Below are 72,089 nucleotides of genomic sequence, written 5' to 3' on the forward strand. Positions count from 1 at the left end.
ATTATATTTCACTTTAGTCTAAGTTATTCATTTAGAGATTGAATCAACGTTCTTATATATCTGAAACCCGAGTGTAATTTTGTTTTCGTTAATTGTTAAACTCGTTAAAGTAATTCCTTTTCAAACAAAACCTGTTAGTGTGAGAACACTCTAAAACTAAAACTTCGTAATTGTTTTCTATGATATTTTTTGTAAATAGTTTAAAAAAATGAACAAATATTATAATGTTGATCACATGACCCTCTAGACTCGATAACTAACCTAACATGTCTATAGGTTATTTAGGTTTTTACATGATCGGTGCACGGTCATCACCACCACCAGTACCACCCTGTTGTTGTCTTCCCCACCACTTGCACCACCAGCACACCCACCTACCGTTGGTACCATGTCGTCATCACCACAATTATTGTCATTGACACCACCATTATTACCGACTTTGCCACTTCTGCCACCACCTCATCCACCCATAAAAATGTAGCGGGGAACTAGGTTTGATATGTTTTTTTAAATGATTCATTTCAACTACAACCCGTTTCAATCAAAACCAAATCAATACTTTCTTACAACCCGTTTTGGCTACACCTATTTACTGAGAACTTTTTTTTACATTGTTTCACGGCTTACGCCTTCTTAACCAAATGAGCTAAACGGCGAGGACTTGTTTTTTTTACATGAACTTATCACAAACCAAATTTGGCCTATATCATGCCCTACGCCTTTTTATAACTAATTTAAAATAGTGTGCCACGATATTTTCTTTTAATAGTACAAAATAAAAACAAAATCAACTTTAATGAAAAAATTTGCCTAACGTTACTTATTGTCAAATGAACACCACGTTGTACGTCTCTGGCTGGCATAAATTGAAGACTATGTTGCTATTAATTTATTTAACACTTGAATTATAGTTAAAACATTATAGCGACCTTTGAAATGGAACCGTGAATAGACCTTAGTGGCAAGGTTGTGATGGTAACAGGCGCATCTGCTGGGAATTTTGTATCGACTTAGCCAAATCCGGTTGTAGGATTATTGCCTCCGCCCGTCGAACCGACCGTCTCAAGGTTCTATGCGACAAAATTAATAATTTGTATGTACATGAGAACGAAAATGAAGGCCGCAACCAACACATAATGGCGGTGGCGGTGGAGCTAGATGTTAGTGAACATGTTGATATAACACCCACCCCCCGACTTGATATAACACCCCCCCCCCCCCCCGACAAATCCTACATCGTTCGTGGACTCGTGGCCAACAGTGATTCTTAGTTCATAAAGAAACCTTTGCCTCTTAAATCACCAACACATTTTGGCTTAGTTGTTGTGGAGTAGATGAAAACTTCATATTTAAGGGTGCTCAGTTGGAAGTAGTATTATAATGAGTGACCTCTTGGGAACTCTCCTTGGGCAACTACAAACAAATCGGTGAGTTCCTATATAGACAGTCCATCGGGGGCAAAGTGGACAATATTAGTGGTTAATGTAGATGTCGTGCTCTAATAAAAAAACAAGTATTTTAAAGTCTTAAATACCTATAACTAGTACGAGTAAGTAGGTCGTCTCCACATGAAATCAATGAAAAGTGCAAATAAATTCATGACTTATTAAACATTAATCTATTCGGACATACAATGTCAAGAAGTTTAGAAATATAATTTGGAAATGATTTCTTTGAAGGTTTGTAAACAATTATGGAAGAATGATTCACTTCACGTTCAGGTAATGTGATGACCAACTAATCACAGATTTAGATAGATTGGCTGCGCAGTAATTACTAGACCTAATAGTTTGGTTGTAATGACAAACGATACACTAACCGAATTGTTGATACAACTGAACCCGATCTACCAAATTACCAGTTTTATATTATGAAAACCAATTAAGTTGCAATGACTAACGATTATTAGTTCAATGAAACAAGAGTTAACTCTAAATGTTGATGAACCCAACCCGATAAGTGTTGCAGGATTTGATAATAAAAAACACAAACTGTTTAAACAATCAATCAAGAAAGTAAACAAAATTAATAACGTAACTTAATCAAGTTCATAATCAATTAAGCATAAAGAATCTGATCATAGTCAATTGCACAAAATCCTAGCCTAAAGTGAATACAATGGTTTTAGCCTGACATCGGCATCGCGAAAGATTCACTTATCTGATGAAAGGATGAAAACATGTAATGATCTAACAAACCGGAAGCTTCGGGATGGTACAAAATTGTCCTAGGGCTTGTACTTGGCGGCTGGAATTAATGATATTTCGTAACCCTAAGATTAGGTTTATATATGAAGGCAAAAACCTAAAATTCACGTCTTTTTACGAACTAGGCCGCAAGTTGTGGTCATGGGACCACAAGTTGCGTCCTTCCTCCAAAAACTGCCTGATCTGCGCTGCTACTTGCGGCCTTGGCGACACAACTTGCAGCCTATCTGGTCTTCTTCATTTTCCCTTCATATCTTGACTATCGGCCTCGTTCATCTTCGTATTAACTCTCGAGTATCATCCCAATAGCTTCCATTAAAGCTCCGTTTAGCTCCATTAAGCAATAACACACCTACAATCATAAAAGATGTCAAAATAATCGTGTTTGATATATATAAATAACTAAAACACACGATATTAGACATTAAAATTACATTATTTTATCCACACATCACTGGTATGACGCGATTGTTACATTTTGATTTATTTAATCACCTATAAATACATGTTTTTGCTATCTAGTGAATAAACTATTTTATTTTAACTGTTTCACAGTAAGTGTAGTCCCTAGTGAATAAATACACAATAATACGTTAATTCACAAATATTGTAATCACAGTGCATGGGCGGACTGACTTGAAGGCTAGGGGGGTATATACCCCTACTCAATTTTTCCAATTAGTGTGTATTTGTTCCAAAAAATGTCTCTTTAATAGGTTTTTATAAAAATTTTTCCAGCCCTTCTTCCTGGCCCAACTAAAATTCACTTTAACATCTTTTTGTAGTTTTAAAACTAAATCTAAATAAAGTTTTATATATAAGCAAGAATGTAAAAATTGTTAAATAACTAACCGACATGGAAAGCTTAATAATAAGTTGTGTTATGAAGAATAAATATTAATATCATATATTTACATATATACAATAAAGCGGATTTAATTCACTTTTAGAGAAGATCCTTCGTATTATGGAAAACGTATTAAAATCTTAGATTTTAATATTACTTGATTTTTTAACAATATTGTTGTCGACATGAAAATTCAAGAGTTTGGTTATCGCTTTAAAAAGATTAACACAAGGTTACGACATGGCAACTTTGAACCTGTATGGTTCATTTTTTTCTATGTTAGTTGCGTGCAAAGAGATAAAAGATTTGTTAACTTTGAACTCGTATGGTTCATTCCTTTAGCGTAACGGAAATTTAAGTTAACAGTTGAGATGTTTTTTGGTAGTAAAGATCGTAAAGACAAATTGCACAATTGAACAAAGAACAAATTTTCCATATGCACTTTTTTTTTCTTTCAACGATTATTTCCCCCCCCCCCCCCACTGAATAAACTTTCTGGATCCGCCACTGTCACACTGAGTGAACTAAATAACTTATAACATTGTGTGGTTCTAACATGAATCATATGCACGCATCATACATTCGTTTTATAGGTGGTAAATGAGTTGGGCTGGGTCGAACGAGTTATGGGTCGAAACAGGTTTGGGTCATAATGAGTAGGGTTAAAACGAGTCAATTGAAAAAAGGGTTTGTTTTGGTTTGGGCCGGAATAGGTTAGGGTCGAACGAGTCTCATGTTTTTTTTTGAACGAGGATGACGGCAGAAAAATTTTAGTTTTTTATTTATATATTGAGTTATGATTTTTTTTACTAATGGATTTCTGTTAAGATCAAAATCCTCTAAAATATATATTCAAAAATAATAATAAGAAAATCATAACTCAAATATAAATCATAAACTAAAAAAAGTAAAAAAAAAAAAACCTAAAATGTTTCTTCCATTGTCCTCGATCCATAAAAACTAAAAAAAACCACTGATTAATCGAATTGAAAACAAAAAATCGACGAAAATGAAAAAAAAAACAAAAACGAACCAAATCAATCGAAATAAAAAAAAATAAGTCAAAACAAAACTAAACAAATTGAAATTGAACAAAAACGAAATTGAAAAACGGACAAAAACAAAACAAAAAACGAGTCTAGAATTGACCAAAAAGAAACCAAAACCCAACCCGTCCCGTATGAAAACTTATGTTGGCTTGAAACCCGAACCAAACTCGTTTCGTGCCAAAACTTGTCTCGTGCGAAAACTTGTTCTGATCCGAAACCTGTCATATTTCCTTAGGACACTAACCCACATCGACTCATTTTTTTGAATTACGACCCATTTTGACCCAAAAATAACATGATGGAATTTCAAATTATCCATTTTAATTCATTTACTTAAAATCTATAACCAAAATCAACTCATTTAATTTTTAAAATAATTCAAATTGACTTACTTGAAATGGTTTAGGTAAAGATTGACACCCCTAATTTGTTGTATGTCCACCTAACCTAGTTTATGATGTTATGCCGCATATCTAGGTCCTGTACAAAACCCATTGGATTGGTCAGAAGAAAATTGGGATAAAACCTTTAGAACAAATGTAAAGGGATCATGGTTGGTCTCAAAGTATGTTTGCCTTCAAATGCGTGCTTTCAATCATGCTGGATCTGTAATCAACATGTCTTCAATTGCTGGCCTTCAACGTACATTAGTCCAGGATGTCTTGCGTATGCTTCTTCAAAATCAGCCCTTGATACTATCACGAAAGTTTGTCCTCCAAACTTTACAATCACGATAGATGCTTACAAGCTTTGCATATTTAAAGTCTAAATTATTATTAGTACTATTATCATGTATGATATGGGCATGCATGTGATAATAAGATCAGGTTTTGACTTTAATCAATGATCGACTTGTTTGTAGGTAATGGCGATGGAACTTGGGAAACATAAAATAAGGGTAAACTCTATATGCCCTGGTCTTTTTAAATCAGAGATTACGAAAAAACTTATGCAAAAGAAGTGGGTAAAAAATGTGGCTTCAAAAATAGCACCGCTAAAAGAGTTTGGCACTACCGACCCAGCCTTGACGTCATTGGTTAGGTACTTAATCCATGACTCGTCATATTGCGTGACAGGTAATATTTTTATTGTTGATGCAGGACTAACCATGTCGGGTGTCCCAATCTATTCGTCCCTTTAAACTCAACTTCTTGTGTCACTATGTTATGTTATGATGATAATGATACATGTATTGAATAAGATCTTTAAGAGACGTATATCTCAAATTAAATAAATATGGCATTTATTCTAGTTATGTTTTCTTTTAACGAATAATATTGTATATACCGAATCTTGTAACATTCATGCTGTAAGGAAAAAATATTAGTTAATAGTGCATTTACGTAAGCTTTCAAATGTAAGGGGAAGCAAGCAGGTACTCATGAGTCTACTATACATCGACCAATCTTGTACGACCGTCTCTTTCTACTCTCAAGGACTAATAAACCACAAAATTACTTACAACTATACATACCAACAAGTACCTTACTAGAACGTTGTATTTTTTTAAATTTAAAATAATTAAACAATTAAATGTAATTAAAATTAAAACTTAATTAGAATTAAAAATATTACATAATTGAAAAGCAGAAAATTAAAATACGACAATTCAAACAAAAAAAGTTAAAATACGAAAATTTAAACTAAATGATCATTTTTCGCGATTACGTCGGACGACTTTTTTAGGAATGCTCAATTATGTTGTCGTGTCTTCCTCTTTGGCTTGCTCAATGAGATATTTGAAATATTAGATGCTATATCTTGAAAAAAAAGATATACCGTTATTGGAATTTTTCGGCGATATGAATATCCGAGAATTCGAAATTATCGTTTGAAAAATTAGCCATTTAATATTTGAGTAAATAAAAATAGTGGAAGGTTGAGATTGGAGTGAATAAAAATAGTGAAGGATTGTTGGTATTTATATGTGATAATAATGTACAATAAATTCATTATTAATTCATTTTACAATAACTAGACGAGTGTCTGTGCGATACGGCGGGGAACAAAAATTATAGTAATCATGTAACAACTGTGGATGCTCAAGGTTCGTTTGAAACCTTGAAAACGTTTGAACCAATCATCACTTTTGTTCAGCTGGTTTACGAATGTTCAAACCATAGCAAAGAGTTTGGTTTATGGTTTATACAGAAAATTGACTATATAAAACCGTGGATCGGACGATAAATTGATTATTGAAGCTCAGTAAGTGAAACCAAACTATTAGTAATGATTAAGTTTAAAGTTTTAACGGTTCTGTTTCGGTTCTCAATAACAAAAAATCGAACAACGGTTTCGCTCACGGTATAACTTAGAAACCGTTAAAACCAAATTGTGAATACTCATAAGTAATATGTTAATTTTTTTTTGAAAAATTATAGCAAAACCATACCCAAATAAAATGCTCGTTTTTATGGTGTAAAGTTTTATAAAAAAATATTAACGTATGAAAAATTTATGGCGATTGAAAGATTGTTGGTGGGAAGTTATTGACAATTAAATTAAAAGAAATACATGAGTAAAGATAAATGTCCAAAGTAGTCATTATTTTCTTAAATTTACAAAAGTTGAGTGAAGTTGAGGGGGCTATGTTGTAACTATTTCAAGATATATTTTCTAATGGACAAGTCTGTCCCTATCTTGCATGCTATATAAGATGCACATTAGCCATTAAAAATTGTAAATTACTTAAAAATATGGTGTTTTAAATTACCCATGTCTCATGTATTATATATAGTATAGTATAAATATAAATTTAAAATAAAATTTTATTTATTTCTACTGATGAAACACAGATATTACATCAATATAGCAGGTAGGCGGGCAACAAGCTGCGCCGCCACCCCTTTCTGAAAAGGAATCAATTCTAATATGACATTCTCTTCTTGTGTCATACCTGTTAACCTACATGTACAGGTGTCGAAATGCTTGTGTACAGTATCATTTGCCCATCCTAGAATGTGGGGGATATATTTATGAAAATGTATTTGTATAAATTATTCTAAATGAATGAATGAAGGGCACAAAACATTATTGATTATTATCAAAATATCACATTCTATCACATACCGTAGGCCTTTTTCTAAATACATTAAAATAGTATACCACATTATTTGCTTTTAGTAGTAACAAAATGAAAACTAAATCAACTTGATGTTATGGTCAAATTAGCACTACGTTCTCTTTATGTTGCTAGTTAATATAACACTTGAAAATCTAGTTATAAACTGGCTATCTTTGAAATGGAACCGTGTCTAGACCTTAGTGGCAAGATCGTGATGGTTACCGGCGCATCTTCTGGGCTCGGCTGGGAGTTTTGTATGGACTTAGCCAAATCCGGTTGCAGGGTCATAGCCTCCGCTCGCCGAACGGACCGCCTAAAAGTTCTATGCAATGAAATTAACAATTTGGATTTGTGGAAGAACAAAAATGAAGGCGGAAACAACCATGTAGTGGCAGTATCGGTGGAGCTTGATGTTAGCGCCGATGGTCAGACCATTGAAGCATCGGTGAGAAAGGCATGGGATGCTTTTGGCCGTATTGATGTTTTGATCAATAATGCCGGTATTACAGGTATTTTTAGTCATCATTTATAGGATACTAGCAGTGTGGGAGGCTCGGAGGGTGTGCGAGTTGCACCATCGGCCGGGGCACATAAGTTTCGGGGGCACAAACTTTTTTTATACATATCACATATATATGTTTTTTAGTGTTAAAAATAAGGTTATTTGCAATGGTTTATGAGATAATTACATGTTTAGAATTGTTTCTGCTTATAATAAATCGGTCGATAAAAGTTTTATCCATGTACATTAGCGAATAAAATTTTTTTCGTGAAGGCCTACGGGCCTTTTTATTTTGACTCGGCCGAGGGATTTAAATTCTCGGAGACGACCCTGAGTCTAGCAGTCCACCTAATCTAATTTATGATGTTATGTTGTTTATCTAGGTCCTGTACAAAATCCATTGGATTGGTCAGAAGAAGATTGGGATAAAACCTTTAGGACAAATGTAAAGGGATCATGGTTGGTCTCAAAAGTATGTTTGCCTTCAAATGTGTGCTTGTAATCATGTTGGATCTGTAATCAACATATCTTCAATTGTTGGTCTTCAACGTGCATATAGTCCAGGAGCTGTTGCGTATGCTTCTTCAAAATCTGCCATTGATACTATTACAAGAGTTCGTCCTCCAAACTTTACAATCACGACGGATAGTTACAAAGCTTTAAATATATAAATTTTAAATTATGCATGATTTGAGCATGTGAATAAGATTAGGAGTTTAATCAATGACATATTGCAGATAATGGCAATGGAACTTGGAAAACACGGAATAAGGGTAAACTCTATATGTCCCGGCCTTTTTAAATCTGAAATTACGGTGGGCTTATGCAAAAGAAGTGGTTAAAAAGTATAGCTTTAAAAGGAGCGCCGTTAAGAGAATTTGGCACTGCCAACCCAGCCTTGACGTCGTTGGTTAGATATTTAATCCATGACTCATCATATTACGTGACAGGTAATATTTTTATTGCAGATGCAGGAATCAGTTTATTGGGTGTGCCTATTTATTATTCGCTTTAAACTCAACGTGTTGTGTGATTATGATAATGACATACATATTGAACAAGAACTTTTGGAGACGCAGACCTCCAATTAAATAAACATGCATAAATGCTAGTTATGTCTTCTTTTAAAAAATCATATTATATTTTTACCTGGTTTTGATGTGTTATTGAAGAGGTAGGTCCCAGCAGGGCCCAGTTGGACCCGCAAGACTCACCTTGAAGAGGGACGTCTGCGCAAAGACCAACTGGTTCCGCAGGACCCACCATGCTCAGAGAGATGAAGACCTTACGCGCAGTATGCCAGCTGTTATTGCAGGAAAAGCCTCCCAATGGTGAAGTACCCCGCTTGTTCCCGCAGCTGCGGATACAAGCCATCAGGGAAGGCTACCCGCACTAATAGCAAGGCTACACGCACAAGGCACTAACTCTCAATAATTCAGTAGTCACCTGAAGAAGGAATGAGCAAGGCGGGAATACTCCCGCCCAAATGAGCCAGTCCGTACGCTTCTGGAGGATCTTTTGTATTATACCTGCCAAGGTATGGACAAAATAGACAAGATCTGACCAAAGCAGCCCATAAACCAATCACAGGGTGACAGCTCACTGACAACAGTACGACGAGGAGCACGCTCTAGTACAAAATGTCACTATCAGCCGCTGCCTACTCACCAACCCTTGTCGTGGCACGTACATAGCCTGCAGTTGGTGGAAAAGGAATAGTACACAGCCGGCCATGTCACTATCAGCCGCTGCCTACCCACCAACCACCAGCATGGCACGTGCGTAGCCCACAGTTAGTAGAAAAGGAATATTATACAGCTGGCTGTACCTGCTTGGAAACCTACCTTCGGCTATAAATACTCCAACACCTTGGAACGGTATCATATCTTATCTTATATCCCCATATATTATCTGATATCTTCTCTAGTAATTTCTCTTAATATACACTTATATTCAAGAGCAATCTAGTCTGATTCTCACGCCGGAAGGTGGTCACAAGGAGGTACCCCCCCTTCTCAGTGACGAGCTCACGGTGTCTGTTTTGCAGGTCATCAGAGGAATAACCATCTTTGCCGGACCTAACCCTCGTGGGAAACATCTACTTAACCCCCATATTATCCGTAATCTGCCGGGGTCACTTAGTGTTTCTTCATTGGCGCCATCCGTGCATAAAAGCTAGAACTAATTCTTTTTCAGTTTTTTCAAAACTTCTGGAAAGATGGTTAAGGTTACTCCGTTGCCAAGGCCAACGAGTGACCAAGAAACTCCGGTAACCACAACCCCAGCTACTGGGAGGAACACCGGCGAGTACACAAATTTTACGAACACTACCCCGGTTACCCAAGCCAGGGCAAGTGCAGTAAATTTTACGAACACTACCCCGGTTACCCAAGCCGGGGCAAGTGCAGTAAACAATCCTCCCCTGGGATTCATTGATACCCGGGTGGAAAGACGACAGACGAAGCTCCCCCGCTAAACACTTGATCAAGTTAAAGCGTGGGCGGAAGCACGTCAGAGGGAATTCCAAGCTGAGTTGGATGAACGATTACGTTCACTCCAACAGGCTGACGAATTCGGAAGCACTCAACAGCTCAACATGAGCAATGAGTGCGAGTACTGGGACGATGATTCGGAGGAGTCCGACAGCGACGCAAACCCTCGCCATAGGGCGAAAGGGAAACGTAAGGAAACGGACTTCCAACGAAGAAGGAATTTTGGAGAAACCTTCAAACAAAGGAACGCGGGGGGAAACCCACGTGACTTCTCCAAAACCTTTAGACCGACCGTTGCAAATGCGGGAACGTCCAAGTTTGCAAGGGACATTACGAAAGCAATCGCCCAGAAAAGTGCTAAACAGATGTCCAACATCGGCACTTATGATGGTATATCTGACCCAGACGATCATTTGAACAGATTCATAGCGGGGGCAACCGTCAGCAATTGGACGGAACCCACGTGGTGTTATATGTTCCAAATGCGCTTGTTGGGGCAGCCAGAGCGTGGTTCGACCGTCTACCGGTCCACCACATCTACGATTGGGCTGACTTCCAGCAAAAGTTCAGCCAACACTTCAGTCAACAAAGAAAGTATACCGAAGAGCAATGGATGATCCTCAACTGCATCCGAGAAGAAGATGGGTCTTTACTAGACTTCATCACGCGCTTCAATTCAAAGAAATTGAGTCTGGGCACCATAAGCGAAGATCTTGTTCGCGCAGCTTTCATCCAAGGCGCCGAATACCCGGAGCTTATCCGCACATTGACGGGTAAAGACGGCATGCCATCCACATGGGATGCCATCATGACAGCAGCTAAACGCTTCGCAGAAACGGAAAAGCAACTGGGTAGAGATCTTCCCCAGAGCACAAACCTCTACACTCAGAAAACAAGAGAAAACAACGTCCTTACCGCCCGACTAAACAAAAAGAGGAAGCTAGGCATTTGGCAGTCAAGGGTAAACTTTGACACCTCATCCGGCTCACACCCTCGGTTAGGCGGAAGGGATAACATGCAGTTGTCGAACCGGAACTCCAGATGGACGCCACTCACCAAAAGCGTCACCGAGATATTCGCCACCGAGAGGCTCCCATGGCCAGAGGCTCCAATTATCCGACATCGTCCAAACGCTGATCAAAGCAAATCCTGTGACTTCCAAAGGACAAAAGGCCACACCACCGAGGTATGCTTAGACTTGAAGGACGTCATCGAAGCATTTGTCAGAGATGGGAAACTCACGCACCTCGTGGCGCAATGAACGCTGAGCAGGCTAATGCGTGTAGAACCCCAGTCGGGGAAAACACGAATGAAACTGCAGCCTCAATGTTGGAGACTACATACTACGTAAACAACGAGATTCCGAACCAGGTGCATATCGGCTCGAAAGGCTCGATGACACCCCCATCCCAAGAACATGGAAGGGAGCTCAATTACACAGGTTGCATGTAGATCAATTCCAAACTTGTAAAGAAAAGGCCCAGAGCCACTTCTAATGGAAATGATTCTCCTTATTACATTGACGCAGATGGTCTTACATTTATACTTATGAACTTTCCACACTGATATGCCGGTATTCACCGCATAAATAAGTGGGGAAGTAAGTCGTTGCGTGTGGACGGCGGCAAAACCCGCATAAACACAAAACGGCAAAAATTTCTAAGAGATGAGGTCAACCTTCACGCAGGTCAGTTATAGGTAAAGTTTGGTCATCCCACTAAATGAAAGTGACGGTCCTATCCGCACAATCATGATAGAGGAAACTGAACATTAACCTATTGACAACCGCGCGTCGAAAGGTTTAACTTATTCAAAACACTGATGCCGGTATTCACCGCATAAATAAGTGGGGAAGTCGTTGCGTGTGGACGGCGGCAAAACCCACATAAACACAAAAAACGGCAAAAAATTTCTAACGAAAACCTTCACGCAGGTCAGTTATAGGTAAAGGTTGGTCATCCCACTAAATGAAAGTGACGGTCCTACCCGCACAATCATGATAGAGGAAACTGAACACTAACCTATTGACAACCACGCGTCGAACGGTTAACTTATTCAAAACACTTGGAAAATTGCTAAGTTCAACTAAAGTATGCACGAGCGAATCATATATTGTTTATGAGGCAAAACAAGTGCCAAATTAAATTATAATATGCATGAGCAAGTCATCCAATGAAAGTGGCGGTCCTACCCGCACAAACATTTATATTTCATAAAAAAATTCAAATATTATAAGAATGGCCGGGTATCTACCCGCCTACAGAAATATAAATCTATCCTAACGGTGGGAAGGGATCTCAAGGTTCAAACTTCAGAACCACTCCCTCCAAACCCACTTGTACCCGCACCATCAGTCGGCTGTGGCGGTTCAAGGAAAGTCTTGAGAATGGTTAGCCCATCATCAGCAGCAGCAATTTCGTTCACCTTCTCCACCACCGGATGGGGGAAGGCAGCATACTGGTTCACTGCTTGGTCATAGGCAGCTTCAGTGTCCACATCATAAAGAGGGAAGTTGGAAGGCGGGATGCCCTTCTCAACAAACCCCAGACCAAGCAAGAAACCAGCCTTTTCCCCATCCTCATGAGAAGCGTTGAGGTCTGCGCTCATGGCATCATCATAAGATGTGTTCGTGAAGATCCGATGCACAACCTACAAAAAAAAATATATATGTATCAAAAACTTTTCTAAGTGTAAAGAAAAGCGTAAAGACATTATGAAGCTACGCATACCTGCGACAACGCTTCTCGTAAAAGCCATTCCTTGGTGATCAGAGCTTCCTGGAGGGCAGCTTCAGCTTGGTTGCGGGCGCGTTCGGCTTCACTTTTGTTAAGGTTGGCAAGCAACACTTCCTTAGCAGCAGCCTCTTCAACGCCCTTCAGTTTACGCTCAGTGTGGTCAAGCATACCCCTCTGGTCCAAGATCTCTTGGAGCTTCTTGGCGTCTTCCATGGCCAAGGCATCATGAGCCTGCTGGAGCCTCTCTAGTTTGGCTTTAAGCTCCTCATTCTCGGCGCGCAGAGGCTCAGCAACAGCTTCAGCTTTGGTGGCCCTCTCGGTCGCTTCCGCGCAGTTTCCTTAGCCAACCTAAGCTGTTCGTTAACAGCTTGGGTAGCCTTGGAACAGGCCTCGAGCCGGGCCTGAACTTCAACCTCGAGGGCCTTGAAGGCCTTTTCCTTCTCCGCAGCAATGGCGGAAAGTCTCTTGTTCTCCTCCCGGATAGCCCGCGCCTGGGCCACTTCCTGGCTACGCGCCGCCTTTAACTTGTCGTTTTCACGACAAAGCAACTCGACGCGCGGCTGCATCCGGGCAAGGAGAATCCGAAGCTCGTTCGTCAGCCTACCCTCCTGGTAGCTAGACATAGCTTCCCCCAACGCACCACTTGGGGCTGCGTGACACGCCCACTCGACGCAGTCCACAGCCGTCCGAAGGGTTGTTCCCCGGTGGATGTTCCACCGCGGAACATACACCTCATTGGAATCCGAAACTGCAAAAACAAAACGCAGTTAGGAAAAGATAATAATAAAAAAATAATAATAAAAAGGCCAAAATAACCTTACGCACCTGTAGGGTCGACAACAGGCCGATAGCCGCCAAACCCATCACCCGAACCTAAGGGATATCCATCCAAGAGGTCAGGCAGATGGGAAGGAGGCAGAGATTGGCTAGAAGCCCCAACCCTGAACATACCTGCTGAACCGGCCGAGGACGAGGTAGTCGCCGGTGCCGGAGGCACGGTTGAAGCCGCCGCGGTAGAGACCATCGGAGATGAACTCACTGGAGGTGAACTCACAACCGTGGCCGCCGCTGCGGAGGAGCCCGCAGAAACAATCACCACCGGCTCAGTGAAGGATGCAGTGAATATGGCACTGATAGCCGGCGGAAAGGACGTTACAGATGAAACAGTTGCCTCAACGGGATGAGCAACTGAACCAATGCTGCAAACAGGCACAGCTGCCTGGGTCATCGCCTCGGGTAGGTTGACCAAACCTACCGTCGTGGGTCCAGAACTGCTCATTCCCGAATCACTTTGGAACGCGGTTACATCCACGCCTGCATGATGACAAGATATTAAAAACAAGAATTGCGGGTAAGATAAATAAAAAGTACTTATGGGTTTTCTTAATCTTGAAGGTTCTGACGGGCGGGGACGAACCCGATGGAACTGGCCTCTTCACGCCAGTCACCGTCGTAGAACTTGGTCGCGCGGAGGTGGCAGCTGTCTCAACCTCCGAGACAGTTGTCTCACCACTACCAGGGTTCCCCGCCGCCTCCTTACTTTCGGTTTCCGAGTCAGACCGGTTCCCCTGATAGGCAGTGGAGGCAACATTCGCCTTGCCCTTCACTCCGGCAGCTTTCTTCTTCCTCACGAAGAAAGGAACGTCTGCGGATTCCTCATCAGAAGATGACAAAATTAGAGAAACTCCAGCAGAGGTTTGAGCATGAAGAGGGCGAGGGTTAATGAAACCCTTCCGTGGCGCTCAGAATTTCGTGGCCTGGCGGGTAGACCTCCACAAACCGATCTGCCGTTTGCTCCAAGATGGGCAAATCGTTCTCGTCGAGAGCACGAGTACCCAACCGAGCGGGACCACCGCTCTCACGCGGTTGCAGAAGCGACTGCAAATTGTTCCCCTCTGAAAATAAACAGAAAAGCAGTTAGAAGAAAAACCCTAAATCAGCAAAAAGAGATGGAGCATACCATAGGGAATAGAATTCGAACCGTATTCAAGAACGATGGGAATCTGTGGCGCCTCTGCCCCAGCATCCTTCCATACCCGGCTCATCCCAAGCATCACCATCCCAGACTCCGCAAAGCGATAAACCGGAGTCTGGATCCGGGAGATCTTGGTAAACCATTCCGCCTCCTGGTAGTTGGAGGCGTGAAGGTTCGGGAGTGCTCTCCCGTTCTTGAACGTCATCGCAATGGGGACAACGCGAGCGGAGATGTAGAAAAACTTCCGCTTCCAAGACCGAAGACTGCGCTCGGTAGCGCAGATCTTCAAACCCTTGATCCGAGTGACCAAGGTATACCAGCCCTGGATGCACCTCCAGGAGTAGAAGGTCATCAGGCGGTCGACGCGGGGCTCAACGCCTAGAATATGGCACACCCATTCAAAGTGGCGAACCTTAGCGATCGCCATCGGGTGCACCTCCGTCAAATGTACACCGTGTCTCTCCAGAACACGGTATACGAACTTCGTTAATGGGAATCTGAGATTCCCATATATGAAGAATGAGGCATAAACCCCTATCTTGCCCTTGGGGGCATCGTACACCTTCTGGTGAGGCTAGAAAACTCAGGCTCGAAAGGCTCGAGCATGAACTTCTTGATGATGTACTGGTACAGGTCGATGGGAAGAGCACACTGGCACTCGCCAGTAGTACTCTTATTGTCCTTATCAGACGCGGACATTGGGTTCTCGGTGTACACCTCAGACTCCTCGGCAGTAGCCTCAGGATCATGAATGGAAGACATGTTTTGGATGTAAAGAAGAACGATTTCAGGAGAATGCTCGACGGAAAAGTTAGAGTATTCGCCGGAAATCGTTTAGAAGAAGAAGAGTGAAGTGAAGGTGTGGATTAAGATGCACCCTCTCCCCCTTTATATACTCATCGCAATGAATGCGATGAATTTAATGCGGAGGAGAGAGAAAGCGCAGGTGCAATGAAACTATGACACGTGTAAAGAGCAAGCTGACAACAGCTGTTGAAAGGACGCGTGCCGTAAAATTCGCGCCCACGCGCCCGAAAACTCGCGCCCACGCGCCTGAAAAAGTGTCTGGAATGACCATATACCGTCACGTCACCATAACTTCCTGCACGTCCTGAAACTGTCAGAAGAAACCGTCGGACGACGCTAACGTCCCTTCAACAGTTTGGACTGTTCTTATACTTTCACCAACTCTTCGAATTTCAAAAAGATTCAAAAATAAGAGGGAATACACCCCCTTACCTTGGCAACCAAGTAACTATAAGACGGATGCGGGTACAGTGTCAAGGCAAAACCCTTCACATACTTAGCACCCGCAGGGAATTGAAGCCAAGAATACCTTGGCAACCAAGTAACTATAAGACGGGTGCGGGTACAGTGTCAAGGCAAAACCCTTCACATACTTAGCACCCGCAGGGAATTGAAGCCAAGAATACCTTGGAAGTAAAGTAACTATAAGACGAGTGCGGGTACAGTGTCAAGGCGAAACCCTTCACATACTTAGCACTCGCAGGGAATTGAAACCAAGAAGGATCTTCTGGGCCATGCTTGTGGAAAGGGATATAACATCCCCGCATAGCGGGAACATTGAGAACTAGATTGTTTGATGCTCCAAGATGGAATTGGTTGTTTAAACATAATTGATCACTATGTCTAAAACTACCAAAACCTCGTGGAGAATCTATACAACTGAAACTCAACGCTCCTGACTTGCGAGGAGGTTACACACCTACCCGCATCATACCCAAAGATCAAGCAGAAAAGTGGGAAATTATGCGTGACATTAGGAAAACCGCGGGAAGAATCCCCACGGAAAACCTTAAAACTAAAAACCCTTTTCAAAACCCTTTGCTTAAGTCCAAAAGTTCACCTCACTTATTAACAATTCATGAGAAGAACATTGGACTGGGGGGAGTTGAAGAGGTAGGTCCCAGCAGGGCCCAGTTGGACCCGCAAGACTTACCTTGAAGAGGGACGTCAGCGCAAAGACCAACTGGTTCCGCAGGACCCACCATGCTCAGAGAGATGAAGACCTTACGCGCAGTACGCCAGCTGTTCCCTCAGGAAAAGCCTCCCAATGGTGAAGTACCCCGCCTGTTCCCGCAGCTGCGGATACAAGCCATCAGGGAAGGCTACCCGCACTAATAGCAAGGCTACACGCACAAGGCACTAGCTCTCAATAATTCAGTAGTCACCTGAAGAAGGAATGAGCAAGGCGGGAATACTCCCGCCCAAATGAGCCAGTCCGTACGCTTCTGGAGGATCTTTTGTACTATACCTGCCAAGGTATGGACAAAATAGACAAGATCTGACCAAAGCAGCCCATGAACCAATCACAGGGTGACAGCTCATTGACAACAGTACGACGAGGAGCACGCTCTAGTACAAAATGTCACTATCAGCCGCTGCCTACTCACCAACCCTTGTCGTGGCACGTACATAGCCTGCAGTTGGTGGAAAAGGAATAGTACACAGCCGGCCATGTCACTATCAGCCGCTGCCTACCCACCAACCACCAGCATGGCACGTGCGTAGCCCACAGTTGGTAGAAAAGGAATATTATACAGCTGGCTGTACCTGCTTGGAAACCTACATTCGGCTATAAATACTCCAACACCTTGGAACGGTATCATATCTTATCTTATATCCCCATATATTATCTGATATCTGCTCTAGTAATTTCTTTTAATATACACTTATATTCAAGAGCAATCTAGTCTGATTCTCACGCCGGAGGGTGGTCACAAGGAGGTACCCCCCCCTTCTCAGTGACGAGCTCACGGTGTCTGTTTTGCAGGTCATCAGAGGAATAACCATCTTTGCCGGACCTAACCCTCGTGGGAAACATCTACTTAACCCCCAGATTATCCGTAATCTGCCGGGGTCACTTAGTGTTTCTTCAGTTATCATACTTCATCCAATATATTTAGCGCTAGAGTAATTATTATAATTACTTCGTCACAGTTTTTAAACTAGATAATACTCTAATTCATTTTTTGTAGTGTAGAACTCTAGTTTTAAACTATATAGTGATAACAAATATTTAAGTTATTTATATGTTTAATAAGTTAATTTCATTTGTATCATATTTTACCTTATATTTATTTTATGTGAAAACTAAAAAGCATTTAAAAGAAGGATGTAATCAATCAAAAGAGATTGCCACCCGAATTTCATGCAACGAGGCAGGACATGTTCCCCAAATTTATAGCAAGAGACATGGGAGCCAAAGAAAACAATTTCCTGGTGCAACTATTCCACCCTTTTTCGTCCCACGATGTCCCCCAGGCCACCTGTGGATTTCTGTTCTACCGTGTGTTAGGCCAGAGAGTTCTCACAACGATTGTTAAGTAACAACCAACGATATGGTATTTTAGGGTAACGCCCAAGTCAAACTCTGAAAGCTAGTGTGGGCATGATTAAGACGCCATAGTCTTGCCAGAGTAGGGCAACGAGACTCTCTATATTTAAAGAATGTATGACCTAACACACAAGAAAGTCGTCGTTCCAAAAGAACTATTATTACCATTATAAGAAAACAATTGTTAGTTTTAACAACATTCACGGCAAACCCTAATATTTAAGCATCAAAACATCAAAATTATGGTAACTATAGATATATAAAGAAAACACGATGCTTACATGACAATTATTCTTGTCGATAAACCGATCAACATAATTCAAAGCGTTAAAACACTATTCCAATACTATAGTTAAACTGCATTTGACGGTACATATTCACAAAAAACAACAATTAGAATACTCAAACTCAACCAATTAAATTTAGAAAATTTTGAATATTTGAAGAACTTACAAGAACGAACCATTGAATGGATTTTAGTCTAAAATTAGCAACATCTAATCGAGTCAATTTTGCGTATTCCACTCATGTTATGTACTTGATTTCTTTTTAAAAATAATCATCAAACAAGAGGTTAGATGCATGTCCCACCCATAAATCACAGGAAGAAAATCATATGTCTCCCAAGTACCATTTTTATGATCGACATAGTAGTCAAAGTGTTGTAAAGACGCGCTCGAGACAACGAAGGATTGTAGATTTTCCGTATAAATTGAAACATTTATAGCACAAACTCTTTATTGTTTGATCATAATATAAATTTACTTGTTTATGTCTGAAAATTATTAGCGCTGGAGTGCTTTTGTCCAAGCTTCACCACTTATCTAAGTTTGTTCATGGCAATGACACATGGTCGATATATAAATAATCTAATGTCTACAATAATTTCACATATTGAATTATGTCAGTAAAAGTAAGCAAAATACGTGTTTTGAATCATTATTTTCTAGATTGTCGTCATCAATGAGGGGGAATATGTCTTCAAATTTGATAGCAAGAGACAAAGAAGCCAAAGAAATTAGAAAATAATTTAATCATGCAACTATTTCACTCATTCAAGAAAACAAATGTTAGTTTTAACTTTTAACAACATTCATGGCAATGAGGGGAAATATGTCTTCAAATTTGATAGCAAGAGACAAAGAAGCCAAAGAAATTAGAAAATAATTTAATCATGCAACTATTTCACTCATTCAAGAAAACAAATGTTAGTTTTAACTTTTAACAACATTCATGGCAAACCCAAATATTTAAACATCAAAACCATGGTAATTATATAAAGAAAACAAAAGGCTTACGTGACAATTATTCTTGCCAAAAAATCGATCAACGTACAGATCAATGATAAATCGATCAACGTACAACTCAATGCGTTAAACATTGTGACATTCGTCAATTTCGAGTTATCTTGTATTTGTTTTTATGTTGTAAACCGACCCGATTTATATCCCGAACATTTTCAAACATATAAAATATTGGATTTTATGTTACTAAATCATTCCCACTTGTTCAATTTGAAAAACCACTTTTACGGATTCGAAAACGCCTTTAAAACGCTCAAATTAAATCAAAAACGAACTTCCGGGACGCAAAACGAACCACGCAAGACGAGTTGACCAACCCAACCCCCCTAGCACGCCGCACCGCACGGCCAGGGAGGTTAGGCTGGTCGCGTAGCGCAGCCTCAAACCTACAGATCTGCCTTTTTGTGTTTTCTTGTTTGTTTCTTTATCCAAAATCCGGTTTTTACCCTCTAAACCTCTTGTTTAACCCCCCAAACCTTGTCCTATAAATACAAGACCATTTCCTACTTTAATACCTGCTCATAAACTCTTTCCTCACTCAAATTCATAGATCTTTAAGGTTGTTTTTCATTGTTTATGTTAAGTTTGACTTTGAAAGTCAAACTGATGTAGTTCTTCAATTTTAATTAGTTACTTAGTCTAAATTAATACTTGAAGTATATGGCACAACATATATATAATATACACCCTTGTTACCTTTGGTGGTTACTTTTCCGGCCTCGGTCGGTTAAGTTTCGGGCCTCGTAAGTCAAGGCTACATGGAGGACTTTCGTGGTCCTTGTTATATATTTTCCGCATCTAACCAGCTAACTTTATTATTGCTTACTAACCATGCTCATTTTAGTTTGTATATCATATTTATAAAGTTCCATGGTTATGGGTTTGAAGAGTCTAGCCTCGGTTTAACCGTAAACAGCTCTAAACCGTAAACCGAACTTTGTTAACTAGTTTTGTTAAATAATTGTTTAAACATGTCTTATGTAGATTTAAACTTCTAAAATAATTTATACAATTTCTATGGTTATGGGTTTGTAGATTATAACCTCGTTCTTAACCCGAAACTAGATCCGAACTGAAAACCGAACTTTCGTTTAAAGACTTTATTGTTAACTTTTTGGTTGTAAAACTTAAGTTTCATCATTTATAAGTTATTATACAAGTTCTTTGATATCTGGGCATGTGGAAACCTTTTATGAACTTATTGTGAGATGGAAACCGAATCAAACCGAACTAAACCGATTTTCACTCGCTTAAGACACACAAGTGTGTTTTTAGCTATCAAGACTTGTATATTTATTTAAAGATACTTTACAAACTGACTTTAAATATTTTATTAAAGTACTTGGGATGTTAGATCCAACTTGATCTTATAACAAAGTTTGGACCGACAAAACCGAACACTCGTTTAATGGACGTTGTTAGTTCTAAAACAATAGAACTACATACTTGGTTAAGTCTTATTAAATTTTATTGAGTTATCTCATAACATTCATTATTTTTGAAAGTTGACTTTGGCTTTGACCAATTATCAAGACTCGGACCAACAACCCGAAACACTAGTTAAAACCCGTTTTAGTATCTATATTATAAAGGGGCTTGTATTCTTGCATTTTTACACACCTTATTACTTAACATAGGTTGAGTAAATATTGAGGGCTAGATACTTTAACCCGGTTTCGAGCAAACTTATATTTTTAAAAGACTATTATTATGTTTTTTCTTAAATATTCACATTTTAAGCCTTAAACTTTAAATTGTTTGCATTTCTTATCATTTATTTTATTTAAAGACTTTCTAGACAACTTTTCTAATACACGACTTCCTTTCATCTAGACTTTGCTCCTTAAACCTCATCCTTCTGGTTACTCGTCTTTTAACGATCAAGTTTATTACTTGAATGTGTGTACTTTCATACCCCATTTTTCATCTTTCGTTTTGAGGGTTGTATTACATATTTATTCAAACTAAATGTTTTATACTTGAGTATTAAACAACAAAATATATTGTATACTTTACTTAAATAAATGCTCGATTTGGTGTTATATGCTTACATACTTAATTGCTAATGTGTTTACCGCTTTTGTTTGGTTGATTCCGTGAACTATCTGGTATTCTCTTATAGCACGGTGTTGTTAATGTATTCTTATTAACGATCTCATTCATAAATCCGTGAACTATCTGGTATTTTCTTATAGCACGGTGCCGTTAATGTGTTCTTATTAACGGTTTCATGAAATCCGAATCTATTTGGTATTCTCTTATAGACGATGCCGCTAATGTATTCTTATTATCGACCTCATTTTTATCCAAATTATTGCCTTTATTTATTGTTTCGTATACAAGTTGTGGAATTTCTTATTGTATACATATTGTTAAAAAAACTATGAAATTGCTCACCAATCTTTGTGTTGACAAACTTTATTTTATGCAATGTTACAGGTTTGACTTTGGTTGACTCGATAACTTGACGAAAAACGTTATCAAGACTATTAGGATATTAGAAAAACGAACAATATATATATTTGTTTACTTGTATTCAATTTGTTATGCATAAACAAGTTATGTGATTATTTATTGATTTATGAAATAAATGAGTTGATTAAATATTGTCACTTTAATAGTGTCTTGTGTTTTGGGCAATCCGTAGCACCCCGACATGTTCCGCCGCCTTTGGTCGGGGTGTGACAAACATTTTTCCAATACAAAAACTAAACCATCCTTCAGTGGCGGATTTAGAGCTAAATGTCATGGGTAACTTTCGAAAAAAAATTTAACCGTATTTCATTCAATGTAAACTAAAAAAATAGAAACACAATGATAAATAAATTGAAACACATGGGTTGCATATTTTAAATTTGGTTTTTAAAAGCTTGAAACCGCGTCATGACATCCTCTTCTTTTACTTTATCTAGAGTTTCTTTTTCGACCACACAAATTAAAACATTGTTCAAATACTCATCACCCACTCGATTGCGCAAATCCGTCTTGATAAACTTCATTTTAGAAAAAAAAACATCTTTCAATGGTTACGGTTGCAACCGAAATACACTCTCTTTCTTCATTACTAAAGTCATTTGGATACATATTAGAAAATGTCACTATCTTCAACATTTCAAACTTACAAAATGAACCACAAGGATTTAAACCAGACATATTTTCTATCAAACTAATTGAGACCTCACTAAATCTAATTTCAACTTCTTGAATTTGCATATCCAAAACGGTATTAAAAACTTCAACTTCAAAATGATGTTGATTAGTAATAATATTCTTTCGGTTTCGTTGATTACCATAACTTTTCGTCATATCTAGCATCTTAATCTTGTATTTTTCACAAAAAGATGTCACTCTAGCCAAGATCTTGTCAAACCTGTTTTCTCTTATTTAATGACCGGTTTGTCCCACTTATCAACTTAGACGTTTCTAACAAGTCTTGATTTTTTTTTTTAATATGTTTTGATAGAGCATTTGTGAGACCTAAGATATCGTCCAACAAATGTATATATATTATTTAAGTGTAACATATATTATTTTAAGGGTTAATGAGTTTTATTGGTTTCGGCTTTACACCTTTGTTTAGGCTTTAGTTGGGTTGAATTTTTGAATTAGTTGGACTTAAAACGCATATGGGCAGCGTTATTTTTTTCATGGGCAACGAAACGCGAAAACCGACCTAAAATATATTTTTTTATACTACCGACGAGAAGTTGAGGGGTAGCAGAGGCTATCCCTCGTATTAAGATACATTCGCCACTACCACCTTTGACACTATTCACAAATATATAAATAAATAAAAATTACAAATTAGTCGATTAAATTTACAATTTTTTGATTATTTGAAGAACTTACCTGAACGTACCATTGGATGACTATTAGTCTAGCTATATAGCAACATCTAAAATCTGCGTGAGCCAATTTTGCGTATTTCAGTCCCGTCATGTGTTTGCTTTTTTTTCGAAAATAATCATCAAACATGTTTTATAATGAGTCAAAGAGTCGTAAAGACGCGCTCGAGACAACCAAGGAAAAGAAAAGGCTACTAGTGACCCCATGTATGATGTGTTTATCCCTTACTTTCTTGTACCCAGATAATTAATAACATAATACACTTAATTGAACGTATTCAATCTTTTTATTTATTTGGTTTCCATATTAAGTCAATTTCTAATACTTTTTTACCTTATTTACAAATTTCTTAGTTTGTTTCATTAGAAATAATAAGTGTAAAGTAACTTGGATAGAATAGTTGAAGAATACTCTTTTATTCATGTAAGTGTTTTGTTGTTACTCATCTAGTTTCTTGAAATCTTGTTAGTCGGTGCTTTACAAAATTTCCGCCGTTAAAAAATATAAATTAAATTAGTGGAACCCCCTCTCATGGTGGGCGGGATTTCGGCACATATGCACAAACCATTACGGCACTTGTAGGCTGAAAGTATAGAAAAATACCTAAATCGACTTGTATCGAAACCGATAAAGAAATTGAATTACTACACTCTAGAATGTCATTTTAGCGATATAAAGTAAGAAATTTATCAATAAGGTGATAAGTATTATGAATTGACTTAAGATGGAAATCTGATAGATAAAAAGATTACATACATAATTTAATTGTATAGTATACTATTAAAAAGATTATAGGGTAACAAGAAAGTAGGGAAAAAATAACGGGGTTGCTCGTAGCTTTTTCTTTATATGATTACCATGCAATGTTTTGATGTTAAGTATTAGGGTTTGTCATAAGTATTAGCCTATTAGGTATCGATCACGCCCTCGAACTCTTTCTCACAATCTCCCTTGATTTCCATTTGATGTTGCTTGTGATTATTGCCGTTTTTGAATAGTTAGAAAATTCCCAACAAGAGTCAAAACAAAATTACAGCTAAGTAACGGATTTTTAGCCACATCACCCCATTCAAATGTAGCTTAACCCTACAAGACAAGAACCACAAATATAGAGAAAACATGTTGGAAAAGAATTTGAAGAGACAGTCATGTGGGCTAAATAATAGCAACGTTTTTTATTCATCTTTTCTAGATGTGCTTTTAGATGTTTAGTTTCCTGGTGGAGATAGTTTATAGTTTCATACATAACATGAAAAACGATCACATGCACACCTGTCTACTTATACTTCTGAACTATACCAGTTCTTAATTTACAAAATGTCAGGATTTGAAGACCGGTGTTTTCTCTGAGGAAACAACCTTTACCACCCAGTTAAGGATCTACATATGCGTGTCAGGTTTAAAATCAAATGAGATTTGAATCGTTACCTTATGCAAATTGAAGGGGTATGCACCCGCCTTAACATCGAGCGGGGCGGGTCAACCCACAAGATATAGACGAGGCTTGAAATCAGGATGTCATGAAGACACAAAGCCAAAACCTATGCGCGTGGCGCATATCACATATGCTCACGCATATCACATATGCTCACGCATCACATATGCTCACGCATATCACATCTGCGCGTGGCGCATATCACATATGCTCACGCATATTACATATGCTTACGCATATCACATCTGCGCATGAAACATCTGCGCGTGAGAATAAAGAAAAGACCTTGCGCATCCCCGGGATAGGCGCATAAAGGACAACACAACAAATGAGACAATAGTCTAATCCAAATCAGGATAAGGACAACCATGATTGTACTCATCAGACAACCTTCCAGAAGGTATCTTTTAAGGAATAAAGAATGTGCTGATGTTGACAGCTGCCAATGAAAGGTGGACAACTCAGCAAAACCCATGTGCCACCACGTGATGGCACATGGGTCAGGTAAAATACCTTGGTCAGAGAATAATCAATGAAAAAGCACCAGGTGTCCTAAGTACACGTGGCGCGAAGCAATAGGAGGAGGCCAAAAAGGCCCTAATTGGGTCTGAGCCCAATCATTGGAAACCCTAATACTATAAATACCACACCACCTCCACAGTTGGGAAAAAGGGAAGAAATACATTCTGAATCCTTTACTCATTTTCACATTCTTATCTTCTCCTGCGATATCTTATTCTCACACCGGAGGGTTACCCCAAAGAGGACCCCTCTGTCCCTTTCTAAGGGGTAAGCTCACGGTGCCGTCGTTTTGTAGGTGGAAGAACTCGTATCTCGGAAAACCATCGGTGATATAGCACACTCATACCCGAGGGATGTAGATCGAATACAAGTAAGTCGATCCACGCTTCTTCATTGGCGCCATCACCTGTTACAACGGCAACAAAACCACTATTTCATCAGTTCTCTCTAAAAATCTTCACCATGGTTTCCGGTGTTCGAAACAATGATCAAGTTCTGGAGGATAATGAGCTTGAGGATGTTAATGAGGGACATCAGGTTCTGAGGGTGCCGCGTGACACTGCGCGCACCACCAGTAACCATCCCTTCAACACAACACCTCATAGCCAGACTGAAACTCCTCCAGACGATCTCACGTTCCAAAATCTAACTGATACAAAGCAAAAAGGACCAATGGGTCCGGAAGTTGAAACCAATGACCCTAAAGAATGGCTCATAAACGAACAACAGCGTTTAATGGACAAATACAATGAGCTGGTAAAACACAAAAAGTTAGCCGACTTAACACAAAGGCTCGCATTTGATAAACAAACCATTCAGAGAACAACAAAAAAGGCGCGCGCGCCGGAAGACGGTCATTCTGTTCACACCGAACACGCTGATATTAGTGATGATGAAGAGGTGCACAGCATAAAGAAGACGCGAGATACTCATGCGGGAGGTTCACAGCTTCGCGCACACATGAACATAGCACCTGAAGCCAAAGCCGATATGGATCTATACACACCATACAACCCACAAGCGAAAGAGCAAGTGGACGTAACCACACCATATAGGCCAGCCATCTTGGTAAAACATTCAAAATTCACTGAGCGCATTGCAAAGGCTCCCATTCAACACAAAGCCAAGATGCCAAGCGGTTTAGGTAAGTACGATGGTACAACAGATCCAGATGATTTCTTACAAGGTTTTTACAACACTGGAAACCTAGAAAGCTGGACGATGCCAACATGGTGTCACATGTTTGCTCGCTGCCTCACGGCCGCAGCGCGTGTCTGGTTCGAAAGCTTGACGACAGGACAAATCGATGGGTTCGAAGAGCTATTGGAAAAGTTCCAGGCTCAGTTTGTACAGCAGCGCAGACACACGCGCGACCCCGATGACATCATGCACTGCGTGCGCAGGAATGATGAAACCATTGAGGACTACATAACTCGTTTCAATCAGGAATCTCTTGCAATTGGAGGCATCACTGAACAACTCTTGCGCGTTGCCTTTATACAAGGTGCGCGCAGTGATCAACTCCGCAGAGCTCTCGTGAGCAGAGAAGGCATGCCAACCACTTGGTCTAAGCTTATGGAAGCATCGCGAGTCTTCGCGCGAAATGAAAAACAAATTGCCCAAGACAGAGCAAGAGATAGAGGGCATTAAACAGAAGCACCACGCAACAATGAAATGAGGGGCAAACAAAACTCCGTATGGTCCAGGTTGCAACAAACCAATTATTCTCCCGCGGAAAAGGAAGCGCAACAAAGTTCACCCCAGCCCCAAAAAGACATTCTTAATCGCGGAGAGGGTGACAAGAAGGAAGGCGGCAGAGAGCCTAATAGACCTGTCACACCCGGCCCTGAGCGGCGGAAACAGCCGGGCGTGCACGAGTGGGGATTGATAATTAAGCACGGGCCATTGCAAAACATTCAAAGATTTTCATTGCGCATGAAATGTTTAATACAAATACATTACATTGTTTAAAGATTACATAAAAACATCCAAGTATAAAAACTGTTGAAGATTTCCACGCCATATCCCCTTTGCGCGGCGGGTACAACCACGCGCATCGAAGGGATAGAACTAAAATCTTCCAAGAAGCTAGTTTTAGATGTTCAGCGTGAGGTGCTCTAAGTGTGACTCCATGCGCTACCTAGTTATCTCCTGAAAGACACGTAAAAATATTTGAATCAGTATAAACTGAGTGAGTTCACAAGTTTTAGTAACTTGATAAATCGTATTGCATCATAATCTCGATACAAATCATTCTGAAACATAATTCTGATAGCATTATTAAACACATGCTTGGTAAAACATAGATCTATCAACATATTCTGATAAACTCGTTGCGCGGTTTACGCGCGAACATTTCTGGGAACTGTGCTCGTCTGTGTAAGTGGCGCTGCCACTACGAGCTAAAATAATATAATACCGTCCCGCGGGTTACGCGCGGACACTTCTGGAAAACTGTGCTCGTCTGAGTAAGTGGCGCTGCCACTACGAGCGAATAATACTGTAATACCGTCCCGCGGGTTACGCGCGGACGTTGTGCCGGAAAACAAGGCGCTCGTCTGCGTAAGAGGAGCGACCTCTACGAGCGGGCTCAAACCCATAGTACTGCCCCATGACCATACTAGGCACTCGTCTGTGTAAGAGGTGCGACCCCTACGAGTGGGCGGATCAAACCAGCAGTCCCTACCCTTAGAGTTCCAATGGTAGAGTGATCACTTACTCGAATCTGGTGCACTAACATTGAAATACCATAGATAACTGTTCGCATTGCTCATCATGAAACATAACTTAAACACGTAATCGTTTGCATAGCTTGTAAGTATACCATGATAAAACATTATTTAAGTACGTGTCCCTCGCCCCGAAAGTAGTTTAAAAACAGTGAAAACAGTGAAAATAGGGGCTGTGAGACTCACCTGTGGTTCTTGTTAAGGGATTTAGTCGAGATTCGGGTTTTCTTGGTGTTGGTCTTTGAATTTGAAGGTCTAGAATACGATGAAATAGCAAGAAGTATATAAGAAATAGGAGAATATAAGGTTTGGAAAGTAGATCTCAAGTTTATAACCTCGGCTTACCTAGTAACTGGAACGGAATCGAAAATAATGGATGCTTGGGAGATGATTAGTGCAAGTTTGCAGTTCTTTGAAGTGTGTTTTGAGTGATAATTTAGGTTACATATTTATAGGCAAACTCAAGGGAACACAGTCCCTTGCTTTAGGGGATTGAAATCTTTTCATATCTAAATGTAATGATGATAAAGTATGGAAGTTATTATTATTTACTTAAGAGTGGAGTGGTGGATAAAAGATTTTGATTTGATTTGGACAGAACATGCAGGTCTGGGGTTGGTGAGAATAGGGTGGCTGACAGTTGACTTTTCATGTTACAGTGTGCTTTTTCAGGTACTTTTGTCAGTGTACAGAAAAAAGTGGAAAATCTCTGAAACACGCTACTGTTTCCTTTCGGGCGGGAGTAATCTCCTTATAACTGGAGAATAGACTAAGTGTTCTGCGCGTATAACTTTGTGCGCATAGCTTTCAGCGTGTAGGACATTTCTTTGCTGCGGGTAGATACGTAACCTTCTCGCAGTTAGGGACATTTGAGTTTCATTTGTAGATTCTCCAGGTGGTCTTGGTATTTCAACATAGTGATCAGTCATGTTGAAGTCAATTCCATCTTGGAGCTTCAGACAAACTAGCTCTCAACGTTCCCGCCATGCGGGTAGGTTAGTTCCCCTCCCGCACGCGCATAATTGGTTTTGGGATGCACCCGCCTTAGCCTCATGCGTGACGGTCAACCCATTTAGGCAACATAAAGTTTCATGAAAAACATAAGGCCAAAACGTTCACGCATGGCGCATATAACAAATGCTCACGCTGGTTCTTAACATGGTGCGCTCGCGCAGGTTGCACATAACAACTGCACGCGCTGACTAACATGGCGCGCTCGCGCAGGGCGCACATAACAAATGCACGCGCTTAATATTTACAATCACCTAATTATTAGGTTGATTACTTAGCTTATGGGTTTGGGAATTTACCGGTTGTCACAAGACCTCTACCAAGAATATGGACTCCCCTCACCAAAACGCCTTCGCAAGTGTTAAGCACAGAGAATGTCCAGTTTAAAAGCCCCAGGCCATTACTCCATAAGGGACCACCAAACAGTGGCAAATATTGTGAGTTTCACAAATCCACAGGGCACAACACCGATGCATGCCACCATTTGAAGGACGCGATCGAAAAAGATGTGAAATCAGGCAGGTTGGCTCACCTATTAAAAAATCCAAGACCAGAGAACGAGCAACCAGACGGAGCCTCAGCCAGTAAAAAATTCAAAAGAATCTGTGTAGCTGAAGGAGGAAGGCAAGGGCAAAGATCGAGGAAGAGAAGCGCGCAAATCCAAGGGGATTGGCGTGAGCAACAAGTAATCTTTCCAAGAATCAGAGGAGGCCCGTCTATCAGCAGTCCTCTAGTCATCACTGCACACATCGCTCATTATGAGGTGTCAAGAGTCCTGGTGGACACCGGTAGTGAGTCAGACATCATGTATGAGCAATGTTTCAGGAAGTTGGATCCAGAGGACCAAGCAAGGCTCGAAGTTGTGAGTGCACCAATCTCAGGTGTCTCAAACGAAATTATTCACCCCCTAGGTCAGATACAATTCGAACTAACTATGGGGGATGAGAAGCACAAGCGAGCTGAAATTGTCAACTTTCTGGTCTTGCCCACCACTTCATGCCATAGCATGATCTTGGGTAGAGGAACGATTGCCCAATTCAACGCCATACCGTCACCAGCGCATGGCGCGTTGGGGTTCCCAACACCAACAGGAGTAACATTTGTGTATCGAGATCATTTATGCGCAGTAACAAGTATACCTCGAGAAGGGAGAATAAAGCTTCCAGTGGCAAACAACGCGCCAGAGAAATGGATTCTCAACCCAAAATTCCCAGAACAAACAATCACAATCGGAGCTACGATATCAGATGACACAAGGGTGAGAATGAAAAGATTGCTCACAACGTATACGTCAGTCTTTGCGTGGCAACATTCTGATATGACTGGGGTTCCGCGAGACCTGGCTCAGCACTCTCAACACATTCAAGTCTGTAGAGCCAATTGCTCAAAAGAAAAGAGTCATGGGAGACGAGAAGGCAAAGGCCATGAATGAGCAAGTAGAAGATCTACTGCGCGCGAATATCATTCGCCCAATACGATACCAAACATGGGTAGCCAATCCTGTGATGGTAAAGAAGAGCAATGGGTCATGGAGAATGTGCATTGATTTCAAAGACCTCAACAAAGCGTGTCCAAAAGATTGTTACCCCCTCCCAAACATTGACGCGAAGGTGGACTCTGTAGCGCCATTTAAGCTCAAATGTTTCCTGGATGCCTATAAGGGCTATCACCAAATTCAAATGGCACCGCAGGATGAAGACAAGACTGCTTTCAGAACTGACAAGGGTGTTTTCTGTTACACAAAAATGCCCTTTGGTTTAAAGAATGTAGGAGCTACTTACCAAAGACTCATGGATACAATTTTCAACGAGCAGATTGGAAAAAACTTAGAAGTCTACGTGGATGATTTTGTGATTAAAAGCAGGGAGGAAAAACAAATGCTCAAAGACATCGACGAAACCCTTCGGCGCCTAATGGAAGTAAACATGAAGCTCAACCTGAGCAAATGCACATTCGGCGTGGAAGAAGGGAAATTTCTCGGCGTAATGGTCACCAAGGATGGTTTCAAGGTGAACCCAGAGAAGGTGGAGGCTATCCTCAGCATGCCCTCACCATCCACCATGAAGGAAGTTCAGAAGTTGAATGGTAGATTGGTATCAATTAACAGGTTCCTAGCAAACCAAGCAAGCAAATCTACCCCATTCATTAACACATTGAGAAATTGCTTAAAGAAAAGCCAATTCAAGTGGACGCCTGAGCCGAGCAAGCTTTCAGTGAGAAAAGAATGTCTGATAAATCTGCCTGCGCTCACAGCTCCACTACCAGGTGAAACTTTAACATTATACCTGTCAGCAGGAGAACGCGCCATTGGTGCAGTGTTGTTGGTGGATCGCAAGGGAATCCAAACACCAATTTATTATGTAAGTCGGGTGCTGACAGATCCTGAGACGCGCTACACCATCATAGAAAAGTTAGTTTTATCACTAATGTATGCGTCGCGCAAGCTTCACAGATATTTCAATGGTCATCCTATTGAAGTCCTGACTGGTTACAACATCCAGCAAGTCTTGCGGCGTCCCGCGCTCTCAGGAAGGCTGACAAAATGGGCGCTGGAATTAGGGGAGCACACGATCACCTATAAGCCTCATCCAGCAATCAAGGGACAAGTTTTAGCTGATTTCATCGCAGAAATCCCTGAAGGAAAAGTTGAAGAGGCTCAGCGCGAAGTAGACCCTCCGCAAGCCAATAATGAAGAAAATGTTTGGAGATTATTCACTGATGGAGCTTCAAACAACGAAGGGTCCGGCGCAGGCCTCAAACTGGTGGATCGAGAAAATCATGAATATACCTACGCAATCAGGTTGGATTTCAAGAGCACCAACAATGAAGCTGAGTATGAAGCCCTGCTGGCTGGTTTGCGCATCGCGCACAAGTTCGGAGTTAAAAAGCTAGAGGCTCATGTAGATTCATACCTGGTAGCAGCACAAGTCAATGGCCTTTATGATGCCAAGGAGAACACCATGCCTCTGTATCTAGAGCAGGCGAAGAAACTCACTGAACAATTTGACTTTTTCAGAATCATACACATTCCGCGCAGTGAAAATAAGTCCGCCGACGCGCTAAGCAAAATGGCATCAACCAGCTTCGATCATTTTGGCAAAGATGTCAGGGTGGAAGTAATGAGCAACCCGTCAGTGGGAGTGAGGTCTGTCCTTGTAATTCATACAACACCTTCATCATGGATAACTCCAATAATGGAATTCTTGAAGGAGGGAAAGGTACCAGTTGATCGCGCACAGGCGAGGAAGATAAGACATAAGTCGCAGAACTACGAACTGCTTGATGGTACGTTATAACGACGCTCTTATCTTGGACCGCTCATGAAATGCCTAGACGCTGAAGAAGCAAGCTATGTGATCAGAGAGATACACGAAGGAATCTGTGGAATACATGCTGGCCCGCGCATGGTGGTTGCCAAGGCAATGAACGCAGGTTACTATTGGCCAGGCATGTACTTGGACGCGTTAAAAGAAATCCAAAAATGCAAAGCGTGTCAGAGCTATGCGCCAAACACCATGCGGCCAAAGAACAACTGGATTCCGGTGACCTCTGCATGGCATTTCCACAAGTGGGCAATCGATATTGTGGGTACCTTACCGCAAGCGCCAGGGCGAGTAAAGTTTTTGGTAGTGGCAGTAGACTATTTCACAAAATGGGTTGAAGCCAAGGCACTGGCAAAAATCACAGCTGAGGCAATGAAGCAGTTTATTTGGAGCCACATCGTATGCCGGTTTGGCCTGCCCATGGAAATCGTGAGCGACAATGGCAAACAGTTCACTGACAGGAAGATATCTAGTTGGCTCAAGGAATTGCGCATCAACCAGGTCTTCACTTCAGTATACCACCCTCAAGGGAATGGCCAAGTGGAACGCGTGAACCAAAGCTTGCTAAATGGGCTGAAGAAAAGGTTAGAGGGAGAGTCCCATGCATGGGTTGAGGAGTTACCTAATGTCCTGTGGGCGCACAGGACATTAAGCAAAACCAGCAATGGCGAATCTCCGTTCAGCCTAACCTATGGAACGGAGGCTATGATTCCAGCAGAAATTGGATGCCCATCCTATAGAGTGCTCATGATGAGTAAGACAGATAATGAGCAAGAAAGGAGGTTGGATCTCAATTTACTTGAAGGGCGTAGAGAGGCGGCTATCATCAGTGAAGCCAAATACAAGAAAAAACTAGAAAAATATTACAATCAGCGCGTGAAAGAATGCCACTTCAAGAAGAATGATTTTGTCCTTCGAAACAATGAAGCTAGTCGCACAATACCCCCGGGAAAGATATCTCCCAACTGGGAGGGACCTTATCAAATCTCGGAAGAATTGGGAAAAGGCGCATACGCTTTAAAAGATTTAAATGGAAAGAAGATCCCGCGCACATGGAACGCAGCACAACTTAGAAAATGTTTCATGTAAAAGTGTCAAGTTTGTAATAAAGGCTTTTTAAGCCATTATGAATAATGATACGCGCTATTTTCTCTTAATATGCGTTTTATTACCTTTTGCATACATGTTTCACACTTCCCTTTATTAATTTTGAGCAATATGACAACATTGTATTGACGTCAAACTAAAAATAAAAAGAAGTAAAACATACATGCGCGAGCTTCAAGCTCAAACGCGTTAACGAGTTTTAACTCTAAAACGTCATGGCCTTAGCCCAATAATATGAGCCTTAGCTCAGGGCCTTAGCCCAATAATATGAGCCTTAGCTCAAATTACCATAGCATCTATCCTACGTATTGCGCAGCTGGACCATAAAAATACCTAAGCACAACTAAGGCAAAAGCACATGCCAAAGCATAGTTGTTAAGGTCTCAGGTCGGGGCCGCGCATGGGGTTATAATGGATATAAGCAGAGTAACACATACTGACACGTAAAGGCTAAAAAACTCATTCATAATTCCCTATAATAAATGCACGATAACGTCGCGCAAAAGAGGAACAATGAAATGCTAAGGCACGTGTCAGCATATTCAGAATATTGCAAAATAACTTGAAATATGACAACTGTTAAGGATTAAATAAAATAATTTCCTTACAGCCTTGTCCAAGTTTCAATAAGCATACCTTATATTCAACGAGCACAAACATGCAATATAAAGAGACGAATTGGGAATGCGCAAGATGCGAATAAGGGAAAAACAAAATTTCATTCCATAAACATAGAAGTTTACAAATTTACAAATGATGAGGTAAAAACTACAAAAAAAAAAAGAAGGGCTTTTCAAGTCTCTATATCAATATCAGCCTCTTCATCGTCCTCATCATTACTTCCTCCCTCAGCATCTGGCGCAGCCCGCTCCTCATCTCCAAACTTACCATAATCAAGCTGTTCGTCTTGAATATAGTCGTCTTCTATTATGATAGCGTCAGGAGTAGGTCCTTTGGCCACGCCAGAGCCGCTAGCAGAGGTAGCGTTGCCCGCGCTATCATCATTGCCACCAGTCCCTTCACATTCATCAAGTAATTTCTTTAAAGCGCCAAGATCGGGCTGGTCAGCAAGCGCGGCTATCTGCAAAGTCACAAGGAAAAGTATGAGTACAAAAGATTATGAAAATAAGTCAAGTAAACTCATTAAGGTTAAAATACCTGCTCAAGGATGGGAATTGGAGTATTCAGGTACTTCTCCCCCACCTCAGCCATGTCAGCGCAGACAACGTCGAGCTGATAAGGATAGTCGGATGGATTCTTCTTTAGCATGCCATATTTATAGTCATCCTTAAACCCTTCAGCTCGACCCACCAAGCGCGACGCTGCATTACAATCCATCACAAGGGTCTGAAACTCGTCGGAGTATTTCATCGCATAAGCGCAACGAGTCACACCCTGTGAAATCAGCCATTGACGGTCCTGTGCGAGGGAAGAAACAGACGTCTCAAGAGCAGGGATCTGAGAGTTTAACAACTCAACAGTTTCCTTGGCTTGCTTTAGCTCTTCTTTGTCAGACGCCGCTGCCGCCAAGGCTTCATTCTTTTCCGCTCGCGCAGCATCGAGCTCTTTCTTCAGGCGCGCAACCTCACTCCAATAAGGATTTGTCAGTATTAACCTGCGCATTAGTTTGGTCACGCGCCTCTGCTTCCAACTCCAGGTCATGCGCTCGATGCGCGTACTTGGCCGCGTCTGCCTCTGCCGCTTGCAGCTTCTCCCGCGCAGCTTGCAGCTCAAGCCCGCGTTTCACAAAAGCAGTGTTGGCACTTGCCCGGTTCTCGCTAAGTTCTGCTTGGAGTTTCTCAGCCCTCTCTCGGGCATCAGAAAGATTCCAAGCAAAAATCTTAGCCTTTTGCTTGGCCTCCGCAAGGGCATCACGTACCTTTATATAATCATTGCGAAGCTCTTGGGAGGCAGCAAAGAACGCAGGCCCAGCAAAAAGGTGGTCATTAAGCAAGTCCACGCGAGCGCGGTCCTCTTGAAACCTCCTTTCAGCTGGAGGAACAGAGTGAGCCCAAAAGTCTTCACATACGCCCATGGATTGGAATGAGCTCTCTTTAGTGGTATTCCAGCTCGGGCGGTATATGTGATCGGCTCCCTACAAACACAAAGTAACGCAAAGAAAGGTTTTAGTTATCTAAACACTAATTTGGAAGTCTGCACAGCGGAGCAAAATAAACTTATACCTACGGAGAACTGGCAGAAAGGTTAGCGCCAGCTGGTGAGCTCCCGCCCGCCCCATGAGAAAAAGGCTGCGCCACGAAATCTCGTGGCGCTATAGGGCTTGCGCGGCCACCATCAGAACCTTCAGAATTAACCTCCTCATCATCCTCTAGAACAGGTCTCTTCTCCTGCGACTTGGAAGAATCAAAAATAGTCTCACGGGGAGGGCTGCGCGCAGGAGGAGGTGAGGGAGGTCTTGACGCTGTTAGAGTAGCGCGAAAAATAGTCTTATGCTCCTTAGTGATCCCAATGAGGGGAGATTCAGTACTTGTTGGAGCAGGAGCAGAACTAACGGCGCCAGCGCTAGCAGTGCCACCAGCAGCTTATGTGCCAGCTATAATTCCTATTAAAAAACCAGCAAGGAGAAATGATTCATGACTTGAACTAAAGGAAAAAATAAGACAATCAAAGCGCAATAAATACCTTGGCGCACCGCAGTCCGCGAATTAAACATCGCCATGAAGTCCATTTTCCCCCTTTTCGAGGGTAAAACAGGGGACTTCAAAACAACCTTCGGTGTAGCCTCGGCACCTTGCTGCGCCTGAGGTTGAGCCACCAACGTTGCCGGCTCTACAAACATTTGAGTGAACAAAGCTTCGTTAATGACTATCAGAATCACGCTCATAAAACCACAAAAAATAAACAAAGTATACCTGTCGGAGAAGACGAAACAGCAGGCACCGCACCGCTCCCCTTGTCCGCCACACGCAGAGACGAGGTGGCGGCACCATACCTCGTGTGGACGGGAGGACTGCTCACATCTCGAGGCAAAGAAGACGAGGAAAACTGGGAAGTAAAACCCTTGGTTTTCTCAAGTCCCTTCGCCTGGGTAGGAGGAAGATTCTGGGCAACAGAGGCATCATCTTTTTTCTGTTTTTTACTGGCCCCTGCGCCAGTTTTGCCTTTAGCCTTGCGCTTGAGTTTGTGCGCTTCAGCCTCTTCCTCCTCCACTTCCTCTTCCACAAGCTCCAACTCATAATTAGCGAGCGCATCTACAATACGCGCAACAGAAATGTTAAAACCAAATTTGGTATTCTAAGGGCCTAAGCACAAATACAAAGGCTTACCAGGCGCATCGCTGTCAAAGCAAAACTCTAAGTCAACGGGAATAAACATATCGTCAAAACGATCAGGAAAGGCGGGTTCCCCAGGGTTCAACGCAGCAGATCCACCCTCCATATGCTCGTCATAGGCGGCGTGGATGTATTCCTTGCTTACTGCATAAAACAAGACAAGCGATATCAGCAAAACGAATTATACTCGCGCAAAATTAATGCAATGAACAAACAACCCACCTGAGCCATCAACATGGATGACAGGCTCAGTCTCGTTGTCAATCCACCTCTTGCTCATGCCAACCCCCACCAACGCTTCCTCGCAAATTTTCCTGGCTGGGGATGGTTCAGCAGATAACTTCTTAACCCACGCGCCAGATGGATTCTTAAGAACGTCATCATCCGCGGGCGCGGAAGTAATCGCGCGCATAGTCATGCGGATGGGAATCACACCAGCCTTGATATAAAAGAATTTTTCAGCCCAGTCATGAAGGCTTTTGAAGGAAACAGTGCAGCACTTAACCTTCTGACTGCGCGGTGTGAATGAGAACCAAGAATCTTGGATTTTCGGCTTATAAAAATATTGAAAGCGCCGAGGGGTGGGCTCCTCGCGCTAAGCTTTGCACATGAACTCAAAATGAGTCATGCGCACTAGTCCACAGGGATGAACCTGAGATATATGAATCCTGTAAAACTGGAGGAGCGCACCTATAAACCTCGTCATTGGAAGACGAAGATTACAGTGGGTGAAAAAATGAGTATAAAGAGATATAGCCGGCGGGAGGATCCGCCGCCGTTTGCCTGGTCGCCGGGAGCAGACAGCCATACTCAGGGAGAAAACCTTGAGAGGCGACGAGATTATCAAAGTCAGATTGTTTCAACTTGCAGGGAATCTCATCCCATCTCTTCACCGCCTTGTTCTTCCCTCCCTCCTCCGACGAGGCCTCGGCAACCCGTTTACCCTTGCCGGTCTTCTTCAAAGTAGACATAACCACTGATTTTACACGGCCTTTACTAGGGGAAATTGTGGTGTCTGGTTTATCAGACATACAATTGCGAATCGAACAATATGGTCACTTTAAGCACGGAAATCTGGAAGCAAAGATAAAGGCTCTTAATCGGAATCTAAATTGAAGAAGCAAAAGCTCTGAAAATGACAATGGAGATGAAGGAAAAACCGTTCAAAAGGTTTGGTTTTATAGGCCCAGGGGAGAGAGAGAAACAAGTAATAATCAGATCTACGCTCACGCGCCCCCACGCGCAGGCGTAGGCCAACATAAGCGCGACACGTGTTCCTGACACTGTATGAGGAGACGTGAAAGGCAACTGTAGCACCTCGAGCACGCGAAAGGTCTGACACATAACGTCTCCATCTCTGATGCATGTCAGCATCAACCAACCACGTGCATTGACGATTCGTTTTAACCAAAGGAATAGAATTTCGCGCAACGCACATATGAGAAATGAAAAAGACAAACCCTGTTAAAAGAGCAAACTATTAAGTCTAATATCTATCTTACCACGCTCGCGCGAGACAAGACACACATTAGACTGGGGGGGCTTGAAGGGGTATGCACCCGCCTTAACATCGAGCGGGGCAGGTCAACGCACAAGATATAGACGAGGCTTGAAATCAGGATGTCATGAAGACACAAAGCCAAAACCTATGCGCGTGGCGCATATCACATATGCTCACGCATATCACATATGCTCACGCATCACATATGCTCACGCATCACATATGCTCACGCATATCACATCTGCGCGTGGCGCATATCACATATGCTCACGCATATTACATATGCTTACGCATATCACATCTGCGCATGAAACATCTGCGCGTGAGAATAAAGAGAAGACCTTGCGCATCCCCGGGATAGGCGCATAAAGGACAACACAACAAATGAGACAATAGTCTAATCCAAATCAGGATAAGGACAACCATGATTGTACTCATCAGACAACCTTCCAGAAGGTATCTTTTAAGGAATAAAGAATGTGCTGATGTTGGCAGCTGCCAATGAAAGGTGGACAACTCAGCAAAATCCATGTGCCACCACGTGATGGCACATGGGTCAGGTAAAATACCTTGGTCAGAGAATAATCAATGAAAAAGCACCAGGTGTCCTAAGTACACGTGGCGCGAAGCAATAGGAGGAGGCCAAAAAGGCCCTAATTAGGTCTGAGCCCAATCATTGGAAACCCTAATACTATAAATACCACACCACCTCCACAGTTGGGAAAAAGGGAAGAAATACATTCTGAATCCTTTACTCATTTTCACATTCTTATCTTCTCCTGCGATATCTTATTCTCACACCGGAGGGTTACCCCAAAGAGGACCCCTCTGTCCCTTTCTGAGGGTAAGCTCACGGTGCTGTTCGTTTTGTAGGTGGAAGAACTCGTATCTCGGAAAACCATCGGTGATATAGCACACTCATACCCGAGAGACGTAGATCGAATACAAGTAAGTCGATCCACGCTTCTTCACAAATCAAGAAAAGATCAAAGTGTTGAGAGAGTTCAAGGAATGGGTAGAAGACCAGTCTATTACCGGTTACAAAAGGGTGAGTGGTCATTTAATTAATACTATTAAATCTAGTCAATTTCCGTTCAAAAAAAAACTAGTCAATTTAGTTATTATTTTACGCCAACGTAAATTTATTAGGTCCTAATACACATGACTAGACTTAACTGACAAATTTAATACTCATAGTGAAAAAGAGCAAACCTAGCTAGATTCTTTGAACGTAAAGTACAATTCTTTGACAAATTTTTTATGGTAAAGGAAATCAACTAAAAAATTATGTAAACATAAAAGACGAAAAATATAATCACACTATAATTTAATTAATTATACTATTTAACAAACTAGATTTTGAGATGCTAAACTTATTTAGTTACGACTTTATCTTTTGGTTATATTTCCTTTTTTTATTGACAAATTCGTTTTCTGTGTTTTTAAACGTTCATTTGCACAACTATGAAACCTTTTTGTTATATTTTAATTTTTAACATACCTATACGAAAATCACTTGCATATAAAAAAGTATCCAAATATGACATTACACAACTAGATAACTATTGTTACATTTGTTCACTTAATACCTTAATAACCATATAAATATCACTTTCAATAATTCAATATAACAAATATCAAAACCAACCAAAAGTGAGCTCAAATCCAAGCCCAGAAACATAAACCCATTACAAAACACAAAGTTACACTACAAAATGCAAGAACAGAACACTACAAAATAGTTCAGCATAAGTATCAAACCGGAACCCGCTTGTACAAGTTGTTCGGTAATCGAGGTGTCGCCACGGCCTGAAGTGGGGTCCGCATGTAAGTCACCATTCCCGGGTTCTCGGTCAAATCCACTTCTTCGGGCTTCACACCCGCCGGTGGGGTCCACTCAAAATGATGCAAAAGATGGCCCAACATAGATGTGACCAGGTTTATAGCCAGCTGTGCACCCGGGCAGACCCGTCTGCCCGCCCCAAAGGGAAGTAGCCGGAAGTCATGACCCTTAACATCCACATCCTCCTCAAAGAACCGTTCGGGCCAGAACTCATCCGGGTTCTTCCAGATGGCCGGGTCACGAGCTATGGCCCACACGTTCACATGGACTATACCACCTTTTGGGACATCATACCCGCCGAGTTTCACATTTGAATTAGCCTTGTGTGGTAGCATTAGTGGGGTCGGTGGGTGCAACCGCAAGGCTTCTTTGGCTATCGATTGGAGGTAAGGGAGTTTTGAGATGTCGGTTTCTGACATAATACGGTCTGTCCCTACGACCCGGTCCAGCTCTTCTTGAGCCTTCTTCTGAACTCGCGGGTTCTTAACCAGTTCAGCCATTGCCCATTCCACTGAGATAGAAGTTGTGTCCATTCCCGCGGTGATCATGTCCTGTTCGAACCCGATCAATAGATAATTTAGTCAAACGCTTAACAAAAAGATCATGGAAACTAGATTATGTTCTAGACTTCTATCTCAAATGTGTCAAACCAAATATGACCCTGAGTTGTCCATACAAAATCTTTTTGACCTTGCAACTAGGGGTGTGCGCATGGATCGGTTTGCGTCAGTTTTGGGTCAGTTTTTTTACTCAAACCGAACCAATAACCAAATAATCGGTTTTTGAAAACTGCTCAGTTTTGGTTTTTCTGGTTTTCAATTTTCAAAATGGGTTCGGTCCGTTTCGGTTATTTCGGTTTTACCGTTCGAGCCAAAAAAGAGCCCAAAATAATGAATGTAGGTATAAAACTTTGGGACTAAATTTTTTTTAATTAATGATTACTTGATTATTACACGTTCGAAACTAATTTATTAATTTCTTAACAATTTTGCGTCGCATCCCCTTTTGAAGATCCGGGAACTTATGCGGAATCTCCAAAGCAGAGCGGTTCCTGGATTTTTTCAATTTTGGTTGATAACAAAACCGAAATCGACCCAAAAATCAATTTTTTTTAACTTGAAAGAAAATTGTTGGTTTTTATCGGGTTTGGTTATATCAGTTCGATTTCGGTTTGGCTATTTCGTTTTCATGTAAACCCCTATTTACAACATGCTACCCAACCGGCTAACCTGACCCATGAAAGTTAAAACTTGAAAGAACTAGATAAAAACTACATACCCAAAGAAGACCAATAATCGTGTCGTCACTAAGATCATACTTCTGTTGAAGCGTATGCAACGCATCGATGAAATGTTCTTGAGCCCCACCAGTTTTCTTACGTGCAAGATCATGTTCCGCCATGATGGCTTTCGTGAGTCGGTCTCTTCGTTGTTCATGCTTCAAAAGAATATCATTTTCACCGGCGAAGAACCAACTTAACCAAGGAATATTTTCGGCCAGGAAAACCTTCGCACCGATTTTAATCCCGTTTGATACGATGCCTTTGAATTCTTTTCCTTGTTCATCCATTTCACCTTCTGGATTCACAAATCTTTTCCCAAATGTCAATCTTGTAATGTTGTTGAATGCAACTGATCCCAAATAACCCCTCATTACCAAGCCTTTTTCTCTGTTTTCTGCAGTTAAAAATTGATAAATTTATCAGCTTTTGGTATAAGTTTGCTAAAGAAATATGTTTTTAGTACAAAAAATGTTGTATTGAATAAATTATCTAACAATAATTTAATCATTTTCACCAATCATCATATTTGATACATTGCAAGTAATAGATGCATAAAAATCTTGTGGCCAGTGTTCACGTTGGAAAAGAGCCAAGCTGTTTTTAAACCACTCGAGATCGTTTTGTTAAAAGCTTAAATCAAGACGAGCTTAAACAAGCTCGAGTTCAAGCTTCACTTATCGCGTTGTTATTAAAAAAATAATACATGATACAAAATCGTTTTTCATGTTTTCTTTTACGGCTGCTATAAGTGTCTAAAAGGGTTGGTAGGTACGCTTTTGGCACCATATTACCTAACCACACAACTGTTTTTTTATATAATTTTTAAATAAAGTCAACTTTATGTAGTTCAGTCTATATACGGCAATAAAGATTTCACACACATTGGGTGTTACATAATTTATTAGTTTATATGGAAAAAAATAAAATAATCTAAAATGTGAGCAGATCTAAATCAGTGAAAATAATAATACTAGTTGCAATTAACCTGGCCGTCATGGGGCACGAGTTCGGTGAGAACTCGGTAGGTATCTATATATAAACTTACATAATTTTTTATAGAAACCTACACATGTTCGGTTTTTTTGGCACATCAAAATGTAAAAAAACATAATACAAAATCATTCGTTTTGCCTTTTCCATATTACGACTTTATTTATTTTGGGTTTTATGTTCGGTTGCTACAGTGAGTGCCAGTATTGTACAGACAGTATACCAAACTACGTTCTTTTTGTTTTTCTTGGAGAAGCCAACAAACAGAGAATTGTCAAGATACTACACACGGGTGACCTATGACTCAATGATAAAAGGCAACCCAACGCCTCCAAGTTAACTCCGGTTTCAAGGAAAACCCACCCGCCCGAAGACACAGGTGTAAAACCTAAACGCACTCAGGATCAAATCAAACCGAAGATCACATAGATCTTAGTATTACTTCATTGAGTCATCAATGCACTCCCAGAAATGATTTATTATTTAAAATTTAACTAATTAAAATATTAATGAAACAACATGTTTGTCAAAATTAAACAAAAAATAAATAAATAAATAATGAAAATCATTTTAGGCACACACCCCAAAAAAGACAAGATTAGATCACTTGTTATAATAATAACAATAATAAGAATAAAGAAATAAATAAATATAATGAGATAAGATAACAAGAGATGTAGATCATTACATACCATTGCAATCTTTAAAAATAGATTCCACCATAGCCGTAACCTCATCTTCTCTAATGGGCCTCAAGGCCTCCAACTTCTTAGGCGAAAAGAGCTCCAGATTACACACCTTCCTGACCTTCACATAATGGGGCCCATAATCAGCCCATATCAGATCCTGTCCACCTCTACTAAACGAATTCGCTGAACGGCTCCTATGCCGATCCGCCAGCTGCTGATCGTTCTCCTTCAACACCTCCTTAGCCAACTCCGAGCTGCTCACTATCACGTTCAGTTTCGAGTCCAGGTACACCGACAGTATGGGCCCGTACGTTCTGGCCCATTCGGCGTAGCACCGGAACTTGACGGGCTTCACGTCGTAGAAGTTGCCTACGATCGGAAGTGGGCGTGGGCCCGGCGGGAGCTTGAATCTCAGCCGGGTGTAGAGAGATTGGAGGAGGTAGATTATTATGGGGAGGAGTACGGCGAGTAGAAGTGGTATGAGCATGGTGGCCGGCGTCGAGGGTAGATTGGTAATTTTGGGTGGGGTTTGATATATATTGAGAGAGAAGGGGTTAGGTGTGTTTAAGTAAGGGTGGGTGGTTGACTAGTTGGTGGTGTTTTTAAGTCCACGTGAAAGGGTAGATTTGTAATTTTGGGTGGAGGTAGGTAGGTGTTTGTGTTGTGGTATAGAAATTGAAGTTGAATTTTCTCTTCAAAGTTCAACCTACCCCAAATCTCTTTAAATAAAATATAAAAAAATGGTTTTGGAAAGTAGATTTCGTTGAAAATATTATAGTCATTTACAACGAGACATACTCGCTATTCGTTTTTGAATTCTAAACTCTAGATCATTTAAAAACCACGTTGATAGATTTCGGGGTTATGATGTTATTATGCATGACTTATTAAACTCGCTCATGTAGCCTCACAGTTTCACACGTAAGGAAACTAAAATTGTTAAATACAATATGTATAAATATATGGTTGTTAAGACATGTATTCTCATATTTAATCATATTATATGAAGTAACTTTTAAAGCAATTTAACCAATTGTAAAACCATTGTTTTCCAAGCCCACCAAAAACAAAAGAAGGAAACATCAGTTAAATACACACATGTTTTCATTTAAAAATTTTGAAAGCAAAATTCACATGCAATATTAGAATATAATATTTAAATGTAACTAGTATAACTTGAAAATGAATTTTAGTCATAACTCGCGGCTGTTTAAAACGAGTTAACTCAGACATGCCCGTGCAGGGCTTTCAAGCCTTACTTATCAAACCTGAACAAATCGTACCCACTTATAATAAAATAGAATTAGTTCCTGGTTCTACAAGTACCAAAAATTCAGGTCTAGATCGGGTTCCAAAACGGTTCTAGGACCCAAACCGAGTATTAACATTAGAGTTGGTTCCCGAGTATAGTCTTTCCATTAACCGGGTTCGGGTAAGTTTTGACGAGTAAGACCCGTTTGATGATTTGATCAACCCCTACATGTACGTATTCATCTAGACAAGTTAATTAGTTGTAGGATTTGGATAAAATACAAATTAAATTAACGTGCTAACTATGATAATCAAGTATAGTAATTATATATACAAGTAGGGTAATTATATAATTAAATCATTATGATTTAATTACATAATTACTCTACTTGATTCTCACTGTTAACGCGTTAATTTAATTTGTACGTTAACTTTCTCATTAGTTGTAAATCAGCTAAACACGTCACAAACTAAACTGAATATTAAGTTATAAACTATGTATGTAGTTGCAATCGAGTTAAACGTATCATAAATTAATTATGAGTTGTTTCTTTACCATGGAAAAAACCTAGTGATTTTTTGTTAAGTGAAGGAGAACTAATAAGATGGAATTAGAGGTGTAAAAAAAACCGGTTTGGGACCGGATTTAGGCAAACCGAACCGAACCGGTTTGAGTTTAAAACCGGTTTCACCCAAACCGGTTTCCAAACAGACCCAAACCGCCAGTTTCAGGACCGGTTTTTCTTAAAATTTACCAAACCGGTTTGGGAAAAATCGGTTTTAAAACCGGTTTAAAACCGGCCCGAACCAACTTAAGCAGACCGGCCTATCTTGCTTCTAAACCGGAATCAGTTATGAAAAGATAATCAATATTATTGAATTAATGAGATACGATTATAACCAATTATATAGAGATACTAAATACACTTAGATACCCTATACAATATAGAACTTAATAATAATAAACTGAAACTATAGCCGACATAGTCTAATATTCCCCCGCAAGTTCAGGGCGGTTAGCAATCTGCAACTTGGACGGCAAAAACTCAAACTTTTGAGAAGACAAGGGCTTCGTAAAGATATCAGCTATTTGCAGGGCCGTTCTCGAGGATTTATATACCTTGGCCGAGCTGGAAAAAAGGCCCGTATAGTTTAAATGGGTTTTGGATATAAAATTTTTTTTAGGGTGTATATTTAAAATTATTAATCATTAATCGGTTTACGGAGAACAAGATCACCAATCATTTATTCTTCAAAAAGTTTTTCTAACTTCTTTGAGTATTGATTTCATTGGTATTTAGAAGAGAGGATAGAACCCAACTATTGTTTAAAGTTTCTTTTACAACATATTCTTCTAGAGAAAAAATTTAAAAGAAATAAACATGTATTATTAAATTAAAAATTAGAGTAAGTCATATAAATTTATAGTCAGCAAAGTTAAAAGCTTGATATAGAAAATATAATAATCATATAGAATTATATAAATATTAAAAACCAATATGTTGTCCGTCTGTACTATTCATGAAATTATCAAAGCTCAACAACACGATTTTGTTTACCTCTCTGTTTCCAGCCACACACCTGTCTCACCACAAACATGTATTCTGTATTCATACTCTCCTCTCTCACTCAATTATCCATCTTCATCTTATTTATCTCTCTCTCTCTCTTTCTCTCACTCACTTTCGTTTATTCTAATCAGACATCTTATTTACGTGTCGCCGGTACAATCATATGTCCGCGACACCATCTGTCGTTACCGGGATCCGACTCGGAACCCTTGCTGGCGACGGAGTGGTGGTTTCTGGCGGTGGTGTGGTGGTTATCTGGCTGTCGTCGGCTTCGTTGTTGTAGGAATTTTAAATCACATGTGTATTCCGTTGGCAGATTCCGATTCGAACCCTTGATGGCGGCGGCGACATGACGATGATGAAACCCTAAAAGAGAAACCCAGTATATAGAGGGTTTAAATCTCATATAAAAGGTAAACTAACATCCTCGGATCTTCACTTTATTCAAGAATATCTTTATAGTAGTTGTAGTTGAGGTTTGTTTAGAAGAGTGCCAATTTTTATAATTTATGTTATTTTTATTCGACTATTGGGTTAGGACTTAGTATTTATGATTTGAATATGTCAATTTTTTGTTAAAAAGTTATTTTTTTGTTTTTTAGGCCGGTAATATGTTTTGTTGTCTATTAGGTGTTTTCTTAATGCTGCCTAACTTATCAATATCTTTATGTTTTTGATAGTTTGATTCACAAAGGAAAAGGAGAATTTTTATCAACTAGGACTGGTCATTGATGTTCAGGTACTCTTTTTATATCCATTTATGTTGACTTATTTAGAGGTATGCCTATGTGTTCTATTTATGTTGACCACTATATGTTATCTGTTTATTAGCTTGCAGTAGAGATTCATATATGCTACCATCAACTAAAGCTCATATTAAGGTAATTCATCAGTTCATTTACTTTATAGTTCATAGGTTGAGATCTTAAGGCTAAAAAAAGATGGCGAGGCTAAAAAAAGATGGTGCCTATCTGGGACCACATTTACAGATCAATATTGATGAGTTTTTTTTTAGTTATTTCAAGTTTGTGAGAGGCCCGTAAGCCATTAATTAGTTTTTTTTTATATTTTTTTTGTCAGATAAAGATCTTCATACAAATAAAACTAAGAACCTGCGCATCAGGTTTGACCCAATTGAAAGACAGTATGTGATTTCGGCTTGGCACGGTCTGAACCAGTAGCCACTTTTTTCTAAGGTGGTTGTATAAATACACAGTTTGAAGAATACACGGTAAATTTCCGCTTCGTGATGTAGGGTAGTATGGGAAACTTCATATATGTCTTCACTCTTGAGCATATTATGACTTGATATTGAGGAATGTTACCTTCTACTAGCTGTGAAAGGACACAAGGTTTTAACAGATATGCCATTAATGGCCATTACAATCATTGCTAAGGTATTATGTTTTCAACAACTCCATCGACTCACAAGGTTTTGGGAAACTTTTGGTATGTCGAACATATAGCTGTGATCATATAATGATCATATAAATTGGATCGATCATATGTAGAGTTTTAAGGTATTGTAATATGTTATGCTTTATGGTTATTGGTTGGAACTTAGCCCAATTTCATTTTGTATATCACCTTAACGCCCATCGCATCGCGCAGGTTAAATATCTTGTTAGAATAAAAAAGTAAAAGTAAAAAACTGTTAGTTATTCAAATCGTTTACTCATTTAGTAATAAAAAAAACAAAAAATAAATTTACATCTTAGTATCTTAGTAAATACTAAATAGTAATAAATAAAAAATAAAAATAAATTTACGACTTAATTTAAAGTGAAAAAAGTATGCATATAAATTATAAAGTGAATGATTGTTTGGTGGTGTTAGAGAGAAAAGAGAACAAAAAGCCAAGTAAAAAAATAGTATTTTTATTCAACAACCATCTTCTTCTTCATTTTATCTCTGCAACTCATTTCCTTCATGAAAACTTCTATCACTACATAAAAGATTAAAAATATATATAAAAATAATTCTGGGCCCCCAAGAATTACGTACCTCGGACGGTTGTCCGGCTCGCCCAACCCAAGGGTCGCCCATGGCTATTTGATCATTGGTTGAAATAAACTTGACATTGAGATGACCTTGAGTAACTTGTTCACGAACAAAGTTGTAGTCAACCTCGATATGTTAGTACGGGCATGAAACACCGGATTGGCGGTGAGATATGTGGAACCAAGGTTATCACACCAAAGTGTCGGTGCCTCGCTTTGTAAGCCAAGTTCACGAAGAATAGACTTTAGCCAAATTAATTCTGCAACAGTATCTACAATGGCCTTGTACTCTGATTCAGTAGAGGAGCGAAAAACTGTTTGTTGTTTGCGAGCTGACCAGGAGATGAGGTTTGAACCCGAGTATGTAGCAAATCCCCCCGTGGAGCGGCGATCGATTGGACAACCAGCCCAGTCAGAATCAGAGAATGCCTGCACATTAGTGGTCCAGTGAGAATCAGAGAAGGCTTGTAGCCGATAGCTCGTGTTGTGACGAAACCAAAGACCCATAGTCATAGTACCCTGTAAATAACGCAAGATGCGTATGACAGCAACCCAGTGATTTTCCGTTGGAGCATGCATGAACTGACACACCCGATTGACTGCAAACGCAATATCAGGACGAGTAAGGGTCGCGTACTGAATGGCGCCAACTGTTTGTCTATACCGAGAGGGATCGTCCAAGAGAGGACTATCATCAGGAAGTAAGACATGAGAGGTGTGCATAGGAGTGGAAATTGGTTTGCAGACAGCCAGGCCCGCCCGATGTAAAATAGCGCAAATATATTTTCATTGGGAAAGAACCAAATCTGATTTCTTGTGAACAACCTCCACCCCGAGAAAATAATGTAGTTGCCCCCAAATATTTAAGAGCAAAAAGTGAATTGAGGCGGGTAATGAGCTTGTCAACCGTGTCAAGATGGTTACTGGTAATGATGATGTCATCCACATAAACCAGGAGATAAACCAAAGAACCCGATGAATGGAGAATGAACAACGATGGGTCAGTTTTGGACCCAAAGAACCCCAACTGATGAAGAGCACCAGACAATTTGTTAAACCAGGCACGGGGAGCCTGTTTGAGGCCATATAAGGATTTGTGCAAAAAACAAATATGATCCAGTTTTGTAGGATCAACGAACCCCTGCGGTTGGCGCATATAGACGGTTTCCTCAAGATCACCATGCAGAAAAGCGGTCTGAATATCCAGTTTTCTCAGGGACCATTTGTTCGTAACAGCCAAGGACAATATGGTCTGAATTGTGGCGGGTTTGATTACAGGACTAAACGTCTCATGATAGTCCACGCCATGTTGTTGATGAAAGCCTTTCGCAACCAGTCTGGCTTTGAACCTGCTGATGTTACCATGTTCATCAGTTTTTAACCTGTAAACCCATTTACAGTCAAAAATATTAGCGTTAGGAACAGGAGGCACAAGAGTCCACGTGCCATTTTTGTGAAGCGCGTCCAATTCTTCGAACATAGCATGAAGCCATTCAGCATATTTGTTGGAAATAGTAAAGCTAGTTGGTTCAATGGGTAAGGAGGAGGTGGTCTTGGCTAGGTAAGCGGTCGGGTTATACCGATATGGTCGTTTAGGGTGTTGTCTGAGGTTGGGGGGTCTTGAACGAGCATCCATAGGGGGAGGGGCTGGTTGTTGGGCAGTCGTGGGCGCATGCTGGGCAACCGAGGAATGGGATGTTTGGGCAGCCGAGGGTTGGGCAGCAGAGGGTTGGGCCATGGGGGTAGGGTTAGCAGGAGACGGGTGAGATGGTGAAGGTGGTGGAGATGGTTCGTTGGCTGGGGACGAGGTCGGGGCTGGTGTGTTAGGTTCTGGTGAGAAACCAGGCGGTGGATTAGGAAAGATAGAGATGTACGGGGAGGATGTAGGTGGATATGGGTTCGGCTTTGGTGAAGGTGTATACAGAAAGACATGTTCATTAAATCAAACATGCCGAGCAATGTAAATACGTTCAGTGGAAGGATCAAAACACCGATAGCCATGATGAGAAAGGCTATAGCCAAGAAAGACACAATGAGTAGAACGGAACTAGATTTTGTGGCGGTTGTATGGGCGGAGATGTAACATCACGTAAAATTCGGGCCAAAAATGTTAACTTTCAAAAGTCAAGGGATCAATTCTGCCAATTTCCAAACTCTAGGGACTAAACTGAAATTTCTGTTTTCTTTATCCATCGCGCTACGTGACAGGGTCAAGAAAGACACCCATCGCGTATCGCGATGAGGTGTCTGACACAGTGTGACACGTGGCACACGGTGGCAGCACCTGCTGCCACGTGTCACCACGTGTTGACACGTGTGGCGGCGCCTGCCACATGTCGACACGTGGCAGGTCTACACCCTGACTCACCAACCCTATATCGCGGTACGCGATAGGGGAGCCAGGGAACCCATCGCGTACCGCGATGGGGTTCAAAAATGGGTATAAATAGGAGGGCTGCGGGATTGATCCACTGACACCAAATTTTCACACACATATTCTCTCTCTAGACTCTCTCACTACCTCTAGTTACGTGCCAACGATCCCTCTCAATTAACGTGCCCCGAAACCTCGTTTTCCGTGCCCATTACCTCGATATACATGCCACTTTCCATCGACATTCCGAGTTAAGAAGGAAGTGCTGCCCCGACGACCCGGTGATTTCCTCGAAGTGCGTGCCAAGAGTGTTGGTGTCTCGAAAAGCGTGCCAAGTAAGGAGAAAAGATTTTGCAAGAAAAGAGTGTTGATTGAGCGGCGACGAAGTGCTGCCCAAGTGACTAGGGTTTATCAAGCCTACAATGGTAGGCATAATACCCGACCAAAATAATAATAAAATATTGAAAGAGCTTAATACCCTAAGTCGAAGTTATTCTCGATAATCAAAGAAAGATATAACAAAGAAAATAAAGAAAAGAAAAGATAAAATATATATATAAATAGATGTATATATATATGTAAGATTATTCTTTGTTATGAAATATATTATTTAAGTATTATGAATATACTTAAATAATAAAAGAAAAGAATACGTTTCTTAATGAAGAAGACACGTCGGGTTTTATAAATAAAGTAAAGGTTTATAAAGATTACTTTTTAACTAATGGTTTTAAAGTAAAATAAAATAATGAACTAAAGGTTCATCGAGATAAATAAGACTAAAGGTCTTAAGTCGGATCGTGTATCCGACTAATGAATGTTATACTCGTACTATAGGTGCGAGATAGCGAAGGAAGATTAACAGACGGTGTTGGAAGCCGATCCCATTGAAAAGGTGAACACGCCCCACTTTTACAAACTTGTTTTCAAACAAAGTCTACTTGATTTTATGCAAAACTTTACATGAGGCTATGTGTCTCTAAAAAAACATTATAAATAAGAGTATAAGCCAGCCCTCAGGCTATGGTATATGTTTGTCTGGATCCTTTCATATGTGGAACGCGGTGGTCACATCGCACCACGCTTGGTCACGACCTCCAGCCACGATGGGCCGGACCTAAGTTACGTCCGAGTGGGGAATGGCCATGTGTATATTTGTAGTACCTAAGTTATGTCATAAAAGCTGCGGTGTTTAGATGAGGTGACCTAGTGCAGAGACTCGAGTATATGATGATTGTTTATCTTAATTATTCCTAAGTCAAGATGGGCCGAGACTTACGTGGTCTCGAAGGGTAATTAAGTAAAGAAAATATTTTAAGCGTTAGCATATTCACCAGCATTCGTTGCTGACGTATTTTATTTACATTTTGTAGGTAATCATGAGTAGAGCTCGAAGGACGAAGAAGCTCAAGTATCCGATGGCTCAGATATCTTTATTGTAAATATTAAAACATGGTGTTTTTTGTAATCTTATAAACAAGTAAAACAAATCGAGACTTTCGTCTCGTATTTTGTAATGTAAATATTTATATTATCGATCCTTTGTTTTTATAAAGTCTTCCGCTTAAACCCGTAACTCTGATATATTTACAAATATGGTACCAACTACGGTTCACACTCCTAGGCCTAGATTGGAGGTGTGACAGGTTGGTATCAGAGTCATCGATCTTAGCGAATTGGGTATCATAAAACAATACCCAAGCTTCGATTCAAGCATAGGAAATACTTACTTGTTTATTTGAATAGGGATAAGATTGGTTGGTAACCCTTTCTTTCCCTCTCTACATTCTAAACCACCCAAAAAGATGTCGTATGAAGAATTAATGAAGTATTATGATAATGAAGCAAGAAGAACAAGGAAGTATTATAAATTCCCCAAGGACATTATGAGCAAGGATTATTTTGAGTCATTTTTCAATTTCAATGAAGGACCTAGCCAACATCCCAACATGGAACCAAGTCCTATCTACCATTTAGACAACACTCCACATCAAGTATACCAACCGCCAAGACACTCGAGTTATCACCCGACAAGTCTGCCAATGTATCACTCATTAGAGGTACCAACATATCAACCGATGGAGACCCCACTACATTACTCAGATCAAACATATGCGCCGCCAAATCCGCATCCGTCATACAATTTTCTTGCCAACAAACAAGTAAGGAGGAACCCAATTCTCCTTCTTCCGAATGGATGAAATGCCATTCCGACCAAAGAAGGTGGCATACCGGCACTTCAACAATGGATACTGCCAAATCTCACATCAACAAAGGAGAGCCATCTCACAAGCCCAAGATGAGGGTAATTATGCCTTATGAGAAGATCCATATGTCGGCAATGACTGAAGAAGAGCTAGAAAAGGAACCGGAAGAGGAAATTGATCCAGAAATGACCGAAGAGGAACCAAATGAGGAAACCGACCCTGAAGAGGAGTATCCGGACAATCCAAATGAAGTAACCACACCAATGGAGGAGCAACACTCAACCCCAAGCTATGGATTTGTGGACCCGTACATGAAATTCCTCCATGAACTCAAGGGAAAGGCGTCAACAAGTTTCCCACCATATCAAGGCGAGATTCCATCCATTGAAGAACAGGCCAATGAAATTCGTGACCAAAATAAAGCAGCCGATGCATTCTTCAATTATCCCTCCGATGTGACTGCATCACCATACCCAGATCCCAAGAACCACTACGACATTGTGATGATGGGTTACCGCGACCCACCTCCAAGATATGGGTATCCTACCGACATACCGCAGTCCCAGGAGGAGCATTTGGATCGAGCCTTACAGGAAACTGATGAGTTGAGGAAGAAGATTGATGCTGATGGAAAGAATAAAAAGAAAATGGGAGACAAACTTCTTCGCAAATGCAACAAGCTCACTAAAGTTGTGAGGAAGTTTATAAAAGATTGAGAAGAGGATGGCATGAGAAGAAAAAGTTTATGTGCATAAAATAGTTTGTATGATATGTGTATGAGATGTACCATATGTAATAAGGATAGGATCTTATATATCGTTTTAAACGATATATAAAGTATGTTGTAAATTAAAATACATATCATTTATGATATGTATATGAATGTGAAATAAATAAAACTTGTATAATAAGAAAAGAAATGTGTTAAATTTCAGATCAAAAGAATATAAAAGATAAAAAGATTTAAAAGAGAATGTCTAGACAAAGCGATAACCATGAGGTTTCCCGAAAGGAAGCCGAGAATGAGAGGATCCGATTCCCGAAAAATACATGAATCAAATACAACAAATGATCGATAGGGCTGTTAGAGAAGCATCTGAAAATAGATCCCAAACAAAACATTCTCATTCTGAAAATCCTTCTCGAAAGTCTGTTTCGAAACCTCGATCAAGACCTTCCCGCATAGACGAAAGCATGCACGAATCAAATGCCGATGGAGGCGTAATACAAGAATTTAAGAAACTGAAAATCGGGGGATGTTCATTCAAAGACTTTAAATATTACGGGCCGAAGGAATTTTATGGTGACAAAGGAGTCATTGCGACCGTAAGATGGCTCGAAGAGATGGAAACAATTGTAATTACAAGAAAATGTTCGGAAGAAGAGAAAATACAATACTCCGCCCTGATGTTCAAAGGCGAAGTACTTGAGTGGTGGAACACGCTAGTGATGAGTAGAGGAAGGGAAATAATGTATAAACTGACATGGAATGAGTTCAAGGAATTAGTGATGTCAAAGTTCTGTCCGATGCACGAGACAGATCAAATTCAAACAAAGTTCTTGACTCATAAGGTTATCGGAATAAACCTTCGTGAGTATAACACAAAATTTCACAAGCATTGTCGCTTGGTACCTCAATTGGTAACCCCCGAATCAAGTAAAGTCACTCGTTACATTTGGGGATTGCCACGAGAAATTCGTGACATGGTAAGATCGCACTTGCCACAAACTGCCGACTCCGCGATGGAGTTGGCTGGATATCTGATGGGCGGAATGATCCGCAATAAGGAGGAAGATAAGAAGGTTGTACCAGCACATGACTCGAGAAAAGGTGGAGATACCCGTTTCAAAGGTAAAGGGGTTGACCAACGAAGATCTAGCTCCAATCTCGGCGTCCCTCAATGTAAAATTTGCAAGAAGTATCCTCGAGGTAGATGCAACTTCGCCTCACGAGTCTGTGAATCATGCAATAGACCCGGCCACTCTACGGCCGATTGTTGGAAGAAAAAGATGACCTGCTATAACTGTAAGGAGATGAGACATCTTAGCTTCGAGTGTCCTAAAAATAAACCCACGGCTGGTGGTGCGGGTGGTATCGGTCAAAAGAACGAGCCCAAGAAGGGCAATGCAAAGGTCTTTGTTCTTGATACGAAGAAAGCGGCTGACATGCCGGAAACTATCACCGGTACGTTTCTTGTTAACAACGCTTATGCTTGAGTCTTGTTTGATTCAGGAGCCAATTTAAGTTTTATAGATTATAAATTTTGTAGTCTATTAAACGAACCTTTAATCAAACTTAATAAAACTCTAAGCGTCGAAACCGCTAATGGCGACATTGTTAAAATCTCCAAAGCTTTTGAAAACGGAAAAATCTTGTTAGCCGGTTATGTTTTGCCTATTCTATTATTACCTATGACTCTTGCTGGTTTTGATGTTGTATTGGGTATGGATTGGTTATCCGACAACCATGCACGTATCCTTTGCAATACCAAGACTGTTGAACTCCAAGCCCCCGATAAACGTATTATACGAATTGAAGGGGACAAGGACGCTGGCCAAGTTAGCCTAATCTCCATGATAAGGGCAAACAAATGTTTGAATCAAGGATGCTTAGCATTCATGGCCTACGTCACCGAAGAATCGAAACCCAAAGAAATCAAAGACGATCCTGTTGTTTCTGATTATGCCGATGTATTTCCCGATGAACTCCCCGGCATTCCACCCGATCGTGAAGTAGAGTTTAGAATCGATCTTATTCCTGGAACTACTCCGATCGCCAAGGCACCATATCACCTCGCGCCAACCGAGATGAAAGAACTAAAGAAGCAATTGGACGAACTTCTCGAGAAAGGTTTCATAAGACCAAGTTCATCGCCATGGGGAGCGCCGATATTATTTGTCAAAAAGAAAGATGGATCCATGTGGATGTGCATCGACTACCGAGCTCTCAACAAAGTTACAATCAAGAATCGTTATCCACTTCCGCGTATCGATGATCTATTCGACCAATTGCAAGGTGCTAGCTACTTTTCCAAGATCGATCTTCGTTCCGGCTATCACCAACTTAAGGTTCAATCCGAAGACATTCCTAAAACCGCCTTCCGAACAAGGTATGGCCATTATGAGTTCACCGTTATTCCATTCGGACTCACTAATGCGCCAGCCGCGTTTATGGATATGATGAACCGTATCTGCAAGCCTTACTTGGATAAATTCGTTATCGTCTTCATCGACGACATACTTATTTACTCTAAGTCAAAGGATGATCATGAAGTTCACCTTCGAACCTTATTTGAAATCCTTAGGACCAAGAAGTTGTACGCCAGGTTCTCGAAATGCGAGTTCTGGTTACACGAAGTGCAATTTCTTGGTCACATAATAAACGTTAACGGAATACAAGTAGATCCCGCTAAGATTGAAGCCATTTCAAAGTGGGAGGTTCCAAAGTCGCCAACCGAGATCCGAAGTTTCTTGGGATTGGCCGGCTATTATCGAAGGTTCATCGAAAATTTTTCCTTAATCGCTGTTCCCTTAACCTCTCTAACTCATAAAAACATTAAATATGAATGGGGAACAAAGCAACAAGAGGCGTTTGATATACTTAAACAAAAGCTTACCCAAGCTCCTATATTGGCTTTGCCAGAAGGTATCGAAGACTTCGTTGTCTTTTGTGATGCATCACATTCCGGCTTGGGATGTGTGTTGATGCAACGCAAGAAAGTTATAGCTTACGCCTCTCGACAACTTAAAATGCACGAAAAGAACTACACAACTCATGATCTAGAGTTAGGCGCCATAATCTTTGCACTTAAGATATGGAGGCAATATCTCTATGGAGTAAGATTTGTCGTGTACACCGATCACAAGAGTTTAAAACACATATTCGATCAAAAAGAACTTAATATGCGCCAACGACGCTGGATGGAAACTCTAAACGACTATGACTGTGAAATTGTCTATCACTAAGGTAAGGCCAACGTTGTGGCCGGCGCCTTAAGTCGTAAAGAGCACGAAAAGCCGAAAAGAGTCCGAGCTTTAAGGCTAGAACTTCAAATTGATCTTATCGACCAAATCAAATCCGCGCAAACTCAAGCGATTAACAAAAATCAAATTTCTGACGAAAAACGAAACGGCACCATTGACCCGCTAGTCAAGAGTGACGATGGTATCCTTAGACTTGGCAATAGAATTTGGGTACCAATCGTTGGAGGATTGCGCGAGAAGATATTAAACGAAGCCCATAAGTCCAAATATACAATGCATCCCGGAAGCGACAAAATGTACCAAAATCTTAAAGCGAATTATTGGTGGAACGGAATGAAGAAGGATGTTGCTTCGTATGTTGCGAAATGTCTCACTTGTTTAAAAGTCAAGGCTGAACACCAAAAGCCTTCGGGACTGCTACAGCAACCCGAACTTCACGTATGGAAGTGGGAGTTAATCACAATGGATTTTATTACCAAACTCCCAAAAACGACTCGATAACATAATGCTATATGGGTGATTGTGGACCGTGTAACTAAGTCCGCACATTTCATTCCTATTAATGAGTCGTACTCAATGAATAGATTAGCGCGTATTTATGTAAACAATATCGTTGCTTTGCATGGAGTACCGCTATCTATAATATCCGATCGAGACAGTCGTTTTACGTCTCACTTTTGGAAAAGCTTCCAACAAGCACTCGGCACAAAGCTAAACCTTAGCACCGCCTATCATCCACAAACCGATGGACAAAGTGAAAGGACAATCCAAATGTTGGAAGATATGCTCCGCGCATGTGTGATTGACTTAGGAGGAAGTTGGGATGACCACTTACCTCTAATGGAATTTTCGTATAACAACAGTTATCATACGAGTATTCAAACTGCACCATTCGAGGCGTTGTATGGACGAAAATGTAGAACGCCCGTGTGCTGGTCTGAAACCGGAAATAATCAATTATCTGGACCCGAGATAGTCCAAGAAACTACTGACAATGTTCTTCAAATTCGTTAGAGTTTAATGTCGGTGACAAAGTTCTTTTGAAAGTCTCGCCGTGGAAAGGCGTAGTCCGATTCGGCAAGAAAGGCAAACTAAGTCCTCGATTCGTTGGACCCTTCGAAGTACTCGAACGAATTGGTATCATCGCATACCGTTTGCGACTACCCGAGGAAATGCAAGGGATACATGACGTAATCCATGTTTCGAATCTACGTAAGTGTTTAGCCGATGAATCTCTTTCAATGCCACTAAAAGATGTAGAAATTAACGAGAATTTAAAATTCATTGAAAGACCAATTCAAATTGAAGATTCGAAAACCAAAAAACTTAAAAGACGAACCTTGAAAATTGTGAAAGTAAAATGGGACTCCCGACGAGAACCCGAATATACTTGGGAACTCGAGTCTGAAATGAGAAAGAAGTACCCCCACTTATTCTCGTAAGAAATCTCGAGGACGAGATTTATTTCAAGGTGGGGAGGATGTAACATCACGTAAAATTCGGGCAAAAAATGTTAACTTTCAAAAGTCAAGGGACCAATTCTGCCAATTTCCAAACTCCAGGGACTAAACTGAAATTTCTGTTTTCTTGACCCATCTTGCTACGCGACAGGGTCGAGAAAGACACCCATCGCGTATCGCGATGAGGTGTCTGATACAGCGTTACACGTGTGCCACGTGGCACACGGTGGCAGCACCTGCTGCCACGTGTCACCACGTGTTGACACGTGTGGCGGTGCCTGCCACTTGTCGACACGTGGCAGGTCTACACCCTGACTCACCAACCCTATATCGCGGTACGCGATAGGGGAGCCAGGGAACCCATCGCGTACCGCGATGGGGTTCAAAAATGGGTATAAATAGGAGGGCTGCGGGATTGATCCACTGACACCAAATTTTCACACACATACTCTCTCCCTCTAGACTCTCTCACTACCTCTAGTTACGTGCCAACGATCCCTCTCAATAAACGTGCCCTGAAACCTCGTTTTACGTGCCCATTACTTCGATATACGTGCCAATTTCCATCGACATTCCGAGTTAAGAAGGAAGTGCTGCCCCGACGACCCGGTGATTTCCTCGAAGTGCGTGCCAAGAGTGTTGGTGTCTCAAAAAGCGTGCCAAGTAAGGAGAAAAGATTTTGCAAGGAAAGAGTGTTGATTGAGCGGCGACGAAGTGATGCCCAAGTGACTAGGGTTTATCAAGCCGACAAAGGTAGGCATAATACCCGACCAAAATAATAATAAAATATTGAAAGGGCTTAATACCCTAAGTCGAAATTATTCTCGATAATCAAAGAAAGATATAACAAAGAAAATAAAGAAAAGAAAAGATAAAATATATATATAAATAGATGTATATATATATAAGATTATTCTTTGTTATGAAATATATTATTTAAGTATTATGAATATACTTAAATAATAAAAGAAAAGAATACGTTTCTTAATGAAGAAGAAACGTCGGGTTTTATAAATAAAGTAAAGGTTTATAAAGATTACTTTTTAACTAAAGGTTTTAAAGTAAAATAAAATAATGAACTAAAGGTTCATCGAGATAAATAAGACTAAAGGTCTTAAGCCGGATCGTGTATCCGACTAATGAATGTTATACTCGTACTATAGGTGCGAGACAGTGAAGAAAGATTAACGGACGGTGTTGGAAGCCGATCCCATTGAAAAGGTGAACACGCCCCACTTTTACAAACTTGTTTTCAAACAAAGTCTACTTGATTTTATGCAAAACTTTACATGAGGCTATGTGTTTCTAAAAAAAATTATAAATAAGAGTATAAGCCAGCCCTCAGGGTATGGTATACTTTTGTCTGGATCCTTTCATATGTGGAACGCGGTGGGCACATCGCACCACGCTCGGTCACGACCTCCAGCCACGATGGGCCGAACCTAACTTACGTCCGAGTGGGGAATGGACATGTGTATATTTGTAGTCCTAAGTTATGTCATAAACGCTGCGGTGTTTCGCTGAGGTGACCTAGTGCAGAGACTCGAGTTTATGATGATTGTTTATCTTAATTATTCCTAAGTCAAGATGGGCCGAGACTTACGTGGTCTCGAGGGGTAATTAAGTAAAGAATATATTTTAAGCATCAGCATATTCACCAGCATTCGTTGCTGACGTATTTTATTTACATTTTGTAGGTAATCATGAGTAGAGATTTAAGGACGAGGAAGCTCAAGTATCCGATGGCTCGGATCTTTATTGTAAATATTAAAACATGGTGTTTTTTGTAATCTTATAAACAAGTAAAACAAATCGAGACTTTCGTCTCGTATTTTGTAATGTAAATATTTATATTATCGATCCTTTGTTTTCATAAAGTTTTCCGCTTAAACCCGTAACTCTGATATTTTACAAATTTGGTACCAACTATGGTTCACACTCCTAGGCCTATATTGGAGGTGTGACAGGAGATAAGGAAAACATTGTGATCCAAAAACTCTTAGAAAAGCGTAATCGGGTTTATCGTTAAAAACCTGTTCAAATGGAGATTTGTTTGAGGAGACACGTGAGGGAAGCCAATTGATTAGGTAAATGGCTGTCTTGAAGGCAAAGTGCCAGAAACATTAGGGAAGACATGAATGAGCCAATAGAGAGAGACCCGTTTCAACAACGTGCCGATGTCGGCGTTCCACAATTCCGTTTTGCTCGCTGGTGTGTGGGCAAGAAAGGCGATGGATGATGCCAAGGTTGCGACAAAGGTTGGTAAGGGAGCGGAATTCACCTCCCAAATCGGATTGGATGCATTTTAATTTAGTGTTAAATTGACGTTCAGCCATGGTTATAAAGTTTGTTAATATAACATAAACATCCGATTTTTGAGTTAAGGGATAAAACCACATATATCGAGTACAATGATCAACACACAATAGGAAATACCGGTGACCATCAAGCGATGGTGCCGGTGACTGACCCCAAACATCACAATAAACAAGATCCAAGATATTATAACTACGAAAATTAGAATCTGGTAAATGCAATTTAGTTGATTTTCCCATTTGACAAAAAGAACATAAAATGTTTGATAATTTGTCCAAAACAGGTAAAGAACAATAAGAAACAATAGATTTAAATACTTGAGCGTGAGGATGTCCCAACTGTTGATGCCAAATATTCGAGGAAGCTTTGACAGCAGTGAAGGCAACCTTGGACAGAGACTTGAGTTGCGGAAGGCGAATAGAGTAAAAACCCTGTTCATTGGGGCCCGTGAGGAGGGTACTGTGTGTAGACTCGTCCTCCACAACAAAATGAGAAGAGTGAAATTCAAAGAATACATTATTGTCACGACAAAATTTTTGCATAGATAAAAGGTTTTGTTTAAGTTCTGGAACATGAAGAGTATCTGAAAGGTTAAAGGTTTTGTTTGAAGAGTGGAATTTAGATGAGCCAATGTGTAAAATGGGTATGGAATTACCATTGCTTACAAATAATGAATCATTACCATAGTATGCCTCAGAGTTGTCCAAGCTAGTTAAATCTGTAGTGGCATGATGGGTTGCACCCGTGTCGGGTTTCCAAGCACTTCCATAAGAAGAAGCTCCATCCGAAAAGGCGGAAAAATTGGTCAGTGGAGTGGGCCGATTTTGCTGATTGGGCTGATTTGGGCATTGAGAAGGTAGATGCCCAATTCCACAACGACTGCAGTGACCATACACGGTGTTTTGAGTGGAGGCCCATAAAAATTGCCTGCTTCCACCATTGTCTCTAGGACGTGAGTTGAGAGAGCCACGTGAGTTGCCCCGAGAGTGGCCACGGTTGTTCTTGTTACCGCGATTTGTGTTGTATGATCGAGATCCAAAATAGGCATGGGGTTGTGGTGAAAGATTCGGATTCAGTTGGTGACCCAACTGAGAGGCCATCAACTGGATATTTTGGAGTTGTTGTTGTAGTTGTTCAAGGGTTGGTTGAGATTTTAAGAGACCAGGAGCAGTGTAGGGCTGCTGTGAAGGAGTAAAGGCAGCAACAATAAGTGCCTGCGGGTTCTTTTGCACAAGTTTGGTGACCACAAAATCATGGTCATTTAATAAGGCAAAGATTAGGGTTAGAGAAAAACAAAGAGCTGATCTTGGCTCTGATACCAAATCAGTTATGAAAAGATAATTGATGGTCGGGTATTTTGTATATATATTATTGCATTAATTATGTAGTTTTATTGAGTATATTGTTAAAACTTTGGTACTTCATACGTGCTTTTGTATTTCAGGTTATTGATCATTAAAGATGCTAAATGGGAGACCTGCACGAGCATGGAATGATATCTTGGGAATACCGAAGCATGATTTGATGTCGTGGGAAGTGTTACAAGGATTCGGGAAGAGTATGGATGAGAAATCATAAGCCAATGCTAAAACTAAACAAGATGGGTTGACAAAATGCGACCTTGAAGTAAAACGATCATATATTGAGCTAGAAAATGAGTTACGGGAGCCGTAATATATGAATTTTGGGTTTCTCGAAGAGAGGAATATGAAAATGTGGTTTTCTTAGGTCGCGATACGCGATGGGATGGTCATATGGCCATCGATTATGGCGATGGACATAAAAAACGGGAAAATTAGGTTATAATCATATTCTTCATCATAAACAACCCTAACTCCGTTTTGACGAATCGAAGGAGATTCCAGCAGCTTCAAGAGGCGATTTCCACCATCATAGCTTGTGCCAAGACCCTCCGCATGATTGATATCACCCGTATCGAAGATTTGATGATGTCTAGGCTCGGCTAATCTCCTAGATTCGCACCCGGGATGTATAGTTTGTAACCTTTACAATTTTTCTCATGTGATTAAGAAAACTTGTGTATTATTAGTTATGATTGATATATGATTATTGATGTTTGGTATGTCTGTGTGTTCGGTCGGTTTAGGTTTACGTTGGTCTGAACGATCTGTTACCAGTTGCTAGATAATTAGTCATATAATTGTTTGGTTAGATTGAGTACGATAAAACATACAATTGCCCTTAACTGAGTCACACTGGCAAGGACTGTTTGATAACCAGTGCCGTGTGTAAAGTAATTGTTGATGTCTAAGGTTTTGTCTGATTGATCAGTTTTCAGTTAATCATTAATAATTAATCTGTTAGGTTGCATGAGATACTGCTGGTTGTTTACTTGAATTCCCGGGTGTGATTTGCTTTGTTAACTGCTTACAACTCGTTTATTTGTTCGTTGCTTAGTTTTCTACATTTAGTAAAATTGCTTGTGTGATCAGCACTAAAAATCAGTCACTTCATAATTAGAAATCTGTTACACGAATACATTGACCACATACTCCTTGTGATATGATACCCTACTTGCTCTAACTATTTAGAATAATTAGGTTTTTGATTGACTCAAACGACGGTCATCAAAATGGCGCCGTTGCCGGGGAGTTAGTGCGCTTAGTGTTTTCGTGTTATTTGATTTCTTTGTTTATTTTAGTTTAGTTTAGTTTAGTAATTTTTAATTTTATTTTTGGTTTTTATTTTATTTTTCCATTTTACGCGGGGTGTGTTGTTTGTGTAGGTAACAAATTTTTACACACCCGCCACTCGGACAGACAGTCACACCTTATGGGTCAAAACCAAAACCCATCCCGAAACCCGAGCACACAATTGTCACTATGAGTAATTATGGTGATTTTTGCTATTGTGAAGGCCCGTATCACTATCGGGATTGTCCAGTAGTTGCACAAAATTGACAAGAGCGTTTCTATGGGCGAAGATATATGACGATAGGCTATGAAGATAAAGAGATTTTGTCATATTATTCACACTCTGATCAACACACATTACCAAATTATGATGAAGATTATCAATCAGACATGGATGACCAAAATGATCAAGAGCCGTATTATTCCAACTGTGAACCGGAGATGCCCTATTCCTCAAGTTCCCAAGACACGGTGGAATCCAAACTTGACAAATTGATAAATATTATGGTTGAGCATAACAAGGAATCAGAACAACAAAGGAAATCTCTCGAGGCTAAGTCGACCAATAAAATTTATGAAGAGATTATACACACTGAACCAGAATAGGATGAGGATGATTTTGAATATTCTCATGAAGAAGATGAGTATGAATATCCTCAGTCGTTTGATGAAGAGCAACAAAATATTCTGCATTCTAAGCTCGATGCCATCATGAACGTGTTAATGGAACAAAAGAAATAGATGATGGAAGAAGAAAAGGAATATGAGCTAAGACATGAAAGAATTTTTGCCTCGCTCAATCCGAATATTGAGGACAAAATTGAAATCAAACGAGACCAATAGGAGTTGGTTAGTGGTACTATGTCTGATGGTGATGAAGAGAATGAGGTTGTTGATCTTCCAAAGCAAGAAAGTGAAACTTTGATTCAAGTAGAAGATACAACTCATTCAGAGTATGAAGAGCCCAAGGTAGCCATTGTGAATCCTATGCCTTCTCCAGTACTTATTATTCCAAACAACAAGTGTGGGGATGAAGGCTTGGTAAACAATGAAAAGAAAGTAAGCATGCAAGATATTGGGCAAATAATTAAGAAGCGGCCTCACAATAATCATTCAAGTAGCATGCCAATCACAGTAAAGCGGTTATGGACTTGGCATGTAAGTTACCGAGCGCATATTGGAAACTCGGTGGGTAAGTGTGCACTTCGACCACCGTGAGGAATTCAGGTATTGTCGAGCTGTAGACATCAATTCAGCGCTAACCGGGAGGCAACCCGGGGTTTGTAAGTATCTTTCCAATTTGTTTTTATTTGAGTTATTATCTGCTGTATTTTGATTTATTGTATATTGTGTTGTATTTGGAACTTTGTGGGTGTAGTTCACTATAAACCCTCACAAGACCTCACTCGTCCACCCGGGCTACCGGGGGGTTTAAAGGGCTTGTTGCGTACGCTAAATGCAATCGTGATTCCTACGAAAGTGAGTTAGGTCTTTTAACGTTTTTAACTTCTTTAACAAAATTTATTATGAAACGACTTAATTCGGCTCGGTAATTTTTTTTAATAAAATTAACAGAAAATCATTTTTATAACTCTTGAAAGCCCTATATCTTACACTTGTGAAAAGCTTGCTTCTACACGTCTCGAGATTTTGCAGGATTGGTTGTCAGTTTTGGTATTTGGGTGTGAGACGAGTGTGCACGAGTGTTTACGAGGGTTCGCGAGCCAATTGTTCCATTTCATTGTCGAGGATATCAGGTGATTTCAGTTTCATAATTTATTTTGTCTTATTAGTTTAGATGTTAAAAGTGTAATTGTGTAATTGCTAGTAGAACCATCACATTAGAGTCCCGGGTTTTCAATTGTTAAACAGTCAATTTCAACCCCGTCTCTCAAATGTTCATTAATTGTTTAAATATTTTAACATTAAGGATAATGTAAACCTCAAGTGTGGGGATGGGGGAAATTTGAGAATTTTAGCCCGATAGTACCTCGAAGAGTGTTCGGACACCAAAGTTGTTAACAGTTAATTATTGTCATTAATGCCAAGTTATAGGTTTCTGGTCATGGTTGGTTTTTCAGCTTCTCGATAGTTTTACTCACGAATGTTTTCAAAAAGAGAAGTTGAAAATGGGGTCGTTTAGGCGGCGGGGATAACGAGTCAAGGGGACGGGTATACATGTTTCATATCGGCAACCCATTATTCCAGACATATTGTGAGATGCCCCCATATACTTAATACACATATTATATAATATATATAAATCATGTCTTACACCATTGATTGAGGGAAACCGGTATGTTTTACAGAGTTAGAACTTGCTTGTCACATGCTTTTCGAGATCTTAATACCACCACCTGTATGGAGATTAGGACTTTAGAAAACCTTTACATACACTTTTCCTCCACTAAATAAAATTCTTTACCCGACATTATCCCCCTAGGAGCCCGTTTGGACCTCATTCCTGTTTATTTGCTAAACCAGACATTACACACCATTTCAGCCTTGACCTTCATTATATTTTAACCCTTTGTGATGAAATCTAGTTCGTTATCGAGTTGTATATAGTCAGTTTTTGAGCATAATACACAATGACGTATGTCTCGGTTGAATTGTAAATATGTGTTTGTCATAGTTGTACAATTATTTGCTTCAGTGCATTGTCTATCAGTTTGCAAAAAACAAAAAAAAAACAAAAAACAAAAAAAAAATTGAAAAAAATAATAATATGCAAAAAAGCCAAAAAGAAAGTCAGTTCTTATTCAGTTATGTAATTAGAAGTCTGTTTGGTTTTTATTAGTTGTCTGTGTATTTGTTTAACTGGGTTTTATCCACCTTAGTCACTAAATATGCCTATTCCGCACCCAACTTAAGCCTCAGCAAAACCCTAGCCCGAGTCTTTATGCAACCGGTGGGTAATGGGTGGAGATAAGACTGACCTGCAAGCTTATTAAGTTGTGACTCATACTTGGTATTTGAGGGCAAAGACATATACTGGCACAACTTTTGCTAGTCCAGATATTAAACCGAGAGGAGTGTTGATAGTGTGAGGGGTATGAACATGTATGCCTTAACTGGAAACAAAGTACACTCGTCTGGGCGGCTCTATTGTTTTTATAATATCGTTTAACCTTATTTGTGGGATGTCAATCTAGAAAGTGTCAGTCTGGGGAACTGGGTATGACCTTAAACCTTACTAGTATTAATGGTGATAATTTACATACCTATGATGGAGGTTGATGTTTACTTTAGAGTTTGCTTGAGGACAAGCAAAAGATAAGTGTGGGGATGTGATGGTCGGGTATTTTGTATATATATTAGTGTATTAATTATGTAGTTTTATTGAGTATACTGTTAAAACTATGGTACTTCATACGTGTTTTTGTATTTCTGGTCATTGATCGTTAAAGATGCTAAATGGGAGACCTGTACGAGCATGGGAAGTGTTACAAGGATTCGGGAAGAGTATGGATGAGAAATCATAAGCCGATGCTAAAACTGAACAAGATGGGTTGACAAAATGCGACCTTGAAGTAAAACGAGCATATCCTGAGCTAGAAAATGAGTTACGGGAGCCATAATATATGAATTTTGGGTTTCTCGACGAGAGGAATCTGAAAATGAGGTTTTCTTAGGTCGCGATACGCGATGGAATGGTCATATGGCCATCGCGTATCGCGATGGACATAAAAAACGGGAAAATTAGGTTATAATCATATTCTTCATCATTAACAACCCTAACTCCGTTTTGACGAACCGAAGGCGATTCCAGCAGCTCTAAGAGGCGATTTCCACCATCATAGCTTGTGCCAAGACCCTCCGCATGATTCATATCACCCGTATCGAAGATTTGATGATGTCTAGGCTCGGCTAATCTCCTAAAACCGCACCCAGGATGTATAGTTTGTAACCTTTACAATTTTTCTCATGTGATTAAGAAAACTTGTGTATTATTATTTATGATTGATATATGATTATTGATGTTTGGTATTTCTGTGTGTTCGATCGGTTTAGGTTTACATTGGTCTGAACGATCTGTTACCAGTTGCTAGATAATTAGTCATATAATTGTTTGGTTAGATTGAATACGATAAAACATACAATTGCCCTTAACTGAGTCACACTGGCAATGACTGTTTGATAACCAGTGCCGTGTGTAAAGTAATTGTTGATGTCTAAGGTTTTGTCTGACTGATCAGTTTTCAGTTAATCATTAATAATTAACCTGTTAGGTTGCATGAGATACTGTTGGTTGTTTACTTGAATTCCCGGGTGTGATTTGCTTTGTTAACTGCTTACAACTCGTTTATTTGTTCGTTGCTTAGTTCTCTACATTTAGTAAAATTGCTTGTGTGATCAGCACTAAAAATCAGTCACTTCATAATTAGAAATCTGTTACACGAATACATTGATCACATACTCCTTGTGATACGATATCCTACTTGCTCTAACTATTTAGAATAATTAGGTTTTTGATTGACTTAAACGACGGTCATCAATAATCAGTGTTTTTGAATTAATGAGATACGATTACAACCAATTATATAGAGATACTAAATACATTTAGATACCCTATACAATATAGAACTTAATGATAATAAACTGAAACTATAGCCAACGTAGTCTAATAACCGGTTTGAGTCAACCCGGTTTTGATCAGCCATTGACCAAATCGGTTCGGTTTTCAGTTTATAAACCGGTTCGGTTTAGGTTTTAAACTGGTTTTGTATACCTCTAGATGGAATTAATCTTGTGGTTCAACAACTAAAGAATAGCAACAAATTTTAAGTTAATTGGGCCAAAAGAGTTAGTGATGGGCTCAAACTTATACTACTGGGCACTGGCAATTGGCAATCGATTGAAAACACAAACCAAAAATGGTCTAAATGGGCTCCACAAAAAGGGTAATTGTATATTATGTATTTTTTAATTCCGTCATCACTATATGTGTTTTCTATGACTAATCAAACACTTATATTGCACATTGAGTTAACAAGTTGTAATCCTACTTACTGAATGATATCTATGTTAAAACGTGTAAACGAGTGCTAATCATAGGCATGGAATTTGGATTCTTGCGATTGATTTTTGCGTTGATTCGACAAGCTGTTTATAGTGCGCCGCCCAATCAGATACAAGACAGCACGCTTAGGTACACTTAATAATTGAATAAACTTACATTCTAGATTAAAAAAGAAGAAAATACATTAGTTGTAAAGTCCAACAAACAAACTGAAAGGATTCAAAAAAAAAGCTCAAACTTGGATTCAAAGGGAACATTATTTCTTAATTAAATTTACCTTTCTTCTGGATCACAAAGCATGTGGCATGATATCTGAAGGTGAAACCAGACTCTCGGCATACTCCAAAACATGCATCCTCGAATCATACTTATCTTCAAGTGAAAAGCTGAGTTTGTTATACAACTTTGTGGTTGAATCATAGATAATGAGGTCCTTTGAGGGGCTCCCGATCATCATAAGAATTCTTCCACTATCCAAAATACAAAGAGGCGTGTAACTATAGGTGGTATCAAGTATACATAATTTAAACGAATACATTTAGACCATTGTTGTGTTCCTTCATAACCCACATGGTTCCCCGGCTAAGTGCACAAAGGCATCCTCCAATATGATTCATCGTACCCAAAATGGTTTCTTAAATGGTAAATTCATCTCTGAAAATATCATATCTTTAACATCCTTTGTTTATATAGCAGAAGCATAACACATAGGGTTTATATTTAACTGCGATAAATAAGAAAAGAAACGATCACGTTTCTTTATTTTATATTTTATATTACCTTATATATATGTTTAACAAAGAGTTAAGTACATGGATGGTTCTTATTAGGGCACTGATGAACGTCGTTCGAGTCTTGCAAAAACCTAAATAACCTAAGTAGATAGGGTAAATAAGGTATCGTATCCATTAGGAGTATGTGGTCAATGTAATCGTGTAAACAATTTCTAAGATTATGAAGTATAATTGGTAGTGCTGATCACACAAGCAAATAGTTTTAGTTTAATATCAAGCAAACGAACAAGCAAACAAGTTTCAATCAAATAATAAAAGCAAATTTCACCCGGGACTTCAAGTAAGCAACTTACAGTAATCTCATGCAACCTAACATATTAATCATTAACGGTTAACTATAGACTGATCAACTAGACAAAACCTTAGGCATCAATAATCGCTTTACACACGGCACTGGTTATTAAACAGTCTCTGCCAGTGTGACTCAGTTAAGGGCAATTATATGCTTTATCGCATTCAACCTAATCAAACAACCCTATGATCAATTATTATAGCAACTGGTAACTAATCGTACAGATCAACGTAAACCTAAATCGACTGAACATACAGAAATACTGAACATCAATAATCATAGATTAACCATAAACAATTATACATAAATGTTCTTATTTACATGAGAAAACTGAAATCGTTACAAACTTTACATCCTGGGTATGATTCGGAGAAGACTAGCCGAGCATCGTAATCGATAGATCTTCAATTATGATGAGGAAGGCCATTAGGATTGATCAAGAGATGATTGGTAGCCCTGGAATTCACCCAAAATCGCCTAATAGCTGCTGGTGGTCGTCAATATTAATTAGGGTTCGCAAAATAGAAGATATAGGTCAAAACTCGTTTTTTATGTCCATCTCAATACGCAATGGCCATATGACCATCCCATCGCGACCTAAGAAAACCTTATTTTTAGATTCCTCTCGTCGAGAAACCCAAAATTCATATATTAAGGCTTCCGTAACTTATTTTCTAGCTCAGGATATGTTTGTTTTACTTCAAGGTCGCATTTTGTCAACCCATCTTGTTCAGTTTTAGCATCGGCTTATGATTTCTCATCCATACTCTTCCCGAATCCTTGTAACACTTCGCAAGACATCAAATCATGCTTCGGTCTTCCCGAGATATCATTCCATGCTCGTACAAGTCTCCAATTTAGCATCTTTAATGATCAATGACCTGAAATACAAAAGCACATATAAAGTACCAAAGTTCTAAAAATATATTCAATAAAACTACATAATTAATACACTAATATATATACAAAATACCCGACCATCAGGCACGCCAGGATTTTGTTCGGGTATTTTAATCGGGTTTTTTCATGTCGGATTATTCATATACTATAGGAATTCAAACCGTATATCGACCCAAATACGATTGGAATGCTCTGTTTTGGGGTTATTCGGGACGGGTTAATCAGGCTTCGGGTTTCTAGGTATAAGTTGGAATGCATACTTTACAATTTAGCTTAGCATGACATTCATTTGATAATAATTGCAAATGTGAAATATAAGAACTAACAGTATGATCATTCGTTCAAACCCATGTGATAAACACATATATTAACTAAAAATGTCAAATAAATAAGCACAAAGCCAAAGCCAAAGCCAAAGCGTGTCAACCAAATGTATAAACTAAAAAGAAAACGTCAAATCGTCATGTTCAAAAATAAATAAATAAATATTCATATGTATATATGCATGCATACAACATACAACGATAACAAAATGTATGGGAGAAAAACTATATATTTTTTTATTGATTATGTATGTATACATATAATTGACATTTTATTATGTAAATTCGGGTTAATCAGGTTAACGTGATTAAACATATTTTTAACTTAATTACCAAACTGTATACTACCTTTGGGTTTTGTGTTCCATCTTGATCGGTTTCGTGTTAATTTGGGCCATGTTTTGTGTAGGTTCCCAGCCGGATCTACACGAGATATCGCGTACTACGTAGGTGCGGAATCCCTACGTAAGACGTTACGAGTATAGAAAACAATACGAGCTAACACAAGAAACGATAACCAAACACACGTTGTATTCCAACCGTAAACACGTGATACAATAACCACTGAATACAAAACTCTCTAACTCTTGATTATTCCTAACTATGAAGTAATAAACATCTTATATAGACACGACAACTTCGCCTGGCATGTTCAGGCAAAGTTGTCACTAACTTCGCTTGTCTAACAAGTTCGCCTATATCAGCGAACTTGTTAGCAACTTCGCTTACATACAAAACTCAAATATAACTAACACGATTACAGACACTCGACACTGAACTACTGACATCATGCACCAACAGACTCCCCCTTGGCAATAGCTTCATCCCTTTAGCTTCAAACACGTGTCTTGTAATCTTCAATCTTCTATCTTCAAGCATGCACTTCTTCTCGAACACAAACCGAGACAACTTTTTGATATTTCCTCGCTTCGTCTTTCCAAGCAGGAATATAAAATATCTTCTTATCATTCAACACCTGCAAATCAGCTTGCGATAAGTTTACCAAGTGCATCGGATCGTACACTCTAAGCACCTCTTGTTCATCCTCGTCTTCCATCACTGCCTCAGCTGTCTCACAATCCACATACCACCACTTTAGGTCTCTAAGCACATCCTTGGGCATTAATTTCATCGGTACTTCTTTCAAACACCGGATCGGTTTATACTTCATAATCATCCAAGGCTTTCCATCAGCTCTCAAACCTCTATCCTTGTCTTCAACAAGTTTTCCCTTTTGTGGCTTCAACAGCTCAAATTTCTTCTCTTTTATACTCTCTTTCCACACAATTTTCCCAATGACTCTAGCCGTATTATCGTCACTTCTGTTTATCAATCCCAATCTGGCTAAGTCTTTCACTTCACATTCTGGCAGTGTATTCAACGATCTTAACATCCTTCTAAAGTACTGAACACCGTCATACCTTTTAATCACGAAAAACCTCAACTGCTCATCATATATCAATCCATTTCTTCGCTTCAGCATAGCCTTTAATGTTGTAACTCTTCTTAAACATTGTAGGGACCGCCGGTTTCTTCGTTTTGACGAACCACTGAGCATAGCCTTCCTTCCATCTAGGCTGCTCTTCCCATTCAGACTCATCATTCCCAATCTGTTGACTCATATCTACGTTCTCGACTTGCGGTATCTCATGCTCCACATTCTCCTCTACTATCTCTCCCTCTTCTATCTCTGTATCCATCACAATCTCTTCACCAATCTTCTCTATCACATCACTCGGTAGTACATCATCATCACCAACCAAAACATCATCCATCTCCTCTACATCCACCACCACCACACCATCACCACCAGCTGCAGTTTTCGACTCCCCCTGA

At 40.0% G+C, this 72,089-nt stretch overlaps 1 protein-coding gene, 1 long non-coding RNA gene and 1 pseudogene across 3 annotated transcripts; 2 read left to right on the forward strand and 1 right to left on the reverse strand.

Moving 5' to 3' along the window:
* Positions 1-7,321: 7,321 nt before the first annotated feature.
* LOC143572515 (uncharacterized) lies at positions 7,322-8,693 on the forward strand (annotated as a pseudogene). The gene is made up of 3 exons (XR_013142271.1): positions 7,322-7,676; positions 8,053-8,283; positions 8,407-8,693. The product of XR_013142271.1 is annotated as an uncharacterized LOC143572515 (transcript).
* A 31,214-nt stretch (positions 8,694-39,907) lies between these two features.
* Positions 39,908-43,625, reverse strand: LOC143572516 (cytochrome P450 98A2-like). The gene is made up of 3 exons (XM_077057662.1): positions 43,108-43,625; positions 41,422-41,819; positions 39,908-40,694 (listed from the first exon to the last, which is right to left on the reverse strand). The coding sequence occupies exons 1-3, from the start codon at positions 43,589-43,591 to the stop codon at positions 40,056-40,058; spliced, it is 1,521 nt and encodes a 506-aa protein (XP_076913777.1). The 5' UTR covers positions 43,592-43,625; the 3' UTR covers positions 39,908-40,055.
* Positions 43,626-46,018: 2,393 nt separating this feature from the next.
* LOC143572507 (uncharacterized) lies at positions 46,019-47,034 on the forward strand. The gene is made up of 4 exons (XR_013142269.1): positions 46,019-46,339; positions 46,607-46,665; positions 46,758-46,807; positions 47,007-47,034. It is a non-coding gene; the product is annotated as an uncharacterized LOC143572507 (long non-coding RNA).
* The last annotated feature ends 25,055 nt before the right edge of the window (positions 47,035-72,089 follow it).

Source organism: Bidens hawaiensis, unplaced genomic scaffold (genome assembly GCF_021521415.1).
Source record: "Bidens hawaiensis isolate Kalapana, Puna unplaced genomic scaffold, B.hawaiensis_p1.1 tig00025960_1, whole genome shotgun sequence".
NCBI lineage: Eukaryota > Viridiplantae > Streptophyta > Magnoliopsida > Asterales > Asteraceae > Bidens > Bidens hawaiensis.

What these genes read in the sequence shown, in the direction of transcription:
- LOC143572516 (XM_077057662.1), bottom strand. Translation starts at nt 43,591, where the DNA reads ATGCTCATACCACTTCTACTCGCCGTACTCCTCCCCATAATAATCTAC. An exon ending in TATTTTTAAAGATTGCAATG is followed by an intron (nt 41,820 to 43,107) that starts GTATGTAATGAT and finishes TTTTAACTGCAG; the next exon opens with AAAACAGAGAAAAAGGCTTG. An exon ending in CGATTATTGGTCTTCTTTGG is followed by an intron (nt 40,695 to 41,421) that starts GTATGTAGTTTT and finishes GGGTTCGAACAG; the next exon opens with GACATGATCACCGCGGGAAT.